General features: G+C 32.6%; 3 protein-coding genes across 11 annotated transcripts; 2 read left to right on the forward strand and 1 right to left on the reverse strand.

Annotated features, from left to right (window-relative positions):
* Positions 1–18,575: 18,575 nt before the first annotated feature.
* On the reverse strand, positions 18,576–23,600 carry LOC123890123 (stomatal closure-related actin-binding protein 2-like). 9 transcript variants are annotated; one of them, XM_045939671.1, is made up of 14 exons: positions 23,495–23,600; positions 23,210–23,275; positions 21,605–21,909; positions 21,384–21,512; positions 21,204–21,296; positions 20,974–21,114; positions 20,787–20,855; positions 20,517–20,600; positions 20,216–20,396; positions 19,880–19,993; positions 19,659–19,717; positions 19,434–19,568; positions 19,187–19,336; positions 18,576–18,824 (listed from the first exon to the last, which is right to left on the reverse strand). In XM_045939671.1, exons 1-14 carry the CDS (start codon positions 23,571–23,573, stop codon positions 18,792–18,794), a joined length of 1,638 nt encoding a protein of 545 aa, XP_045795627.1. In that variant the 5' UTR covers positions 23,574–23,600; the 3' UTR covers positions 18,576–18,791. The 9 variants fall into 9 exon arrangements, with proteins under 9 accessions (XP_045795627.1, XP_045795628.1, XP_045795629.1 ...); XM_045939672.1 differs by having other exon boundaries at positions 21,605–21,906; positions 23,495–23,529; XM_045939673.1 differs by lacking the exon at positions 23,210–23,275.
* An 18,083-nt stretch (positions 23,601–41,683) lies between these two features.
* Positions 41,684–42,426, forward strand: LOC123891790. Its single transcript, XM_045941679.1, has 2 exons — positions 41,684–41,714; positions 42,023–42,426. The coding sequence occupies exons 1-2, from the start codon at positions 41,684–41,686 to the stop codon at positions 42,424–42,426; spliced, it is 435 nt and encodes a 144-aa protein (XP_045797635.1).
* Positions 42,427–49,163: 6,737 nt separating this feature from the next.
* LOC123888763 (tubulin beta-3 chain) lies at positions 49,164–52,051 on the forward strand. The gene is made up of 4 exons (XM_045937923.1): positions 49,164–49,321; positions 49,424–49,833; positions 49,943–50,212; positions 51,064–52,051. The coding sequence occupies exons 2-4, from the start codon at positions 49,440–49,442 to the stop codon at positions 51,747–51,749; spliced, it is 1,350 nt and encodes a 449-aa protein (XP_045793879.1). The 5' UTR covers positions 49,164–49,321; positions 49,424–49,439; the 3' UTR covers positions 51,750–52,051.
* The last annotated feature ends 8,965 nt before the right edge of the window (positions 52,052–61,016 follow it).

Raw genomic sequence — 61,016 nt, forward strand, 5'->3', positions numbered from 1 at the left:
TCAACTCACTGAAACCATTCTACCAGCAAAATGGTTTCAGAAGCAAACACAATTAATAAATTACTCACTGAAACCATTCTACCAGTAAAATGGTTTCAGAATACAACTATGTGCAACCATTCTACAAGCTAAATGGTTTCAGAAGCAAATAACTAATAATCAACTTACTGAAACCATTCTACCAGCAAAATGGTTTCAGATTACAACTCTCTGAAACCATTGTACCAGATAAATGGTTTCAGAAGCAAACACAATTAATAAATTACTCATTGAAACCATTCTACCAGTAAAATGGTTTCAGAATATAACTATGTGCAACCATTCTACCAGTAAAATGGTTTCAGAAGCAAACATTAGTTTTTAATTACCGTTTTATCTCATTTAATTAACTAAAAATAGTTTCAGGTCTCCAAAAATTTCATAAAATATACCAAAAGTTCCAGAATATTATCTACTATTTTCCTGGTATAATGGTTTCAGTGAGTTGGTTGAGTGGTGCGTGTTAAATTACAACACACAAGTAACGTATTTAGTAGACAAAAAATGAGATTAAGGTAGTGAAAAATTGCGTTTTTTTTTCGGTGTCCAAATCAAACGAACCAAGTCTCTATTTGTAGACAAAAAAAAATTATGAATTTTGGTATAAAAATAAAAAAATAAAAAATTAATTTACAACGAAATAATTGAGTTCAAAGTATTAAATGAACAAAAATCACGCCCAGCCAACCATTGTGTGACACGTGTCCTACTTTTAAAAAGCAAATTTTTCTCTCTCCAGGTTGTAATCTAGTGTGGCGCAGGCGCTGGAATCTGATGGATCAGGATGATCTGGGCTGTCTGCTTGATCAGACAGTCTGGATGAGATCAGATCTTGGCTGTCTGATGGAAATCAACGGTCTGTAACCATGGTCCTTCGGTACGCGCGCGACACTGGATCTGCGTCTATTAATGGGTATTTTGGTTAATTAATTAAAAAGAATGGGTATTTTGGTCCAATTGAAAAGGTGCACCTTGCTAACTTAGACCTAACTAGGGTCTAAGTTAGAAAACCCCATATATATATATATATATATTCCTTACGGATTGTCTTGGTACAATTTTTTCCAAATATCAATTTTTTTCCAAATATATATCAATGTTTCCAAATATAACAAGTGTGCAATTTTTATTTTTTTTTGGATACCAACCTATTCACTAATATTTTGGTACTTTAAACCAACTTTTCTAAACTTAAGGTTCATCCAAACAAACTTTTTCGGATACACTTGCGGTTGCAAGATTTCAAAACTGTAACTGATTATAATTCTGCAATGTTTCAAATTACTACTCAACTAGAGTTGTGTGGAGAAAAGATAACAGATGCTGATATGTTAGAGAAAACTTTTTCTACTTTCCATGCCTCTAATGTGCTCCTGCAGCAGCAGTATAGAGAGAAAGGGTTTACCAAATATTCTCAATTGATTTCTTGCCTACTTTTGGCTGAACATAATAATCAACTCTTAATGAAAAACCATGAGGCCCGTCCCACCGGTGCCGCTCCATTCCCAGAAGTGAATGTAGCTCCACACCAATATGATAATGGTGATTTCATTGATGATCCAAATGGAAGAATTGATCACCTTATTGGTGATGGGAATATCAGGAAGTAGTTTTTTTTTATATAGTTGTGGCTACTTATTTTGGATTTTATATGTAATAATTAAGCTATTATGCTTAAACTTGCGGACCAGTTTTTTTTTTTCATATAACATTGTCATTGGTATTTCATTCTTATTAATATTGTTATTTCATTCTTATTAGGCAATTGATTTTTATCGTTATTTATTTTATACTTTTGTTATTTATTTTTTTAGAATGAGCTTTGACACTAGCATCAATAAGGATGATACATGTCTTGTGGATAGTGCAACTACCCACACAATTTTTAAAGATAAAAAATATTTCTCCTCTTTGGTGAAACGAGAAACTAATGTCAGTACAATATCTGGCACTTCAAAAATAATTGAAGGCTCCGGAAGAGCAGATATATTGTTATATGGTGGAACAAAGTTACATATTGAGAATGTATTATATTCCTCCAAATCTTATAGAAATTTATTAAGTTTCAAGGATATTCGTCTAAATGGATACCATATTGAAACAAGAAATGAAGGAGGTGTTGAATACCTTTGTATCACAAAGCGCAATTTGCATAAAACATGTGTATTGGAGAAACTACCCGCTTTCTCTTTGGGTTTGTACTACACTTATATTAGTACAATTGAAACACATGTTATTGTAAACCAGAAGTTTACAAATCATAATGTAAACCAGAAGTTTACAAATCATGATAAATTTGTTGTTTGGCATGACCGGCTAGGCCATCCCGGTTCTATAATGATGCGAAAAATAATTAAAAATTCATGTGGTCATCAATTGAAGGGCCAGGAGATTCTTCAATCTAATAAGCACTCATGTGCTTCTTGTTCACAAGGGAAGTTGATAATTCGGCCATCACCATTAAAAATTAATAGTGAACCTCTAAATTTTCTAGAACGTATACATGGTGATATCTGTGGACCAATACACCCACCATGTGGACAATTTAGATATTTTATGGTTTTAATTGACGCGTCAACTAGGTGGTCACATGTTTGTTTGTTGTCAACTCGCAACCAGGAATTTGCGAGACTGTTAGCTCAACTAATTCGAATAAGAGCTCACTTCCCTGATTATCCCGTCAAGAAAATACGTCTTGATAATGCTGCTGAGTTTTCATCTCAAGCATTTAATGAGTATTGTATATCCATTGGGATTGACATTGAACACCCTGTAGCACATGTTCATACACAAAATGGAATGGCGGAATCACTTATCAAACGTATACAATTAATTGCAAGACCACTCCTTATGAGATGCAAACTTCCAATTTCCGCTTGGGGACATGCAATTTTACATGCTGCATCGTTAATTCGCATCAGGCCAACAAGTTATAATAGCTCATCCCCTTTAAAATTGGTTTTTGGTCAAGAACCAAATATTTCCCATCTAAGAATTTTTGGATGTGCGGTTTATGTACCAATTTACCCTCCTCAACGCACTAAGATGGGTCCACATAGAAGGTTGGGAATATATGTTGGATATGAATCTCCATCTGTTATTAAGTACCTTGAGCCAACAACATGAGATTTATTTACAGCGAGATTTGCTGATTGTCATTTTGATGAATCAAATTTCCCAACATTAGGGGGAGAGAATAAAAAGCTAGAAAAAGAGATCAGTTGGAATGAATTATCATTATCTCATTTTGATCCTCGAACTAAACAATGTGAACTAGAAGTTCAAAAGATAATTCATCTACAAAGTTTAGCAAATCAATTACCAAATGCATTCACTGATCCAAAGGGTGTGACTAAGTCATATATACCAGCTGTTAATGCTCCGATAAAATTGGATGTCCCTGTCGGACAATGTATTGTTGCAAATGAGTCTCAACCGCGCCTGAAGCGTGGTAGGCCAGTCGGTTCCAAAGATAGAAATCCTCGAATGAGAAAAGGAGCTAAAAAGATAGATGGCACAAATGAAGATATAGAAGCTCTAAAAGAGCCTTCAGACATAACTGATATTTCAGTCCCCGAAGAAATTGATCAGGTACCTGAAATTCATGAAAATAATGAGATCTCAATGAATTATGTCACTAGTGGAATACAATGGAACCGAAATAATGTCAACGTTGATGATGTTTTTGCATATAATATAGCGCTAAATATGATAAATAATAATGAGGATCATGAACCAAAATCTATTAAAGATTGTCGACAAAGTGAGAATTGGCCAAAATGGAAAGATGCAATTGATGCAGAACTAAACTCACTTTACAAACGACAAGTTTTTGGACCTGTTGTCCGCACACCCGAAGGTGTAAAACCAGTTGGATATAAATGGGTGTTTGTGCGAAAACGAAATGAAAACGGTGAAATTGTGAGATATAAAGCGAGACTAGTTGCTCAAGGATTTTCGCAAAGACCCGGTATCGATTTTGACGAGACATATTCACCAGTAGTTGATGCAACTACTTTTAGGTACTTAATTAGCCTTATAGCACACAAAGGGCTAAATATGCACATGATGAATGTTGTTACAGCATATTTGTATGGCTCACTTGATAGTGACATTTATATGAAACTCCCTGAAGGATTTCATTTTCCTAATGCCAATAATTTAAAGTCTCGAGAAGAATACTCCATCAAATTGAATAAATCTCTTTATGGACTAAAACAGTCTGGACGCATGTGGTATAACCGTCTCAGTGAATATTTGCTAAGAGAGGGTTATAAAAATGACTCCATTTGCCCATGTATTTTTATAAAAGGATCAGAAAGTGAATTTGCTATAATTGCTGTTTACGTTGATGACATAAATATTATTGGAACTCCTGAAGAGCTTTCAAAAGCCATAACTTGCTTAAAGAAAGAGTTTAAGATGAAAGACTTGGGAAAGACAAAATTTTGTCTTGGATTACAAATTGAGCATATGAAAAATGGAATTTTTGTGCATCAAGAAGCTTATATAGTAAAAATGTTAAAACGCTTTTACATGGACAAATATCATCCGTTATCTACTCCAATGGTTGTTAGATCATTGGACGTGGAGAAAGATCCTTTCAGACCTAAAGAAGAGGATGAAGAACTAATTGGTCCTGAAGTACCATATCTGAGTGCGATAGGAGCACTAATGTATCTTGCTAATTATACACGTCCTGATATAGCATTTTCTGTCAATCTACTATCAAGGTATAGTTCTTCACCTACAAAAAGACATTGGAACGGAGTCAAACATATATTTCGTTATCTTAAAGGTACAATGGATATGGGATTATTTTATCCTAAAGTATCCAAACTAGAATTAATAGGTTATGCAGATGCAGGTTATTTGTCAGATCCTCATAAAGGAAGATCACAAACAGGTTACTTGTTCACAAGTGGAGATACAACCATCTCATGGAGATCTGTCAAACAGACCTTAACAGCAACATCATCAAATCATGCGGAACTTTTAGCACTACACGAGGAAAGTAGAGAATGTGTATGGTTGAGGTCCGTAATTCAACACATACAAAAGAATTGCGGTTTATCTTCCGAAAGAATGAATACAACAATCATTTTTGAAGACAACAATGCATGCATTGCTCAGTTAAAGGAAGGCTACATTAAAGGAGACAGAACAAAACATATCTCTCCAAAGTTCTTTTTCACTCATGATCTTCAAAAGAATGGTGAAGTAAGCATACAACAAATTCGTTCGTGTGATAATCTCGCAGACCTCTTTACAAAGTCACTCCCGAGCAGAATCTTCGAGAAACTAGTACAAAGGATTGGTCTTCGTCGTCTCAGAAATATTTGTCTAGTTGAGGGGGAGAAATAAATATATTGTAAAAGGATTGTACTCTTTTTCCTTCACTAGAATTTTTTCTCACTGGGTTTTTTTCTAGTAAGGTTTTAATGAGGCATATCCTCGATGGACATCCAAGGGGGAGTGTTATGAATATTTAGTGGATGTCCATATAGGTTCTGACCCATGTTATTGGCCCATTACATTTGCCTATAAATAGAACTTATGACTAATGTAAACTACTCACTTGGTCAATCAGACTAATTCTATTCTTTCTCTCTTCTCTTCTTCTCTCCTCTATACTTATATATTATTACTATTACTTATATTTCATAACAACTATTGTGTTTTTTGATATTTAATGAAATGTTATATTTAATGAAATGTTATATTTACTGTCAAAATATATGTTTTTTCATATAGAAGGTAGGATTAAACTTTACTCTTGGAAATGGTTCCGTGGTAAGAATCCTGGTCACACCTACTCTCTTTATGAGTGGGAAGTGGAACCTATTTTGTATTGGTGCTAATAGAGCGGAGTGGAGGGGTCAACCTTGAGTGACATCGTCACTGTTTAGCAAGTTCCCTGTTGTCGGTGATTGGATTTGGTTTTTCATGCCCTTTTTTTATTTGTCTCTTACCGTTGTTAGTTTTTTATTTTTTGGTGTATTTGCCATTAAAAAAAAAAAGTCATATAGAGGTGTAATTGAACCAATTTTATCAATTTTTGATGAATTCAATGTCGGAACTAATGAACCAAAACGCAGCAACATTAATGCCTTCCATAAATGTCCCATTCACAATTAACTCCCAATCATTGCCAAATCAAAACATCTTATAGGGTCCATCTTAACTACCCAGACAAGCAATTATTGCAAAATAATTCCATTATCTTTTCCAGCAAACCAAACCACTAAACGAACCGGACCCCATTCTACCCTTAACTCTACCCGACCCGGCCCATCTTATAGGGTCAAGATAACCCGAAACTAAGGACAAGGGAAAAACCCCAACCGTCCTGCACCTTAATCCTGCCCCCCCTTTTGCCCCGACCCGACACAGTAAACCACACTAAAGTAGAAAGACACGGGTAAGCAGTGGTGCGGATTTTGACCAAAATATTAGTGGTGCGGTGAAATGGAAAATACTATTTTTTGTGGGAGTTATTTTTGCCGCCCTACTGGTTACTTTTTTTTTACTAAAAATAAAGGATATTCATTCATTCAAACTGATAGAGTACATTGATGTAATACAAATTCAAATTTGCTAAAAACAAAAAGGATGAATCTGCAAACAAACTCACAGCATCCATGTTAATAGCATAAAACGACAAATTACATAAGCCTACATATATGACTATATTGAAGTGTCTGGAATGTCCATGCCCCCAGATCTGCAGCGTTGATGACACAAAAGTTGACATTGGATAGATTTGTACTTGATCGGATCTAATCCTTCAACCTGAAACAAATGACATTGGATATTTTTGCCGCCCTACTGGTTACTTAAACACCATTCGCGACTTAAATAGGGAATGCCTTTTTTTCCAAAAACCCCCTATTTTTATACATCTGAAGTCGAGGATGTGTAAAAATAGGGCACGAAAGTAACCAGTAGGGTGACAAAAGTAGCTCTATTTTTTTATCTACAATCAAATTATTTATTACTAACACATTTAATTATGAGTTTAATTGATATGCACCGACGGTGTAAAATAGTTTTGCACAATCGTCCAATAAACAACCATTATTTTGCCATGTCATATCAAGAAAGTGGGATGGAGTGGAGTGATGTGGCGGAAAACATGGTTGGTATTGGTTGACAGTGTAAAATTATTTTACACCGTCAGTGCATATCAATTAAATCCTTTAATTATATATATTTTTTTCAAATAATATATATCATTTTTTTTTGTGTGAAGGATTTGCTATTATTACGATTATATACACCTAAATGTAATAAAATAAATAATAATAATAATAATATCCACCCAAATCTTGTGTGTCAAAAAACAATATGCAGCCAAATTATAAAACGTGATTAATATAGGGGGCTGCTAACTTAGACCCAGTTGGGTCTAAGTTAGCAAGGTGCACCTTTTCAGTTGGACAAAAATACCCATTCTTTTTAATTAATTAACCAAATTACCATCAATAGTCGCGGATCCAGTGTCGCGCGCGTATCGCAGGACCATGGTTACAGGCCGTTGATTTCCATCAGACAGCCAAACACTGATCTCATCAAGACTGTCTGATCAATCAGACAGCCCAGATCATCCGAATCCATCAGATTCCAGCGCGTGCACCACACTGGATTACACCCTGGAGAGAGAAGAATCTACTTTTTAAAAGCAGGACACGTGTCGCTGTCTGATTGGCTGGGCGTGATTTTTTTCCATTTAATACTTTGAACTCAATTATTTCGTTGTAAATTAATTTTTTATTTTTTATTTTTATACCAAAATTCATAATTTTTTTTTCTCTACAAATAGAGACTTGGTTCGTTTGATTTGGACACAGAAAAAAAAAACCAAATTTTTCACTACCTTAATCTCATTTTTCACTACCTTACATCAACTCACTGAAACCATTCTACCAGGAAAATGGTTTCAGAGTACAAATCTCTGAAACCATTCTACCAGCTAAATGGTTTCAGAAGCAAATAACTAAGAATCAACTTACTGAAACCATTCTACCAGCAAAATGGTTTCGGAAGCAAACACAATTAATAAATTACTCACTGAAACCATTCTACCAGTAAAATAGTTTCAGAGTACAACTATGTGCAACCATTCTACAAGCTAAATGGTTTCAGAAGCAAATAACTAATAATCAACTTACTGAAACCATTCTACCAGCAAAATGGTTTCAGATTACAACTCTCTGAAACCATTGTACCAGATAAATGGTTTCAGAAGCAAACACAATTAATAAATTACTCATTGAAACCATTCTACCAGTAAAATGGTTTCAGAATACAACTATGTGCAACCATTCTACCAGTAAAATGGTTTCAGAAGCAAACATTAGTTTTTAATTACCGTTTTATCTCATTTAATTAACTAAAATTAGTTTCAAAGCTCCAAAAATTTCATAAAATATACCAAAAGTTCCAGAATATTATCTACTATTTTCCTGGTATAATGGTTTCAGTGAGTTGGTTGAGTGGTGCGTGTTAAATTACAACACACAAGTAACGTATTTAGTAGACAAAAAATGAGATTAAGGTAGTGAAAAATTGCATTTTTTTTTCGGTGTCCAAATCAAACGAACCAAGTCTCTATTTGTAGAAAAAAAAATTTATGAATTTTGGTATAAAAATAAAAAAATAAAAAAATAATTTACAACGAAATAATTGAGTTCAAAGTATTAAATGAACAAAAATCACGTCCAGCCAACCATTGTGTGACACGTGTCCTACTTTTAAAAAGCAAATTTTTCTCTCTCCAGGGTGTAATCCAGTGTGGCGCAGGCGCTGGAATCTGATGGATCAGGATGATCTGGGCTGTCTAATTGATTAGACAGTCTTGATGAGATCAGATCTTGGCTGTCCGATGACAATCAACGGTCTGTAACCATGGTCCTCCGGTACGCGCGCGACACTGGATCCGCGTCTATTAATGGGTATTTTGGTTAATTAATTAAAAAGAATGGGTATTTTGGTCCAATTGAAAAGGTGCACCTTGCTAACTTAGACCTAACTAGGGTCTAAGTTAGAAAACCCCATTAATATATATCATACAATGTTAAATTCATTAATTAAGTCATTTTACTCTTTGATTAAATTGATAAAATTGAAGCCACTTGGTCTAGTGGTGAAGGGTTTGGGTAGTATGTTATAGGCAAAATTACGCCAAAGGTCATTTATTATTATTTTTGTAACACTTTGGTCATTTATCTTTTTTTGTAACACTTTGATTCTTTTTTTCTTTTGTTTTTGTAACACTTTGGTCCTTTATCTTTTTTTATTTGTAACACTTTAGTCTTTTTTTTTTAACACTTTGTCCTTTATCTTATTTATTTATAAAAAATAAAGGACCAAAGTGGACAGTGGGATTGGTCCTTTGGACCGGATACCAAGTCTTCAAAAAAAAATAAAGGACCAAAATGTTACAAAAAAATAAAAAATAAAAGACCAAAGTGTTACAAAAAGAAGAGATAAAGAACCAAAATGTTAAAAAAAAAAAAGATAAATGATCAAAGTGTTATAAAAAAAATAAAAATACATGACCTACAATATAATTTTTCCTATGTTATAGGTTCTAAGTTCGATTCCAGCTCATTGTAACCCAATTGTTTTTTTATAAAATTGTGTATATATCATACAAAAATTTAACTCAAAAGCCTTAATTTTGTGGTAAAAATAAAATTAGATAGGTCTTGAATTTGAGAGGTTCAATCAATTTCTTTGAAGAAAGTTAAAGATAAAAATTTTATAAGTGTTCTTTCGAGAAATTTTTTCTCATACCGAGGCACCATATCCTTATTTTAAATTTTTTATCATAAAAAACGACCATGAATTTAATGGACATGCACCGACAATTAATGTAAAGTAGTTTTACACTGTGATCCAATAAAACACCATCAATATGCTATGTTATACAACTATTTTAAAAATATTTATGTGATATGCTAAAATAAAAAATATTCATTTTAAAAAAAAATAAACATTTACATTTTACATTGTCAACACATATTCTATTTAAAAATATACATGAATTTTAAAATTACATCGAAATTACAAAATATAAATTTCATAAAATATAATTATTAATTTAATTTTTTACAAAATATTATTTTAATTTAAAAAGGCCTCATCTAAAATTTACTTTAGGCCCCTGAACATATTGGGTCGGCCCTGCTAGAAACCCAGAAAGACACGAAGGACATGGAGGTTATGACTGAACGGAAAAGAAGAAGAGAGGAGGGAAAAAATGATGTGCAAAATAATGTTGAACTAACCCAACATTTTTTATCGGCAGGTCCTGGCAGCCAAGATGTGCAAAATGATGTGTAAAACCTGTACCATGTTACCAAATTTCCATAGAAAAATCAGCTTACAATTTGCATGGAGAATATCTCTTGGCTAGACACAATCCCACAATATATGAAAAATACTGTTTTTGTTTGCTTCTTTGTAGAAAACTTGAAACTTGAAAATGACAAAACTTTATTTGTGAGAAAGTAGAAAGAAAAAAAAGAAAGAAAGAAAAAAAAGCTAGAAAACAGGGGAAGGGAGGCGCAACACTGCTGCTGTTGTTGTTTATATTTTTTTTGTTTATTTTATTTTTACTCCGGGAAGGATCCCAAAGAATCGATTTCTCTTTACCCGGCGACGAAGTGGATGACCCCCCGTTCTTTCTTGTGGGTTTTATCCCGTCCCATTTGGGACCATTCACCCTTTGTATTTTAATTTTGTAATTTTTTTTGCAGTTAAAATGAGTAATTGAAACAAATGCATATTTTTGGGTTTCGCGAACAACTTAAAGATAGGGACAAATTTAATGAAATTATCGCTTACTTTTTAATTTGGTCGGACAAAATTGGGGTACTACAATTACGTACATATTAAGAAAAGTGACTATCAAGTCTAATATTTGTTGACCCCTTCCCCCCCTTAAAAAATGATGGTGATGAAGTACGGGGCTACAGGTGCTATGGATCCTCTGACTCCCAGTCGGGTTGCTTTCCTAGGTCTCGCCGGTCTTGCGTGTATGTCGTGATGTGCCTCAAGATGGTTGTCTCTTGTCTCCTGCCGGTGGGGGATCCTCTATCAGGTCGTCGCTTGTGTCTAATGGCATATCCTCTAGGCACCTTTTGAAAGCAGGGAGTGTGACAACATACACGCTTCCCTTTACTCCATAGGCCTTCTCATCAGTTACAGGGTTTGGTGCCCCAAAATTGACTTGGATTTGCCAAAATGCCTCATCTCTAGAAGCCCGGCTCGGGAGACATCCCTCTCGCGGTAGGGTTCCAAAGCTCGCCTTGTTCTTGTGACATGCTACGTTTCCCTTATTCATTCCCAAGTAAAGGGTGAGTCCCATGCGTCAGTTTGTGGATCGCGATCTCACGCACTAATCCCTACAGGTGTCTGTAGTAGGTCGGTCGCCCTAGCTAAACCAATCATCATATCGGTCCATAGACCCCATTGTTGTAAAGGCTTGACTTCAAAACTGTATGTGGAGCTTCCGCCTCATACGACTCCTTTAGGGATGAATGATTTTTTTAATATCTTAACGGCGCAATGAATATTCTCGTTGGGGATTCCGTCAACCAACTTATGGTCTTCAAAGCCTAGGATTGGCCTCTTTGTGGGTTTCAAATCTGACTCTGGTGTTTTTCTTTTGATGATACTAGATGTAGATGATTCCTCTCTTTGAAAGGTATCGCTGAAAATGGTAGATATGGTTTAGTTGTTTTCAGATCTTGCCATTGGAACGAATGGAATTTGGGTTTTGGAAAAATGGGTAAGAAAAATATGGTGAGTTCGAGATGATTTTTCTATGTAAACCAGCCGTGCTTTCAGAATAGAATGTTTCTCCGGCAAATTTGACGGTGTGTGATTGTTCTGATGATAGTGAATTGAGCTTCAAGTACCAAGAGGAAAGGTACCATGCAAAAATATTAGTCACTCATCTAAGTGATCTAACCTTGAATTCAATTATAAACAATCTACAACAATTATAAGGTAAGAAACAAAATCTATTTCCTTCCCTCAAGCTAGTCACTGCATTCCTTTAGCATGACCAGTTTTAGTAGTTCCACCACTTCGGTCTTGAGTACTTGAATTTGGATTTTTAGTGATCAAATTAAAGGGTTATGGCTATGTCTTTAGGAGCTGAAGCTTGAAGAAATTCCCAAGAACTTGAAGGATTTAATTGGACCGAAGCTTTGATCATCAATCTTGTCGTTGTCACCTCCAAATGAAAGGTGAGTTTCATATTGGTGTAAGTTTGATTTCAATGCATGATTCTCAAGATCTGATTTTGGTAGTAAAATTAGTAAATTTGAGTAAGTTAGTTTAGATGAAATTCATTGATCAAAATTTAAGAAAACTAAATTAATCAAGAGTTAGGACCAAATTAATGAATCCAAATCCTTCCCTAAGGTTAATTATACATTGTTTTGAGCTCTTGCATGTAAAATACATAGGGAGATTCCCACGGAGCTCTCTCGTGCATTCTAATAAAAATTACTTAGGTATCATTTAATTAGAGAGATTGCTTATATGACATTCAATTAAATCTTTTCTAACTCATTATTTATAAAAAAAAAAACAAAAAAACTTCTCAAAAAAGATTTAAAAAAAGAAAAAGAAAAAAAATATTCGTATCTCACTTATTTGTTGGATATATACAAATTAATCTATAACAAAAAAACAACTAAATTCATCGGATATATATAAGCTTAATTATACAAAGTTATGATCTATTATATATACAGAACGCATTCATTGTGCAACCTCAGTGCACACCATAATTGTTAAATTCATATCAGGGACAAAAAATAGAAGATTTTGAGAGGACAAAAACATCTCAGTTTTATTATGAGGAAATTAATTCAAAATTCACAATACTTTTAAGGACAACAAACTTATTTGATCTATCATAAAAACATATCAAACGATTTTTATAAAATTTAACATAGATGATCTATACGGTATAAACTTTCAATCCAACGGTGAATTTTGTAAAATTTGTATTCGTTAAAGCGTTATTTGTAACGACCCAATTTTCATTTATTTGTTTTTATGTGTTTAAATGTTTATTGACGTGGCGTTTTATTAAGTTAGTATCTTTAAGTTAATTATCGAATACTTTAGTTAACGTGCGGGGTATAAGAGTTAACGCGGGTTGGGCTAAGCTAATGGGCTTGAGGTCCAATGGGCCTTGAGGCACATGAGTAGGGCACTATTTTTGGCCCCTTAGAGAGAGAAAGTGTCACAATATATTGTGACTTTGAAGAGCAAGAAGAGAGAAGGAAGAGCAAGGAGCTAGGGCAAGAGGGAAAGCTTAAGATTCAAAGAGGAAGTTCGAGATTTCATCGGATCTAAGGTACGAGAGTTAGATTGCATATTCGTGAGTGGTTATAAAGAGGGGAGGATGTCGATTCCTCCATTCACAAACTCTTTCACTCATTTTCGTTTTGGGTTGTGGGATTTTTCTTAAGGAAAATGAAATCAATGGATCATAACATGCTAGATAAACTCTTAACCATTTGTATGAACGAATTTGGGGAGTTTTAAATGGGAATTTTTAGATCTTTTAACCATTTGTATGAATGAATTTGGAGAGTTTTAAATGAGAATTTGTAGATCTTTTGGTAAGAACTTGATAGTTTATGAGTTTAGATCTAAATATGTCAAAAACCATGAAATAAGTGATTATTGATGTTAATAAGTTGCTTTTAAGTGTTTTTAGCATGTATAATCATAATCTATGTTTGATATGTTTTCTGGAAGTAAAATAAGTGATTTTGGGTCGAAATAAGTGATTTTTCATGTAAAATCGCGTTTTGACAGCTTTTGGACTGATCCCCTGTGCCATGCGCAGCTTTCTGTCAGAAGACTGCGCCATGCGCAATTCTGAGTAAAATTTCTAGCTACTACGCCATGGCATAAGTCAACGGACTGTGTAGTCAACTGTTAACCTCAGGGTTGACTTTTTGACAGTTTTTGCACCCGAAACCTATTTTACCTAGTTTTTCGCGTAGATTTCGATTTCGGAGGTTGTTTTGTGAGATAATGCATGCTTAATACAATTGACTTATATTATTAGTATTGTGTTAAAATGTAAGTAAATGCATTGTATGTGTTGATGAATTGTTGATGGTATGTGTGGAATATAATTGTTGTTGATGATTGTTGATGATATTTGTTTAAATATCAAAGAAGAATATTAAGGTGTAAATCAACTTAATAAAGAAGAATATTAGGAATTGTATTGTAATCATAATAAAGAAGAATATTAAAATTATGTTATTCTAATAAAGAATGATATTAAGGTATAGTGTTATCTTAATAAAGAAGTAATGTTGGATAGTGTTCCACATTAGTAAAGGAAGAGCTTAATACTAATTAAAATGATTGTGTGAGAGTATTCATGAAAACATACATGCATTCATGAATTATATTAGGGATATTGGATATTCCAATAAAGAAGGAAATCATATTATTTTTATCCGATAAAGAAAGATATTAGAAGTGAGATACTCTAATTAAGAAGATGGTACCACATGCATTAGATATGTCTAGGATGACATAGCATGAGTTGTGGCATTAGATTGCATTAGGATTATGTGTACATTACATGATAATTGGTGTGTGACACATATCTGGAACTTGTGATGAATTGTCTATACTTGCTAAATGATGTGTTGATTACAATTATATTATAATCTATAATTGATTGAAGTGTTAGATGTTTTATTAACTCTAAATGATACTTTTATGTGTTGATGCCTAATAATCTTATAATTGAACTAAGATTGAGAATGTATGCTTGTAATGCTTTGTTGTTTATAAATGATGTTTTGATTACAATTATCTTGTAATATATTATTGAATGAAGATATTAATGTATATTTGTGAGTTAGAATATGCATGATAATAGTGTGAGTATATTTCTCACACTAGTATGTTGATGTTTATGTTTTATAACTCTCTGTTTTGTGTATTTGACTGGTTTGGGATCAGACCCATAGGTTATGTGTTTATCGTTGTTCAAGTGTTGGTGAAGCTCCGCTCTGATTGTGACACGGGAAAAAAGGGTCTTATATGTATATAGAGTCTCCTTATCTAGGTTATTTTGTATAGTTAATAAATACATTATTTTATTCAAGATTTGTATAAACAAGCATTTTTACTAATTAACTACGTTAGTATTTTTGTAAAGAGGAGTGTAATACCTTGAACCAATATTCTATAAATAACTTTCGATTTTTCCGTTGCGTATTTTGAAATAGTTTTTTTTTTAAGGTGAAGTTACTTAAATATTGGGTTTGGGTGTTACAATTGGTATCAGATCCTCATTGTCTTCGGACTGTGTGGGTTATGTGTCGATCAGAGCAGGTCTGTACAGTCAGACCTAGTGAGCGTTGTATGTCAGTCGTGTTTCTCTATGAGTTGTAACATTTTGAAAATTAATTGTTGTAGATACACTTGCACCTTAACCACTAATTAACTATTTTGCAATTGTTTGATAAGTTTCATGAATTTTGTGGACATGATCTACTTAGTTCTCGAGACTTGTGTTTTAACTGGTGTTGATTTATGAATTTATAGTTTCATAAATGTTTGTTGATGTTTGTTTATGTATTTGTTGAAGATCCGGCATGATATAAAACTGCATGTGACAATCTTGCATGATATAAAACTGCATGTAATAATGATTTAAGATAATGAAATGAAGAAGAATTTGTGAGAAATGTAAAATGATCAAAGTATGTTAATATTCATTTGAAAAACAGTATAAATTTACAACTATTTTTTATTGATAGAGTCCCTAGAGAGTCCTATGAAATATGTGGGGGGGGGGGGGGGGGGGGGGGGGGGGGGGGGTCTCTTAGTTTTGTTGAACGGGGAACAAGGGGAGTACTTCCCACCCCACTACATATATTTGTAACATCTTTAAACATATATCGTATTTTCATGCTCAAATAAATTAAATAAAACTAATCTCATAAACAATTGAAAGAAAAACATATACAACATTCAAAATAATATAAAATTAAATAGACAACCTTCAAAAGAAAAAAAAAAGAAAATAAATATTATTAAAAAAAATAAAGATGATCATGTGGGAGAGATATAGAAATATATATATATATATATATATATATATATATATATATATATATATATATATAGAGAGAGAGAGAGAGAGAGAGAGGGAGAGAGAGAGAGAGAGAGAGAGAGATATGGTCTCAAACTGATGTAAAATAAGAAATGCAGAGCACTTTCTATCCCATTATTATTATTAAAAATGAACATTGACTAATTAAATTTTCATTTGAGAATTGAGTTTATCATTATTTTATATTTATAGGGTCACTATATAGTCCTGGGGATGAAGATGAGAGAAATAATATATCCCCTAATAGTGTAAAACGAGAAGCGAAATTAAAGTTTTCAACTCGCTATATCCTGTAACATCGTCAAACCAATATCATGCAAAATCTATTTTAATTTTATCGTAGAATTTTAATCCAAATTACTCAAATAATATATCAAAATAAATACATAAATAATATTAAAAAATAAAATAATCTCATGCATGGCAGGGACTAAGATACTAGTTAGTATAGTATATGGTTGAACTCGTTTGGTGTATTTCTTTATGTATTACATTACATTGTCTTTATGCATTTTGATTATGTTCTTGTTGAACTTTAAGTTGCAAACGTGTTGTAATGAACAAACTCTGTTATTAATTTTATTTTATTTTAAGTAGGGTGTCCACTCCAACTCACACCCCCACCCAAGAAAATAATTGTTTTATAAGTAAAATGTTAGTTCAAATATATTTTTTAATAATTTTATGTCATTCTTTATAGGTATTATTATAAATATTAATGTAAATATTAGTTTCGAGTTTATTATTGATGATTAATTAGGAGTCACTTGGTACACATATCAGTTCAAATATTAGTGCAAGTATTACTAATCGTTAGTTGGTTTAACGGTGATTGACGCTGAACTTGGTAGGGAGGACCGTTGTTCGATCCCCGCAACTGCGATCTGAAGGGGACTTAAACCACTTGATGCCAGAACTATCCCCAAATCAGATTAAATTGGTGGTGAAAACAAAATATTATTTTAACATATGTAATTTAATTTTATAATAATCATTTTGAGGTTAATTTAATTTTATAATAATCAATTTGACTTTGTTTTTCAAAACCCCATTACCATTAATAACAAATGCAGAAGCAACAACCTTGTAACCGTCACTGGAATGATCATAGCCAAAGGAAAATCAATAACCGTCTAGACTCTCCTCCAAAGAGGGCAATTTGGTAAATTTCTTGATGGAAGGGTTCCACAAAATAACTGAAACGTGATCGATTTGAATGCAGAGAATGCCGTGACAAGAGCCAACTATGGGATCAAAACGGCGATATGGATTTGTTAGAGGGTAATCTAGCTGCATTGGAATTGCATCAGGGATTTCACCGGAAGTTATACAGGATTTCTACAATCAGCTCGAATGGAAGAGTGGGAAGTGGTAATGTCAGATGTATCTATCTTATATAAATATTGAGAATATATTAAAAGTGTAAAAGCTCGGATCAACAAAAGTTTCAATTAAATCTGTCCAAAAAAAAAGAAATCAATTAAAATTACATAGATTGACTTTTTTTATATTTTTTATCAATGAAATAAGTTTTATACAAAATTAATCACAATAATTTAATAAACGGTTTTACATTTGAAAATACAAATAGTAAACAAAATGATTTGTCAATTAAAAAAATATTTTACAATCAAATAATCTACAACAAAGGGACTCTAACAAAGATTTTTTGAATTTCACTTATCCAAATATACATTAAATAAATTGCCTAGCCTACCGTTCTTCTCAATATATTCATTTTCTTAAAATTTATTTTTACCATATACGAAGTAACTAATACCACTAAAACTCACACATTGTAAAGTCACGGGTTTGAATCCGGATGAAGTCGTTCATTCTAGCAATATTTGCATTGTCAACTGAGCTTTATTTTGTATTCGATCAATTCATTCACGCTAGATATAATAGGTTCAATAAAAGGTAAAAACTTAGGAAAGTTTAGTGCTTTCTTTGGAGTGGAATATCTTCCATACACATACACCAGATCTCATGAAGTGAAAGGATCCCAATAAAAGGTTCACTTCAGTTGCTCATACAGTCACACTTAATAAATACTTGCTTCCCATCTTAAGGCTGCCATGGTTTGCACTATGTTGTTTTCGAGATCAATTGCCAAGTACTTATCGATCACTTCAACAATCTGAGAGACATTTTGTACTTTGACACTGAAATCTAAATGTATCGAACTTCGTTCCCTTTTTCGCGTAAGTTTTGTTAAGAGATAAGTGAATAATGCAACGCAAAATTTAGCTAAGGCGACAATATTTGCAACCCGTCCCTAGAATTATTGGCTTAATAAAACGTTGTACTTTGCATTACAATGCAACTAGTAGATAAATATGCAAATCAGCAATGAACAAATGAACAAATAATCATAAAAACTTGAGTTTGTTACAACATGATTAGGCAAACAAAAAAAACATGCCTAAAAACAATGCAACCTAATTAGTGGAAACCCAATTACAAGTATTAAATCACACCTTAAACAAAACAATCACACATGTATAATCACACCAAGAATCTCATAAAACTCACTTTTGTTGGAAAACTCAATCAGTTAATTTTGCTACTACACTAGATCATCTGGTCCAGCAAGCACAACCTGTCAAAACCGATAAATATAAAAATTGTTACATTTAATTTATATGAAAACAAAAATGAAATAATAAGGCCTTGTTTGGATAAACAATTAAATTAATCACTTATAGAATAAGCACTTATTTATAAGCTATTTCTGTAGGAAAAGATAAAATAAAGTCAAACTATTGTAAATAAGCTATAAGCTGTTTTCCTAAGCTACCCTTGAGAGCTTATGAAAATAAGCTGAAAACAGATTATGGAGGTCTCTCAAACAGTTTTACAAGTGCTTATGCTAGTAAATAAGTTCAAAAAAACTAATCCAAACAGGCCTTAAGTATGAATATGATCAATCAGTAGATAATCATGTAAGAGAAAGATGCATACATTGCAATCGAGAGCGTGTTTCCTGGCGATCATAATGGCGACATTTCTATCTTTCTCTGATTCAAATGTTAACACAAATGAGAGCCCTTTTCTTGCTTGCCAAAATAGTGCCTTCGCTGCATTGCCGACGTCACTTCTGACTCCACATAGCTTAAGTTAAATAAAATGTTAGTCTAAGGGATATAGTAGTCAAATAGAGTACTCAAACCATAGGAGAGAAAAAATACGTCGACGAAATATATGTTACCTGCATTGTTGGTGAGTAAATCTCTCTAGCTTTTGTAATCCAACCCCTGCATAGTTTTATCCTCATTCTTCCCACATTAAATGAATGAGTCGAATGTGACGAGTGATCTTTTCCATTCATCTGAGAAATAACTACCTGTATAACACAAAATACAAACTTTGTAAGAATTATTTCGCCAAAAAATCTCCATTTCCCAAAGAAAATCTTCCACTTTAGATAACATACACTAAAATCAGTATTGGATTTTCGGAGAAGTGTCTCCATGTGACTTCCAAGTCCTGGAACTGTTAAACACGAGATAGGTAGCTGTTAGGTTTGTTTTCTACTTCTTGATGCAAAGATAAGTTCGAAAGTGTGTCGCGTAACCGCAACTATTCAAGCCAAAACCGAAAACAATTTGTTGGAAGAAGAGAAAAAAAAAAGGTAAGGCCAATAACAAAACTAACCAGTTTGAATCGGATTAGTTGTTAGTGTAAGTTTTTTTCCATCGGAGACAATGTCCACTTGTAACATTCTCCCAACATCAAGGGGATCGGGAGAATACATTGATTTGCTGGCACCTGATAAGTACAGGTAAATCAAGCAAAAGGCACGATGAGAACAATTCTACATCTAGAGTGTAAGCAAAAGATTATAGAATTTGTAAGCTGTAATCATATATATAATGAAGTCATTATCGAATTAACATAACCAATACAGGATATTACTAAAATGAACCGGTACAAATACTAAGACCTCTCAACTTTCATCATATGCAAGAAACTTCATTAAAAGAACGGTACCTGAAATAACTTCCCTCCAGCTGCCTTCAGATGATAAGCGATACCACTGAAACGAACATTTTGAAACCTGTGGTACTTCAATTGAGCAAGGCTTGACTTGCAGATATGAACCTAAAGCTTCAGAACCATCTAACTTATATGAATGAGATTTATTCTCCTTGTCCCATTTGCTCATTGTTAGCTGCCATGGAGAAAATGAAGTTATTGGAAGAAAATGAAGCACTAACACTAGCACAGACATGCCTTCGATCAGAAGTGTCGGTGTGTATTAACTGACAGTTACTAAACAAGTTCAACAAACCTGTTTCTGAAGCTGAATTGAAAATATCGATTTTTCTTGAATTTGATCCCTTAAAGCACGAAGTTCATGTTCCATAGCCATTACCTGAAATTGTTATGAAATTCTCATAAAAAGCCATTTTTCACTATTTAGAAGAATATTCAAATAGTTATATACTCTAGATTATGAGAAACTAGTTTTTTATCATGATGCATGGATATGAAAATTTTCATAGCAGAATACAGGTATAGCATAATAAAAGTATATTGAGGAAGCAAAAAAGCAATGTACCTTGCTTGGCTGATGCAGCAATCTGATTCTTCTACCCTCTTGAACCTCTTCTACTAGTCCATCCACATTCTGACAGTAAGAAACAATATGTAAGATATTATTTTAGTGCGCAGTTTAATTATGATATCGTTAATGCAAAACTACACATGTACAACCATAACTGTATAATGAAACATCATGTTAGAACCTGTGGTTGAGAAGCTAGTGTAGCTTTTTCTTGTTCCTCAAGTGCTTCCCCGATTCTCAGCACCACTGCTCTAGCACTCTCGATTTCGGCACAAGCAAAAGACTTCTCTTGATTAACCAGCTTTTTAGCATCTTCAGAAGCCTATAAGAACAAAGAGAGGATCAAATTTCCTTTCCACGAAAAGAAAAACATATTATTTAAATGGAAGATTTGGAAATTTCAAATAATACCTGTTTGAGAAAGTTCACAAGCTTTTTCACTTCAAACTTCTCTTGAATCAGTTCTCCTTCACTCTGAGTCAACTTAACAGCTAAAGCTTCCACCTGTGATTAATATATTGTTAAGTACGGAGTAGCATGGATTAAAGAAGGAATGTCCTCAAGAGCGGCAAATAGTATAGAATAACAAACCATAGAGATAGCTTTCTCCACATCCTCTTTATTTCTTCCCGTAAAACGGCCTTTCAAAGATTCTAACGCATCCCTTAGTTTCTTCAAAAGAACGTGTCCCTCCAACGATGGCACCTCTCTTAGCTTTGCCTGAATTCGACGAAGAAAAATAATATTTCATCAGAGAACTTGAGGGCGAAAAAGAATCAATAGTAGGCCACAGAAAATATAAAGGATGGAACCTCATTCGATAGCTTAGCAGCTGCAGACAAGTTCTTGTCAAATTTACTAGCAAGGTCGCGAACTGAGATACGCTTGTTCTGGTCTGATAAATTGGAAGCTTCTTGTTCAATAACATCTTTCAAAGAAGGACCGTTGTTATCCGCAGTAGGCTCTTGAAAAACTTGATGATCGGCTCCTAGTTTATACTTTGGAAAACTATTTGAAATAAAGCTCACATCGGCTGAAACAGGCGGAACTGCTTCCATTGGCATCTTGGTCTCAATTTCGGGACTAATCTTTGTCATGGTGAAAAAGGCCGCGTCTGCTAAAAGAAGAAATGAAACATTATATCAGATAGGATAATTAAAGCTCTAAATTTTCACCCTTTTGTGCTATGCACGCAAAATGTATATATATGCACTTTAAGATACATCAAACACATTTGATTCGACAACCAGGTGTACTAGAGAACATGAAAAGACATTCGAAATTCATTCAATGCAACTACGTGTGGTTAAACCATAAAAGGGCCTAAGTCACATAAGTTCACCAAATGTAGTCGATGATTTAGTAGTTAAATCGTCCATAAGATATCAGCTCAGTGGTAAGAACCTGACATCAGATGTAACTTCACGAGACAAAGTTCAAATCTTCTCAGAGACAGTTGTAAAATGGTCATCAGTTGTAAAAAAGATTAAGGAGTTAATCATGAAAACTTGCTTGATATAAGATGGATTTAGACTAAAACAGCATGTAACCTTTATTTAGTTTGATAAAAAAGCGATAGCGCACGTTAATTATTCAATCAAATCAAATACAATTAACATAAACACAAATTCACAAACTAATTAACCAGTTTGTAGTGGTTGATTTCAATCACAATCATTAAGTGTTTTTTTCCTACTTAAGATGGATCAAGCACAATCTCCATCTCAAAAAGCAATTACCAATCAAATCAATGTGAACAAAATCAGTGCATCTGTTTCCAACAAGTAAAAATAAGTAGATAAATACAAATACAAATCAGATAAAATTATTCCATGGCTTATCCAACTCAACAAACAAGTAAAATCATGAAACTATAGAGATCTACAAAACAAAAATCAAAATTTTCAGACAATGACACAAAAGCCTAATACACATAACAAAACAAAAATTAAAAAATAGAAAGATGATGTAAGAGAATTGACAATTTGAGATCAAGCAAGTGCATTATACTAGACGTGTACACCATTAATTAATTACCAATTTCTCAAATGCATTACTAAATATTTTCAATATCAAATCAACCTACATTCTCGATCCCCGCAACTGCGATCGGGAGGAGGCTGGAACCACTTGGTGTCAAAACTAACCCCGAACCAGATTAAACCGGTGGAGAAAATAAAATAAAAACCTACATTCCAATTTTTTTCTACATGTCACATACCAATTTTCAATTACTACTTAAAAATAAAAAATTAAATATAAATAAATAAATAAAATCTTACTTCTTAGCATCCATTGCACTTGAAACAAATGGTAGAAAAATAAAATTGAAAAATAAATAATAATATGAGAGCTTAAAGTAAAGTAAGTAAAAAAGCAGTTGCATGCAACAAAATTGGAAATGTAGAAGAACTTACATAGCAAAAAAGAGTTAGAACATAGAGCCAAACAGAGCTTATGCAATTCCAAGTAAGCAAGATGATCTATGTGAAAAATGATAAAGAAAAAAAGACAAGATTGAAGTTGAAGAACAAACAACAACAATACAAAGAAGAAAATGATGAATGTGATGAAGAAGAAGAATCTAAAGTGTTGCAAAGAGCATCACTTTATGAAAAGGTAAAAAAAAAAAAAAAAAAGAGAAAAAATTAAAATAATTAAAGAAAATTAGAAAATAAAAAAAGGAAGGAAAAGCTTGAAACCTGACTCATTTGTCTCCCCTCTTCCTAACGACTTGAAATCAATTTGTTTTTTTTCACAAACATTCATCATTGTTACCATTTTTTTGTGGTGGGGTTCATTTTTGGAACACACGCGCCTTGTTATTTCTAGGGGTCATGATTATAAACGGGTTTTGTACGCGCGTGGTGGTTAAGCGCGCTCATGCGGTTGGTTGAGTTGTTATGTTGTACCGAGGTTTATTTTTTTCTCGTTGTTCTTTTACAGCGGGGACTGGTTGTTTGGCGGGGTGTCGTTCTTTTGACTAGTGTTTTTCCGAAAATGACCTTGTGGTTTTGGTTTTATTTACGGTTTTATGCCACCACTGATTATGATGTTAATTTGTTGGAATACAAGAAAATAATATTGTTTTTCCGTATTAGTGTTCTGATTTTAAGAGAAATAGACTCCGATAATTTAAAGTTCGAATGCGAAATAGAAAAATTTTAACTAAAAAATGTTCATTTTTTTTTGTGTTTCATCATATGTATCTGGTCGATTAGATCGTCTTATCTGATTTAAAGGTCAGTTCTATTTTGACATAAGTGGTTTCAGTCCCCTCTCGATCACAATTGGAGGATTGAACTGTGATCCTTCATACTAAATTCAACGATAATTACCACTAAACCAATTAACAAAAATCAAATTCAATTTTTTTAAACGAGTTCATTAACCACTTGAATTCAATGCATTGTTTAAATATTTGATTGATACATATCCATCATCATAGCATGTGAATGAATAGATTACTACAAACAAACTATAGACAATGGACGTGGAATTTGTTGTTGGAAATTAAAATTATCAAATCAAGTAGGCATAAAGACAAATTGTTCGTTTGGTTTTTTTTTTTAGTTAGCCAACCGTAAAATTGTGACGGGTTAAGACTTTTTTTATAATGAAAGGTGACAGTTTAAGACTTCATTTGGATTTATCATGTAAATATAATTAAATTCTTAGAAACTACTTCTCCTCTATTTCTTTTTATATTGTTGCATTTTGACAACTAATATTGTAAGCCTATTATCTAACACATTATTTTTCCCTTGAAATATTTTGACAACTAATGGGTTATTGTGATATTATTAAAACTTTAGCGGTTTTCTCTTTACCTATTTTGCATCTCTATTGTTAATAAAATGGGAGAAAACTTCTCTTAGATGTGATTTTATTACATGGTTTGGTTGAATGAAAAGAAATGGGAAAGGGAAGATAAGATAATGTATACTAACAAGTTTAAACTAACATGCGAAGTGTGAATTTGAAGAAAATCAATATATAAATCTCACAATGTGAGGGGCTAGACTTTAGTAGTGTTTATAAGAACAAAGGTGGCTGCTTAGGGGTTTGCCCCAAGGGGCTAGTTTTGTAGATGATAGACAATGCATCACTCTTGACCATCATGCGTCATCATCTGACTGACTCGATTTAGATCGGGCCGAAGGGGTATCTATTTTTATAGATGAGAGACAATAATGCACCACTTTTGACCAAAGTCTCTCTTTCTGTTTCAATAGAGTTAGTCAGTCTGATCCAGTAAACTCTTTCTTTTATTTTTTGTACAAAGCAGTTGCGGGACTTCTCTAAAAATAGAGGAGCCCTCCTCCCATATTTTTTACTCCAGATTTCAACAATTTCAAAATCTCTCTCTTTTCTCTCTGCTCTACTTCATCTAAATTTCCTTTCTTTCGTTTTTATTTTTACAGTGGCTGCAGTGCCATATACAATTGGATATTGAGTCAAACTCGAGTGGTGTTTATGTCATATTAATTTTTGACCGATTCACTACATGGCCCATATGGATCATGTCGGTCGCGTTAATATGTAGCCAACTAACTAATGGGTCCGGCTAGATTCGTCCATTTAATTAGTCTAACCCAACAGGCTGCGCCGAGTCAGCTCATTTGACAACTCTAATCCTGAGGACGTCTTTAAAGTTGATTGTCTGTCTTGCACAATTTTTTATAGTGCTGCAAATATCTTAAAGATACCGATTTGATTCGCAACTTGGCCCGGTAATTTTATAGAATCCACACTAGTATGTTTTCATCCCAAGTCGAAAAAATTACATGAAAATAATACAAAAATGTTATTCGAACACACAAAAGAAAACATAAATTGGACCTCTTTTTAGCAAGGAAAAAACAAAAGAAATAAAAAATTATCTTTCATTCATTTCACTTTCTTTTATTCCAAACACTAAATTTTTTCTCATTTCCAATTTTCTTCTTTTCGTTCTACTTTAACTTTCTTTTGTATGCCAAACAAATCCTATTAAGATTTAACAGAATAGAACGATGGATGTAGAATCACGTGCAATATCTACAAGTCTTAGAATATAATTGGATATTTGCATAATAAAATGCATAATAAATGTTAAAGATGGATGAAGTGGGTAAGGTGCGATCACTATCGATTCACGGCTGGGCCTATATATAGCTGCAGTTGCTTGTTATGTCTACTTTTCAACGACTTGTTATAGCCTTTCAAATTATATATGTGATTAGTGGTCGAATTAATTATAATTGATTAGTATAAAAGGAAAATTTTCTTCTTTTTTATGCTTTGTTTTGATGGTGAAAGCACACCAACTATGTGTAAAGGCTGTTAGTTATAGGTGTGAATTAATGAAAGATGCAAAACCAATACCTAATCTGAAGTTAATTATGAGAAACATGGATCATATCAAGTACTTAAGCTACAAATAGTCAATTTAATTCATCTAATGTTAAACTTTTTTTGTTTAGATTTTAGTTAAGCAACAATTTATTGATAGATGTAGTAGTAGTAAACAATTCATACACCATCTTGTTAACTACACCATCCATTTTTTTAGTGTTATTTTAGAAGAGTGTTTGGTTGTGTCGTTTTTGTTCTGCCGAGAGAGGGAGTCTTACTAGATTTGATCGGCATGTTGGATATTGAAAAATTTTATAAGTGACTCTAACATCACATCTTCACCCCAAAACTTTAAGGCATTGCGTTTACGGGTCCTCTCACTTATAAAGTGTTCAACCTCAACTCTTTCATTTCAACCAATGTGAGACTTTTTCTCACATTTGATAGATCTCAACATAGTGAGTCTTTACGTGTCCACGATCCTTCGCCACTCACTTATTGTTCGGCCGAGAGCCTCACTGGAATGGATCGGCACATTGGGTATTGAGCAACAAATTTACAAGTGACTCTTTTTTATTTTTTTTGAATCGGCTAAATTTTATTAATGGACAAAATTCCTAAACAATAAGTATAAGGAATTGTCGAAACAAACAAAGAAACGACTCAAGGTGATGGAAACACCTTAGCCAAACAACAATAACATCAAACAACAATATCAATCCTCCCCATACAATAAAACCTAAAACAAAACAATAAAACCGAAGTGAGGCAGCATAGAAACATCTCCACCGAAAACACCATTGTCGAACTAATCTCTTCTAAACAAAAGAAAACGCCGACAACTAAACACACTCCATACAGATCTGAGCAAACTGCAACCCACCTACGCATCCAGCTCGGTGGAGGCCACTGGAAGCGTCTGGTATAAGCAAAAAGTCTACATTTGCGATCTGATTGCGTGATTGTCGGCGAAGACTCGGGAAAAAAGCAACGACAGAGTTTTGACGGATAGAAAAATATTCTTGAACCGCAACAAACCAGCCACACGCCATACCGAAGTAAAACACACCCACCCTTGCAAACACTACACAGCCGAAAAACCGCTGGCGCAAAATCCAAACAAAACCAGCAACCCATCGGCGGCACACCATCGCCAAAACCACCCAAGTCCAAAGCTACAAGTGCAGCACCAGAACATAGTCACAAAACCCATAAACTCATTCCATGCCTGAAACAAAGTCTGAACACTACAACACCAATACCCATAGACCAAGCCAAAACAGAGCCAACGGCGACGCCGCTGCCAATAATAGTAACACCCTCAACCTTGTAACTCGGCCAACATAACCACTGAGGACACGCAACCAAAACCCCAGCATCGAAACCAATACGAATTTAGAACATCTAACTCGAACCAAAACCAGCGGCGGTGACACCTACAAGACCACAACCCAAATCCGGCTAAAACCAAAACAGCGAGAATCGGCGGCGGCGCCAATACCTTCGCCACCTTCAAACATCATACACATGGGGAGGAACAACCCGAAGATCCGAAAACGAAAACAACAACAACACAAACAAAGGAAGCACCGCCGCTAAAAACCACTCCATGATGACAGTGAAACGACCAACAAAACCAGACCAAAACCCCAAGAAGCGGCGGCACCGCCATCACCCTCACCACCTCCAAAACATCCGGCTCAAAAGAGAAACAACACGGGGATCCAAAAACGAAAACAAAAAACAATCACAAACAAACTCAAATCCGCTGCAAACAAGCCACTCCATGAAGGCAGTGATGTCGGAGATCTGACGGAACGGTGGTGCGGAGGACCAAATGCCGCTCGTCGCACCACCACATATGGCTCTTACATCTTGAGAGATGGGTTTGGATGAAAGGAAAAGAGTGGCGGCAGAAAAGGGTAGAGAGAAGGCAGAGAAATGATTTTTAGAGAGAAAAAAATATATGGTTAACATCACATCTTTACTCAAATCTTTAAGGCATTGAGTTTATATGTTCTCTCACTTATAAAGTGTTCAACCTCAACTCTTTCAATCAATGTAAAACTTTTTCTCACATTTGATAGATCTCAAAAGTTTTGATAGTTTTTGCTTAAAAAAAAAATTTTTGATAGTTTAAAGAACAAGTTGTCGATTATACTCTTAATTTCTTAATAACTTCACTTCAAATTTTTTATAAAATTTAATAGAGAGTGAATAGTATATATGCTAAATTTATTTAAAAAGAAAAAATAAATGATAGGATTAAATGAGATATAATTGGAAAAAAAAATTACAACAATTTACTACTTTGATCGGAGAGTTTTATGATAAAACACATTTAAAAACTCATACATGATATATAAGAAAAAGAAAAATGGCTTATACTAATACATTTGGCATACCCCACATGGCATCAAAGTCACCTACAGCCTCGGAAGTGATGATGATTGATAAGGTCGTTGGTTCAATGAGGATCATACTGTACCTATGTGCACTTTCTAATTAACTATCCATATTAGTATACATCCTCCTTAATCATAATTTATAGCCGCGTCTAAAGGAAGGAATCATCGAAATGATGGCAGTGTTAGTTAAATAAACATCATACAACTTGTTTATGAATACAACAGTCATTTTAGGCATATGCCTATGTAAAATTCTACAATTTTCATACATGCTTTCTGGCTTTTCTGACCCACATGACCTCTTTCATTCGCTTTATTAATTAGTTGTGGTGGGGGAGTATTTGGTAGGCTGCAATCAACTTACTTATTATCCTTAAAAATCGGTAGGTTTTAAGTGTGAGGAGTTAAATCTTATATCGATTATGAACGGATAATGTTAGATATATGTATAAGAGAAGTGGCACATTAAATTTAGGCAAATTTTATGGTACATATCAACAATTTCAATGTACCGGTACATTAGATCATTAAATTACTAGTAAATGAATATTGTTTCGAAAGAAATCATTTTTCTATCATTTAAAATATTATAATAACTAAATACTATTTATCAAAATTGAGGAAAAATAATTTTTTTTTTTTTTGAATTTTTTATCACTCATAATAGTTATTATTGAATTTTTTAATGAAAAAATGTAAAAAAAGTTAGTATAATGCTTATAAAACATTGGACTTGTGTTTTTTCTTATGGAATTATCATCTCTAAAATATAATGATCGATAAATAGTTTTTTAATTTATAAAATAATCGTTAATTTATTAATTAATCGATAATGTACCGGTACATTGAATTTTTCATATGTACCGTAAAAGTTCCCTTAAATTTAATGTCTTAAGAATTTTGGTGGAGATGTGGTCTCTCTCTTGTGGTCTTGAAGCATCGGCCTTATTGTTTCTCCCCGAGTTTCTCCAGACTCTCCAACAAGTAGTATCAGAGTTGTGGTTCGACTTGGTGGGGGAGCGGGTTAATGCCTTAAGTCTTTTTGTGAAGATATAATTAGTGGCGGAGCTAGAAAATTTATAAAATATGAGCAAAATCTAAGTTTTAAACGAAAATCTCAGTTTTAATTTGACTGAAAAATCTCAGTTTTGCTAAAAACTAACCCCTAAAATTTTCAATTTTGCCAAAAATTAACCTCAAAAATACCTTTTTTTTACCAGAGTCTAGGCAAGTGCCCGGACTGGCCGCACTATAGATCCGCACATGAACATGATATCTACCTCTTTTACGGTCTTAAAACTAGCACTGATCCGCACATACATATATTTCAATTCTAATTGGTAGATTTTTTTAATCCCAACTAGTAGGTTTTTTACTCCATCCGACTAGTTCGGGATTCGAGTCCTGAGTAACTCATTTAATTATTACTTTAAATAAAATATAATAAATGAATCAAAATAATTCATATTTCTTTTTTGAAGCAAAATAATTCATAATTAAATTCATATATTTATGAATTATTTTGCTCTATTCATTATACTTTATATTATTATATTAATATTAACTAATAACACATTGATGCTAACTATTCATAGTTGATCTTAAATCGTTTTTAAGTTAAAGTAGATATTTTATGGATAAATCAAATTTAAGGGAAAATGTTGGATTTTAAACTTGATTTGGACTAATTAATAAAGTGTTAAGCCCGCCCACTAATTTGGTTTAAGTATGGTGTAGTAGACGGAGTCCAAATAAATTCTAGAGAGGGGGTAGAAGTAAATTGGTAGTATAGAGACAGTGTTAAGTATAGTTGAGAAAACTGTGTAGAATTCTCTGTATTGTATAGAATTATCTCGTGATGTATGTAGAACTCTTCATTTGAGCCTATAAAAGGGAAGCAAGTACAAGCAAGTCAAGCTGGTGAAAAGCATGTTAAATGTATTTAACAGTCTTTAAATTTAATATTTGTAACAAATTAGTCTTTTAAATTTGTAACGAATTACATTAATATTAATGTTACCATTTTAAAAGAGTAATAATGTAATTTAGTATAAATTTAAAGGACCAATATAATACTTAAAAATGTAATGAAGTAATATGTTTCAAACTTAAAGGATCGATTTAATACTTTAAAAACTTAAAATACGAATTTGTACATTAAACTTAAACCCTTTGGATCAAATCTAAATTAAGGGTTACAATTTGGTGTTAAATTATATTTTTGGTCCTTTAAATTTATTTATTTTTGGTAGAGGTCCTTTAAGTTTTAATTTATAATTTAAGGGATTAATATGTTAACATTCATAGCTTAATGAACTACAATAAATTTAAAAGACTAAATTATCTTATGTTTGTAATTTAAGAGACCAAAATATAACACAAAAAAATATTAAATAGATCAAAGTAAAATCTAAAATTATCTTATGTTTGTACTTTGTAATATAAGAGACGAAAATGAAACAACAGATATTAACGAGATCAAAATAAAATCTAAAATTAACGACTAAAAATATAATTTAGCTTAAACTTAAGCTGACACTTTAGTAATATAATTTAATCATATATCTATTTATATTTGCAAATATTTGATTCTTAATTTATCTACTTGCTCTGGCTTTTTCACCCTTTTTCGTTGTAGGTATCTTTATCTTTATAATTTTAATGCATAAGATTATGACATGAGGTCTTTTTATCTTGATTGAAAGCTATAGATATATGGAGCGATATATTCTTCGGTCGTTGTCTCATAGCAATGTTAATGTTAAAGACAAGCACATGGTAGGGTCCAAAATGTCCAATATTTATATGTGCCTTCCCCTTCCTTAGGTATATCAATTATATGCTATTCTGCTTCCACACAAAACTCAACCCAATGGTAGGGTAACTAACATGAACTATACCATGCTGAGATGAAACCATGCATTACGCATGCAAGTACAATTATAATACTTCCTTTCCCACACCAAGTTTTAACATTACTACCACCATCTATCTATTCATGTTCATTCTACTTGCAATTGCATGTTTATATAATTATGTTAGGATTGAGTGTGGGAGAATTTGCATTTTTAATAAATCACTGTACCGTTTGTCAAAATTAAATAAATTACTGTACTGATAATAAATTACATTTGTAATATAATGTAAAATTATATATTTATATATACGTAAGATAATTAATTTGAATAGAAGACAAATGACAATAAACCGCGCCGCTAATCCTTTTTAGATAACAAAATCAATCATCTTAAATACTACATCTAGAGACCTAGGAGTCACCACATTAATGCTATGTATTATTCTTTGAACTCTTTTCAAAATATTCACAACATCTGATGCTAGAAAATAAAATGTATCAAATGCAAATGGTATGAACGCATGTTGATTGTTAGAACACGCTCTCTCATGTTTGACCATTTTGCTTGAAGCAGCTTTAAGGGTTGTCTGTCCTATAGTAAAATCCCCAGTCATTAATCCTACAAGTGGGAAAACTCTAGTCAATCAAATTCACACATGCATGTTTCCTCCTACCAACCTGTACACCAGAGCATCGGCTGACCTCAATATAGATCTCCCCTCCAGTGGGTTAATCAAGAAGTTCACAAGCGTCTCTTTCTTCACATATACTCCTGCGTGCTTAGAAACATAAAAAATGACATCTTGAGGCATATTTGCAAGGACCAAAATCATATTTAAGCCTTTAAAAAAAATAGGACGACTCAGTTGGCAGAGGTAGTAGTCGAAGAAGGAGTTTTGTGAATAGAAAATTAAGTCGTGTGTGATTTATGCTATCAAGTTGATAACCCAGCTAAAAATAAGGATTAAAATAACAAAGGTTTAATAAGATAAGATTAGTAATAGGTTAATTTATCATTTCTTTTTGGTGCACCAAACAAGAGATTTAGGTTGAGTATGATAGTGTTATCGTATCATTCTGAATGATGAGATTTAAGATTTATGTGCTAAGTAGAGTACGCCAAATCATAAATCTTGGAAGTGGGATATGAAATCTTCATGCAGTAGAAAAAATTAAATTATTACCAAATGTTAGTTGGTTCAGTGGTGATTGACGCTGAACTTGATATCCCCCACAACTGCATTTGGGAGGAGACTGGAACCACTTGATGTCAGAACTCGCCCCGAACTCTGGACTACTAGGGGCCCCTTCCCCTAGGAACCAGAGGGTGAAAACCGGGAAAAAAAAATTAAATTATTTATTTGGTGTGCATGTCATAATTCAATTCTAACTCTCTCTATGCTTCATCGTAGAGGTCTCTCGATCTAATATTTGTCATACATGTTCAGCTAGTGAAGAAACTATTTTGCATTACATTTGTGTTGCACTGAAGTTGTTCAGGTATGAGAAACTCTTGGTCATCAGAATGTTGCTTTCTTTGGTGAGATGAGTTTTGAACTTCAAAATGACTAATCATGTGAAGGGGCCAAGTGCTTATATATGTAGGTGAAATTGGAGGGCAAGTACATTTGTTTGTGTGTGAGATTAAGGTGGGCTAAAAGCAAGAGCTAAGAAAAAAAAAATACAGTATTGGACTCCCCACATTTGTATGAGATCGAGGTGGGCTTAAAGAACAAGAGCTAAGCAAAATAAGACTTCTTCTTTTTTCGTTATTGGATATACTTGTTCGCTCTCGGAAATCTTAAAAATATCTTCTAATTACATAAGTAGCGAACTTAAGGGGGCAAAATTGGAAGAAAAAACAGTTTGCATCGCTAGAATGCGAACTATTTTTGTAACGATCACCCTTCCTTCGCCGCTATTTTATAAGGTTCGTATTCTAGGATGCAAACTAGTTTTTACTTCGCATCCTATATTGTGAGGGAGATAAAATTGAAAGGCCGGGGCACCTGAAAGACTCAGAGTGTACGAAAAGAATAAGTCACAAAATAATACACACTTAGGCCCGTTACTGATTTTATGTCCATTTTTACGAATTAAACAACTATTTATCTTTTGACAAAATAAATAAATCATTTGAACTGTAATTTCATCACCAAATGCATATTGTTATAGTCATTTATATAAAAGCAGTTAAAAAATGGAGTATGCGATAGTATAAATTCTTTAATTTATACAAAAATCAATACAAATTAAGGAAAACAAGTGACGAATTTGCAGACCAACCCACTAATTCTTGATCTTTAGATTGATACCAACCTTAGATAAAAATAAATAAATAAATTTTTTTTGCCAGCCAACCTATTTTCTCGCGCGTCCTACGAATTTACAAAAATATTCATGTCCGCTACTTAGGTAGCGGATACCCCCCCCCCCCCCCCCCAAATATCCTAACAATTTTGTTATTATAACGTCTTCTACTTAATTAGCGGACAACATTTAAAAAAATTCTCATTTTTATAACGTTTGCTACTTAAGTAGCGGAAGGATAAAAATGAAAACACATGGGACGTGCAATAAATAAATAGGATGGCAAAAAGAAATTCTTAAAATAGAAAGGACTGATACAAACCATGTCTAAATTGGCGCTTTAAAGGCCCATTTGTAATGTTGACATACATGATCCAGTTTTTTATTATGAGAATTTCTTTTCCCACCTCTTAAACTTCTCATGAACCTCCTGAATTTTCAAAAATACTTTGCTCGAGTTTTAGAACTTAAGTATTTTACACGTTCAAGTTTTAGAACTCGAATACCCCTAATATAGTATTTGAAAATTTTAGTATTTTACATGTTGAACTTGAACGTGTAAAATCTTAAAATTTCAAATACGTAAATGAGGCATTTGAGTTTTAAAACTGGAATGTCTAAATTTCATGCTAGAGTTCTAGAGCTTGAACTTTTAAAATCCTGGAATCTCATATATATATATATATATATTGGGAGTGCTAAATTTCTAAAGAGCGTGCAACAGACTTAGAGGACTGATAAAATAAAGTTTAGTTTATTTGCATACATCCAGATCGATCAAGACAAAGTTTAAAGCAGGTGTTTCTTCAATAAGTTTTTAAAAAAGAATTGCAAGATTTTAATAAATTTTATTCAAATGCTATCAAATTTTTCATATTAGTAAAAAAAAAAATTTGTTTCATATAATAGTAAATACTAATTTATCAAGGAATAGTAAATACTTATTTATATTGAATTTTTTTTATATTGGAAAATGATTAACACTCAAACCTCCAAAAATTCTAACATATCAAATGAACTGATATATTTTACAAACAAAATCAATTGTGGTCAGAGTAAAGCCAGTATTATTTTGATAAATTGTTGTAATTAGGGTTTATGTGATCTTCTAGTGACACATTCTATGATACTTGTTGACATTTTCAGTAAACTATGAAACTAATATATAAATATATAATATATCACAAGCTTCTTAGAATAACATACTTATTGTGTTTTTAGTGATACAGTGATAAAAATTGATTTTAGTAAAACAAGTTTAATCTAAAATAGTGTATATATGTTTGAATACCGTTAGCCACTAACTTCTTGTGTTTCTCATCTCAAAGGAGGATGACTCGCGGACATATGTTATTGGAGGTTTGTATAACATTAGCTCTAATTAATTGTGGCTTCTAAGGTGAGGGAGCTATTAAGTCCCTCACCGGTGAACTATTTAATTGTTACCGTTAGATCTGATCAATGACTTAGATCTATTAAAATTAGAAAGGGAACATGTACACTTATCCACATGCAATCCTGTCAAACCACAACTTCATCTACCAACATTTCAATTCGACGGAAATTCCATCAAAACTCCATCCATCACCCACACAAACTCCGGCGAACAACCACACCTCCGGTGCCAACTGTCCCCATCACCGACGCAGACCACCACCGCCGTTGAATCTTTCTTTCGCTTGCCAAGCATCTGAAACAATATTAGTTTTGAAATTCTATTTGAGATTTTAATTTGTTCATCTTGAAATATTACAACCGGTGGTGTCACCAAAGCAAGACGAAGAAGAAGACAAAATTGTTTGGAGAAAAAGAGAAACACAATCAAAGTTTGGGTTTTTTCAATGGTTTTGCATGATGGGTTGGTTTCAAAATTTGATTTTGGAGGTTTTGCTTCAGATTCTAAAGCTTCAGTTGAGTATGGTCATGGAAGAAAAAGAGAAACACAATCAAAGTTTTTTTTGTTACTTGCTTATTAAAAAAAAAGTTTTTTTGTTACTTAAGAAAGATTGTATGTGGACAGCTTTACATGTGTCTCTTTTTATTTTTAGTATATCTAAGCCATTAATCATATCTGATGGTAAAATTTTAGTGGTCCACCGGTGAGGGACTTAATAGCTCCCTCACCTTAGATGTCCTAATTAATAATTGTTTTCGTTTGATAAATTTTCTCCCTTATCTTCCATGTTGTTGCCTTTTGTGAGGTCTATGGCCAATATTTGGAGAAATTGGACTCCTTTCAAGGTTATTGTAAATTTTTTTGTAAGCGCTACTTGGTCGGTTATCAATAAAAGCAAATTTATTAATAAGAGGTGTTCACGGAATGAAATAATTTTTTAGGCAAAGGTTAGAGAGCTAGGAGAGATTTTTGAAAAGATACAAATTGTTTCATGGAAATATCTTTTGTAAAAAATAAATAAAAAATTAATTCAACATATTTATTTTATAAATGATGTCTTCGCCGTTTGATTGTATATATAGTTCGGTAGTTTCATTAAGATGGATACAATGATCATTATATCAAAGATATTTCTTTGTATTGATTGGGTGTAGTACTATTTGTACTTATCTTCTAGATTGATCTTGGTGTAATTTAAGAGTTGATGTAGGTTAAGTAATATTTTTTTTTACTAAAGATGGGCTAAGTAACTCTTATATTGTTACCTTATACCAACTACTATTATATTATCATCTTTGTTGTTATAAAATAAATAAAATAAAATAAAAAATAAAATAAAATAAAATTTCAAACTAACATTCTACATACACTTATGGATTGAGATGCTTAGTAGCACTGGTTGGTCTTCAATTTTCTTTGGCACTACATTTTTAAATAATTCAGAGTTATTCAATTTGGCATAATCACTTTTTCTTTTGAACGAGAATTGGCATATTAAGCCATTAGGTTTGGTCTAGTGGTGTGGATTAATTTGGTAGTACGTTATAAATTTTGGGTTCGATCCACAGCTCATTGTAAATATTAAAAAAAAAAAAAAAGAATTGGCATATTCACGGTTATAATTTTTTATTTTTTTTTTGGTTTATAACTTAAGTAATGTAAATGCAACATGTAACACATAACGAAGAAAAAATAAATAAATAAATAAATAGGAAACACATGTCCTAGTATGAATAATAGGCTTTGGCTAACATGGAAGACTTCAACAAGTCTTTCATGGTGCACAAGTTGAGAAAATTATTATAACGAATACGAATTTTACAAAATCGATCGTTGGATTGAATGTTTATATTATATAGATCATCCATAAATTTTTTTAAAAAAATTAAAAATCGTTTGATATGTTATTGAGACACATCAAGATTAACGGTATTCAATTAAAACTCATAACCCGTTAATTTTGATTGGTTTCGATAACATATCAAATGATTTTCGATTTCTTTAGAAAAAAATATGGATGATCTATATGATATAAACTTTCAATCAAACGGTCGATTTTGTAAAATTCGTATTCTTTATAATAATATTTGTAAGTGGTGCATGGTCCAAGACTTAATGCATTTGTGCATGTTAGACATGGCCTGAATAATAAGAGCTTTGGATCCAGGAGCAAGTTGAGAAAATCTTCACAATTGGTTCTCAATTTTAAAATCCAGACCCACCTATATCATGAAATGGGATGCTTCATTAGTATCCACCCATCGCCAAAAATACACGTCAATGAAGGAAGATTCGGCGACAAAAACACCATGGCATGTTATCTCATTCAATTCAATATCAAAAGTGGTTGAGAAGAAATTGACACTCCAGCTTAACTTCCCAACATTTTATTTTTGAGATATCGTCTAAGTTTTTTTCTTTATCTTTATTTATTGACACAATAGATTCAGAAGTGTAAATGTTGTATATAAATTATTTTTTTAATTTTCAAAAATACAAAATAAAATTAGTGTATCATAACATAACATATATGAAATATATTTAGATAATCTTTAGAAACAAAAAAACATTTGTCCAAATTGTAGTGATACCGCAATTTCATAAAATTTCTAAAGCGTAATTTATATCAAAATACGGGTACATTATATAATTATGTTAAATTCGTTAATATTGTGTTCTTCCCCAAGATCAACTATTCTTTACTCATATTCAGTATAAGGATAGATTAATTTGAGTAACATAATGTCTAATTGAAATTAGAGTTTTGTTTTGTATAGACTAATCCAATGAAAAATGTGATATCGGGAGAAATCTAACTTTTTTTTACACAGGAAATCTAACTTTAAACCTTGAGAATAATACACTCTATAGTTTCACTAGAACATATAAACTCAATGTCTTAATGTTTTGGGTTAAGATGTAGTGTCAGAGTCAATTGTTAAGTTACTTAGTGTCCAATATATCAATCTAATCTAATGAAACTCCCCGTTGAGACACATACCTTTTGATAGATTGATATTTAAAGAGTAAATAACCAAATTAGTCTATAATTTTATAGGACACATTTAAATAATATTCAATTTTATAAATATTTTAAAATCATTTCTAACTCTATTACATAAACCTCAATTGAAGCAAGCATCACAAGGCAGTAACCATGGTTTCTATTTTTGGGGTAATGTTTTAGATATTGGCTGGCAGTGTGGCTAGGTCAGTGAGGTCACATGTAAATGCACATTACTCATGTGGGTTGCTCCATATTCTCACACCATTTTTGTCTCTTTGTTGCCTTCAAAAACACTAATCTCACGCGCCTTATCACTTCACTAGTTGCTTTCTCACCAATTTCATGTAGGTCGTGTATCTCACGCGATACTAATCGAATGGTTTGCTTGAGCTTCCCTTTATATTTTTCTTGAGCTTCCCTTTATAAACACGGTATTAAAAATTCACAGTAGTAGTACTAAATAATTGAATTTCAATTAGTGTGCCATTATCTTATTCGCTGCTGAATTTACAAGACTATCCTCTTGCATTTCCGTCACAAAATGTTTGTTTTATAAAGAAATTACTTTATAACCCTTCGTCAATTTTTGTCAAGTTGTATTTGTCAAATTAATTCATGGTTTGCCAAATGGTAGACATTTGAGGGGTTGCCTCTTTTGTAATTATCTTTTTTAATTGTTGTTAAAGATTAATTGTTCATTTTTTAATTATTCATCATGACTTTATTGTTATTTTTCTGACGGCAGTTTAAATAGAAAATAAGTGGTCTCAATTTATTTGTGTAATAAACTGTCTTCTTCTTTCCTTTAACCGAATTGAATTTTATTGGTGTTTTACGATATTCTCGAACCAGATTAAATTTAAAAAAATGAAATTGATTTTCACTTTGGCTGAAATATATTCTTTTCTTACAACTCAATTTTTTCGATAAACAAAAGTCAATGATTTGACCATCAATAACAACTAAAAGAATGTTGGTGTGTCGGATACAAAAATTTCTAAAGTTAAATTGATAGGTGCATCTCGACTCAATTATACTTGACGGGTGGAAAATAAAAGTGCGGATTGACCGACAAATTTTAGTTTATCTCTAAATTTTGTTAATATCCATGTTATGGAGACTTCTAGTCATGTTTTCAGTCTGCCGAAATTTCTGAGATTCTGTATGCCTAAAAATATCCATGTGACTCAATAGTTTTTGTTTTTGACGGTAGCACTCTTTCTCTAAAAAAAAATAAAATAAAAGACTCTAACTTTTTTATCATTTAAATTAATTCATTGCTAGTTCCCTCGATAAAATATTAAACCGTAACGTTTATACTGGTAAAGAAAGAAGAATACTCACATGTATATTATGATACGGTTATGATACATGTTACTTTTGTTAGTTAGTTTTCTAACGCCAAGCCAGCTGGTTAGATCGATATTCCTTATTACCTTCCGATTTGATTTTTCCATAAAGTATTGGCAATGATGTCAATGAAGACAACATTTTAACTAACTATATCACATGATTCACGTTTTTATTGTCAAATCTGCATCTAGTAGCAGTAGCTAGTAATCATTTTGGTTTTCGAGTGAACAACAATACTTACGATATGAGCATGCATGTTCATGTAAAAATAGGAGATTGGGGTCTTGTTAGCGGTGTACTACTATCTATGAACAAGGTTTAGAGTGTTTGTGTTTCTTAGTAAAAAAAAAAGACATGTCTTTCCAATGTCCTGGATCTCTATTTAAAGAGGTTACAACATGTCTTTCCAAAAGATATAGTGGAGAGTTAATTAAGATGTCATCATGGGATCAATGAGGTAATGCCTTGGATGAGAGGTGATATGCTTGAGTCATATAGATTGTCTTACTCGATTATTGAGTTTTTAAGGGTCCGTTTGATCTGCAAAATGTAAGGACTGAACAAAACGGTACAACACAATGGAAGATAGAACAACACATGACAAACATTTAAGGTATTGAACAAATTTTGTGTTATACGATATTTGGTGGACAAAATGAGGGTCAAGGGACAAGACAAAAACTAAAATTCTCGTTTCTTACTAAACCACAGGATAATTTTTTGTCCTCAAATGATAGGATGAGATAAAAATCTAAAAATCACAGCAATCAATAAGATATTGCCAAGTCTAGGAAGTGGACTCACTCCCTCCCCCATCCACTTTGGTTTCAACCGTTGAGAATTTTCAACTACAATTAATCCACATCATTTTCAACATCTTATTCATTAAACCATTGCACTTGTTCAATAGTTGAAAAAAAAAATTCAACACCTCCATTGCACATGGTCTAATAGTATAACAGTGCATCGAGATAAAGAGGAAAATGTTAACAAGTGTTTTTTGACATTCTTTAAGGATTTTAAACAGTAATTTTTTATGAAAATATATGGAGTCAATATATTTAAAATTGAAATGTTTAACTTTTAGAATAAATAATTTATTTAAATGAAATTCTTAAAGAGTGTTCGGAGATACTTGTTAGCTAGCAAGACCGAAAAAAATATTTATAACATCTGGAACATTGATTTTCGGCTCAGATCAATTAACTCAAGCAATGACTTTAAGCCTTAAAATTTGGGTTAAAATAAGATCCCAAAAAAGTCAATTTAATTATAAGTATATAATATAGTAATTTCATTATAAAATATAGTAATTTCATTATAAAGTTTGTTTAACTTGAATGAAAGCCTCGTATCTTAAAATATAGAGGAGTGTTATATGTACAACTAATATGTGATAACTTTGGGACACCTTTTTTGTTTCTTCTTCTTTTATGTGACAAAAACCATAAAGAGAGAGATGAAGAGAAATAGTAAAAATAAAATGTGAGTATAAGAGAGAGAATTGTCTAAAAAATTGCTCCAAAATGTACAAGTATCATTTCTCTAAAAAGTTGTTATTATAAAAAAATAAAAAAATAAAAACATTTTGGCTTTGGCGAATTTGTAGCAACATTGCTGAAACCTTGCTCAAGTAAAACCAACATTAGTTGGATTTGCAAGCTTTGTTAGGTACCACACCATTGTTAAGGAAATGAGAGGGCTACATCAAACTCAAATTGTGTAAGAGAACATACTGCATATGATTGATATGTGTATGAATTAAATAAAGAAACGATGATATTATGACGATGAATGAAGGTACTGTATTAATGGATAGTAATGGAATAGTGATTACAATAGAAAACTGAATAGAAGAAGATAACAAACTAACAGCAAAAGTGCTGCTAGCCCACAAAGCACAGCGTGCTCCCCAAATCACCAAAGGTGACCCTACCAAGCAAATAACAAAATTCTTAGCTAATCCCTCTCACTCCCCCTTTCCCACTATATAGTAACTAACTCAAGCATATCCCTTCTTTTTGCCAGCTCATCCTCCCTTATTTCTTTCTCACGCTTACTTTGGGCTTAGGATCATAATCAAGGCCCAATTCATAATTCAAGTCTCTATCAGCATATATCTATTGTTGTTGCTGATAGTGATGGTTTTTGATTCTATCCATCGTATATGTAAGTATATCATTCATTTGATTTTTAAAATGTTAGTATTTGACATTCTAAGATATGGTAGAGGGCTATACGATAAATTTTGAAGGTATTGAATAATTTTTTGATTTGTATGATGTTTGGTATTTTAGAAGACAAAAAATCATTTTTATATTTTAGACAAGTTGTACCGAGAACAAAAAGTTGTCTTGTAATTTAGTTAAAAGTTTTAGTTTTTGTCCGGTCTCTTCATCTTTGCCTTCAAATTTATCCACTTTCAAGAACAAAATAAAAACTCAAACGCAGTACAATTACACAATCTCTTATTATATAGCAAATCAAAGACACTAGCTGGGTAGCAGCTGGTCTTAGCCACATTTTAATGCATAGACCTGCCTAATTTTAATAATGTAGCAGAGTTATTGTTTGACATATGCAGCAAGGAAGATCGCGATATAGCTGGACGCGCTGCAGCACTCATATGGTACATATGGCAGAACCGGAATGCAAAAGTTTGGAGCAACACGCAATCCTCACCAGAACAGGTCGGGAACCACGCTTTCCAACTGTGGAAGAACTGGTTCGACTCTCTGCAAATTCGCAAACAGACAAACCAGACGCGCGATGGATGGATCAAAATCAATGTGGATGCAGGATTCTTTGAACACCAAGGTATTACCACTACAACCTGTTGTGTTAGGAAGAGTAATGGAGAGTTTCATGCTGCACAAACAGGAAAATATAACTCTAGCGTGTCAATACTTGAAGGTGAAGGAATGGCTATGTTAGATGTTGTGGAACTAGCTATTCTCAAACTTTAGTTAATGCAATCAATTCAGATAATCGTGGAGTCTCATAATTTGGTTCCATTGTTGATAGTATTAACAATAGCTTATTTTCGTTTTGCAACTTTGAGGTTAAGTTTGTAAGGCGACAAACGAATATGGCAGCTCATTTCCTTGCAAGGGCAGTCATTTATTTGACTAGTCACCATTATGTTGATGTTATCCCTCTTTGTATTGAACTTTTGTTGATGAATAATATGAATTAAATTTGTTTGCTTAAAAAAAAAAAAACAAATCAATGAATTAAATTTGTTATTTGAACAACAATTTTGGAACGACTTTTGGGACAACTTTCTTTTCCCTTATTCTTATTGGACAATAACAATAGGGAGAGAGAAAATTGAAGAGAACGAATAAGAATGTAATGTGAGTATGAGAGAGAAAGTTATCAAAAATTGTTCAAAAATTGTTGTACAAATATAATTTCTCATATCAATATAATTGACTAAGCCCAAACCACTTTCATTGGCTTCTTCAAGATAATTTTTTTTTTAAAATCAAGTTCGATGATTCACTACAAGAAAAACATAATTTGTTGGTGGCCAAAAATCTCTATAAGTGTCCAAAACTGTCAATAAAACTATATTTAATATATATTTATTAGCGGCTAACATATGGTTTTAATATGCCAACAAACAACTTGTTGGTAAATTTGTTGACGGCCTAAGCCTCTACAAAATAGGTCACACCAACTTATTGGCTTACCATAAAATCATAAAGCTTTTGCTTCTCTCTATCCCCATCGGGATCAACTGTGTGTGCATGTTGTTTTGCGGTTGTGACTCCTCGAATATAATTGGTGGTTTTGAGAGCATCATCCGCGATCATCCGTATTCAAAAGGGTGTGAATGAATTTCAAAAATATGGAAAATTTGATTTGGAATATCAAGCAATTTCTGTTTAGTAGTGGTTAATTTACAACATACTATGTGTAAGGGTAATATTGTTGTAGCTGATTTTCTGAATAAGAAGGGTGCTATGAGTGGCAGTGATCTCGTTGATGTCCTTTTAGTGGATGTCGTGAGTGTTGAATTTGTCAGGCCATAGTTAGTCTTTTCTTTGTTTTTGTTTCGTTTTTTTATCTTTACCTTTTTATATAAAAAAAAATGGCATTTCATTCTCTCTCCTAAGCTTGCCTTAATCTCAAATCTTAGCTGATCTCTCAGTAAACAAATTAAAAATAATCAAGAGAGATTAAATAAGAGATATAAAGTTAATAGTGAGACGTAGAGAAAAATAAAAGAGATGATTCAATTTTATCTTGTTCATCTGCGAAAGATTTATTTTCTTCGTATAATATTGTTCTCAAGGTCCCAAATTCAATTCATTTCAGTGTCACTTTTTGTATTAGGTCACTTCATACAAAATAATACTCGGCTTTAAAATGGTCTTACCTAATAATGAACGGAAAAATTGATAAATCTCAAATTAATCAATTCTTGAATAATATATACTCAACTTTAAAAATAAAATATTGTTTTTTTCATATAAATTCCAACCTTATTTTTTATTTTGATGAAGATAATTTAGCCAATTATAATATTACACTAATAGATTCATCACATAAATTTAATTTTGCAAACAAAGGAAAGTAAGTAAGATTTAAGGCATGTTTGTTTAAGTATTTTATAAAATTGATTTTTTTTTTTTTATAAATTAAGAGCATTTAGATATCAAGGTAGTGATAAACATCCGAATAAAATTGATTTCTATAGTGTGTTGTATTTTTGTTAAAAAAAATTAACAATTTTTTTAAAAAATAGTTTCAAATGAAAAATTGGTTTAAACAGTTTCTTTTAAAATGTCATTTTAAGTATTTTATTATTTTGTTACAAATTCTTTTGGTTCATAAAATTTTAAAAAAATCTCTAAAAAAGAGCTAGGTTATGATAAGGGTGTCCATAAATCTAATTCTCAATGAAGTTTTTCTATTGGAATATTAGAGGTCTTGGCAATGTTGATACAAGACTTTACCTTAAAAAGTTGTGTGTTTCACATAAACCAGATTTTGTGTTCATTGCTGAGCCTAAGATTCAGTTTGAGAAGATTCATCCTTCTTTTTGGAATAACTTAAATTTAAAATCTATCGGTTTTAATGTCAGTAATAAGCCTTCCCTATGGTGCCTTTGTTCCAACAATTGCTCTCCGACTTTGGTTGCTTCAACATCTCAATTCTGTGCTTTTCAAGTTCACATTGGTTCCAACGTTGTCTACATTGCAGTGGTCTATGCCTCCACCTCCTATATTATTAGGAGGAATATGTGGAAGGATCTTAATAATTTGTTGCTTTCTAATCCTGGTGCTTGGGTTATCTTAGGTGATTTTAATGCTATTTTAGGATCCCATGAAAAAAGAGGTGGGAGCGCTCCTTGTCGCATCTCTTGTGAAGATTTCTCTGCTTGGACTGACTCTAGTTCTTTATCTCACATCCCCACCAGGGGTGTTGCCTACACTTAGTCCAATGGCAGACTTGGCTCGGCTCATACCGAGGAAAGGCTTGATAGAGCCTTAGCTAATGCTGACACTTTTCTTAATTGGAGCTCAATTGCATGTTGCACTCTCCCTAGAGATCAATCAGATCACTACCCTCTATTATTGGTCTTACAAAACCGAAACAGAAATTTTCCGTCCTCTTTTAAATATTTCACAATGTGGGCTGATCATCCTGACTGCTCAAGACTAATTAATGAAGTTTGGTCTAATCCGGTCAATGGTTGTCCTATGTATATTCTTGCCCAAAAGCTTAAATCTCTTAAAGCTGCTTTCAAGTATTGGAATATTCACACTTTTGGTAATGTCAAAGCTAGAGTGGATTCTTGTATGAAGGAAGTTGAGGCTATCCAACAACAAATCTCCTTGGAAGGCTACTCTGATGATTTGCATAATATCGAAATTGGGGCTCAATCTAATTTGCAACAGGCCTTACAATTTGAGGAATCTTTTTGGAAGCAAAAGTCCTCTATTAATTGGTTTACTTATGGTGATAGAAACACTGCTTTTTTCCATAGGATGGCTAAGATTAAGTATGCTTCGAAGCAAATGTCTATTCTGAGATCAGGTGATATGGTGATCGATGATCCGTTGGAAATTGAAAATCATGTTATTAATTATTATACTAACTTATATGCTGTTTCTAACAACTGTGTGGATAATGGTTTGATTGGTAAAGTTATTCCCAAAATTGTCACTGATGAGGATAATATGATGCTTACTAAAATTCCCATTATGGAGGAGGTCAAAACAGCTGTGTTTTCGATGAATGGTTCTGGAGCTCCAGGTCCTGATGGATTTGGTGGATCTTTTTATCAATCATTTTGGAACATTATTGCTACAGATGTATATAATTCAGTTGTACAATTCTTTCATTCCAATTGGATTATGCCTGGGCTTAACTCCAATTTAGTTTGTCTTGTTCCAAAGTTTAAAGAGGCAGACAGGATCGAAGACTACAGGCCTATAGCTCTTGCCAATTTTCAATTTAAAATTATCACCAAGGTGTTATCTGATAGATTATCAAGAATTGCTCCTAAAATAATTTCTCCACAACAAAGAGGCTTTATTCAAGGCAGGCACATTACTGATTGCATCTTTTCTGCTTCAGAAGCAATTAATTTGTTGGGGAAGAAAACTTATGGTGGTAATATGGCTCTTAAATTTGATATAAAAAAGGCATTTGATACCTTAGATTGGAATTTCTTGACTAATTGTTTATCTGCATTTGGTTTTAGTTCAACTTTCGGTGCTTGGGTGAACACTATTCTTAAATCTGCTAATCTTTCCTTTTTGGTTAATGGCAAATCAGTTGGTTATTTCAAATGCAAGAGAGGGGTTCGTCAAGGAGACCCTCTCTCCCCTATTCTTTTTTGCTTAGCTGAAGATGTGCTGAGCAGGTCCATCTCTTCTTTAGTCGACGCTGGTAGAATTACTCCTATGGCAGGTCCTAGAGGTTGCATTCCTCCTACTCATACCTTGTATGCAGATGATATAATGGTGTTTTGTAAAGGCAACAAGAGCTCCCTTCAAACTCTTATGTTGTTGTTCCACTGTTATGGTGAGGCTTCGGGTCAACAATTGAGTATATCCAAATGCAAATTTTTCGCAGGATCAATTCATAGTAGCAGAGTCGCCGCCATCTCTAATATCCTCGGTTTTAGTCCGGGCCAAATTCCTTTCACTTATTTGGGTGTTCCTTTATTTCAAGGTAAGCCTAAGGTGCATCATTTACAACCCATTGCTGACAGAATTAAGTCTAAGCTCTCTAGTTGGAAAGGTTCTCTTTTATCCATCATGGGGAGAGTGCAACTTGTGAAATCTATTATAAATAGCATGCTCCTTTATAGCTTTCAAGTTTATCCTTGGCCAATTTCCTTATTAAAGCAGCTTGATATTTGGATAAAGAATTTTGTGTGGTCTGGTGATATTAACAATAGAAAAATGGTTACTGTTGCTTGGAAAACTATATGTACTCCTTTTGATGAAGGAGGATTAGGTCTGAGACCTTTGAAGCTTATTAACAAAGCTGCAATGTTAAGATTATGCTGGAATTGTGTTTCTTCTGATGCTGATTGGGCTCAACTTGTGAGAGCTAGATGTATTCGTAATGGTCATCCTATTCGTTATCATATATCTTCCTCTATTTGGAGTGGTGTGAAGAATCACATTACATCTGTTAGGGAGCATAGCTTCTGGCTTCTTGGAGATGGCTCTCGGATAAACTTTTGGACTGACAAATGGCTTCAAGACTCGTCCATAGCCGATATTATTCAGATTCCTCCCAATGTCAGCCATTTACTTTCATCTAAAGTAAGTGAATACTTGCATGAGCTTAACTGGTCTATTCCACAATTCATTTCTCTTATTCATCCTAATCTGATTGAGGATATCAAAAAGTTGGTGTTACCTATTATTCCCTTCCCTGACAAACTCATTTGGTCTGGAACAAATGATGGTGAACTAACCTTCAAAGATGCTTTTGCCTATTTCACTGATACCACTCATTCAGTTTCTTGGGGAAAACTAATTTGGAAATCTTTCATTCCTCCTTCCAAGTCTTTCTTGTTTTGGAGACTGCTCCATAATAAGCTTCCAACAGATGAAAACTTACAAAAGAGAGGTTGCTTTATGGTTTCTAAATGTAGTTTATGTGGTCTGGCAGTCGAAACTTCGCCTCATTTGTTTCTTCATTGTTCTTTTGCTGCTAGACTTTGGTCCTGGCTGTCCTCTAAGCTTCATAGACATATCAATCTGACCTCTTTTATTGGCCTACTTCAAATTGTTCATTCTTCTTCCAGTACTCAAATTAGAGACATTGCTTTAGCCTCCATTATTTTCTCTCTAAATGCTATATGGTTTGCTCGCAATCAGGTCCGTTTTCATAACGTAATTGTTCCCTTCCATCAATCTTGCTCTTCTATTTCTGCTTCAGTTCAAATGGCCGGAAACATGTCTAAGGGTATTATGTCCAACTGTATTACTGACTTTCAAGCTTTAAAAGAGTTTAATATTGTGAGTCATGCTGGTCCCGCTCCGAAGATACAAGAGGTTATTTGGTCTTTTCCTCCGAATGGTTGGATAAAGGCAAACACTGATGGTGCAGCGAGAGGTTCTCCGGGGTATGGCTCAGCTGGTGGTATTTTTCGTGACTCAAGTGGAGGAATCAAAGGTTGCTTTAGCTTGTATCTGGGTATTCAATCTTCTCTCTTTGCTGAAGCAATTGCAGCTATGCATGCTATTGAAATTGCTCATCAAAATCATTGGCATAATTTTTGGCTGGAATGCGACTCTAAACTAGTAGTGGATGCCTTCAATAATCATCATATAATTCCTTGGAAGCTTAGAAATCGTTGGTATAATTGTATCTATTTCTGCTCCCTTATGAACTTTAGAATTTCTCATATTTTTAGGGAAGGAAATTGTTGTGCTGATAAGCTTGCAAATTTTAGTTTAACGTCTCAGGAAGATCACTGGTGGGATAATGTTCCTAGTTTTATTGGTGATGACTTTTTTCGCAATAGGACAGCTTTGCCTTCTTATAGATTCAATTGATTGTTTTTCTTGGGTTTTGGCCTAGTCCCCCCAATGTTCAATTGCTTTGTTTCAATAAATTTTTTTGTGTGGTGCTGCAAATGATTGGTGGTGCTTGGGGTGCCAACATAGTTGGGATGTCAAGTTTCTACAACTGATGCCTTTGCACTACACTAGCCTTTATCTAAAATAAAAAAAATAAAAAAAACTTTTCATAAATAAATTATAATTTTTATTAAATTAAAATCTCTAATATGAAAATTTAAATTAATTTAAAATAATTTTTATTACTTTAACTAAATTATCATAAAAATTATTTTTAAAAATACAAAAAAAAAAAACTCATTTGTTTTAAAGCTCAAACAAACACACACTTAACTGTATAAATTTCAGATAATATTTATGGCTTCTTCATAGTCAACAAAAAATTAGAAAAAAAAACTCTTGACTAACCGATTTTGTTGACGCTGACATAGAATTTACCAGAACCCATGCAGTTTCCATTTACAAGTACCACGTCCAAAATATTCTTCTCATTCCAAAAAACAAGTTACCGAAGAAGGACCATTTCGTCATTCAACAAAAGGGTATATATGTCCAAACACAATTACATTGCTGCAATAACAAACAAAAACCCAAATCAAAATTTAAATAATCAACCATCTCAATCTCCACCGTCGACAGGTTTCCATCCAGCGGCCCACATCCTTTCTCAACACAAAGCGAGGGAACAAACTTGAACCATATCTCTCTCTCACTCTCTCTCGCTATAAAAATCCCGCTCAATCAATCTTCCCCTTCCAAACACTCTTTCTCACTCTCTCACTCTTCTTCATCACCGTCACAGGTTTATCTCTCTTTCTCTCTCTACAATTTAGATCTAGTTTCAAAGTTTCATCAATTTCGATTCAAATTTTCTGAAATTAACCGTTTCGTTTTCAAATTACAGGAAAAAATCAAGCGAAATGAGAGAAATCCTTCACGTTCAAGGAGGACAATGCGGTAACCAAATCGGTTCAAAGTTCTGGGAGGTTGTTTGCGACGAGCACGGCATAGATCCAACCGGAAGATACGTCGGAAACTCAGATCTACAACTTGAGCGCGTCAATGTTTACTATAACGAAGCATCATGTGGAAGGTTTGTTCCACGCGCCGTCCTCATGGATTTAGAGCCTGGTACTATGGACAGTGTCCGTACTGGTCCTTACGGTCAGATCTTCCGTCCTGATAACTTCGTGTTCGGTCAGTCCGGCGCCGGTAACAATTGGGCGAAAGGACATTATACTGAAGGCGCGGAACTTATTGACTCCGTTCTCGATGTTGTTAGAAAAGAGGCTGAGAATTGTGATTGTCTTCAAGGTATAATAGTAACTGAATAGTGTAACCGTGTTGATCTGAATCGGTTGAACCGGATCGGTGATTTCTGTACGGCGTTTACTAATTTTTGATTTGTTTTGGATTTTTTTAGGGTTTCAGGTGTGTCATTCGTTGGGAGGAGGAACTGGATCTGGAATGGGAACGCTGTTGATATCGAAGATAAGAGAGGAGTATCCTGATAGGATGATGCTTACATTCTCTGTGTTTCCATCACCGAAGGTTTCTGATACTGTTGTTGAACCTTATAATGCTACTCTCTCTGTTCATCAGTTGGTTGAGAATGCTGATGAGTGTATGGTTCTTGATAATGAGGCTTTGTATGATATCTGCTTCAGGACTCTTAAATTGACTACTCCTAGCTGTGAGTATTCTTTCTCTTTCAACTCGATCTCGATCTGTTTTTCGTTGTTTAGTAGTACTAGACTAATCAGTAACATGTTAATTATTCATTGATTTGTTTAATTTGAAGAGTAATGATTAGATCAGTGTTGAGCGTCGGTTTGGGTTATTGTTGACTAGTGAAAATGGATTTCTTATTATGCATTTTGTTTAGTCAAATTAGTCAAATGATTTTCTTAATTTGGATTTCTTTAGTCAAATTAGTGTTCTATAATTGGATTTCAATGACTGAATTGACTGTGAGATAGTACTTGTTGAGGAATTGATTTCATGGATCCTTTGTTGTTGACGGAATTTTAAGGCAATTATCATTATTTCCATTTATAAATTATAAATGTGACTGATTTTATGTTTTTGAAGATTAATCTGGTAATTTAGTTGTATTCAGTTGACTGATTTGGTTGTTGTGGCTTTCATAATGGCACTTGCACTTTGGGATCTAAATGCATGTTGCAATTGTTTATTACTTATATGAATATGAATATGATTGCGTCATATGACTGAGTTGGTTTGGTGTTAATGATTCATTTGTCCATTAGTGAGTAAATATCTTTATCATTTTCTGGTTCAGTTATAGTGGTGATTCTTGAATAATCATCGAAATTGTTTTCTCATTGTGCACTTTCCAATCCAATTTCTTTAGTAATTTTCATTTCATAGATTTGAAAGATTGATTTGACTGAAAAATTTGTTGGGGAATTAATTTGACTGTTTTATGTTTAAGTGAGTTGGATATTTTGATGCAATTGAATGTTCAATAGTTCCTGTTGTTGATGTTTGTAATCTCTGAAATTGTTTGATTGTTTGTTGCAGTTGGTGACTTGAACCACTTGATCTCCGCAACTATGAGTGGAGTGACTTGCTGCCTTCGTTTCCCTGGTCAACTCAACTCTGATCTCAGGAAACTGGCTGTGAATCTTATCCCATTCCCTCGTCTTCACTTCTTTATGGTTGGTTTTGCGCCTCTTACCTCTCGTGGCTCTCAGCAGTACCGTGCATTGACTGTTCCAGAACTCACCCAGCAAATGTGGGATTCCAAAAACATGATGTGTGCTGCTGATCCCAGGCATGGCCGCTACCTCACTGCATCTGCCATGTTCAGGGGTAAGATGAGCACCAAAGAGGTGGATGAGCAAATGATTAATGTCCAGAACAAGAACTCTTCCTACTTTGTTGAGTGGATCCCCAACAATGTTAAGTCAAGTGTCTGTGACATTGCTCCTAGAGGTCTCTCCATGGCTTCCACATTCATTGGTAACTCAACCTCCATTCAAGAAATGTTCAGGAGGGTTAGCGAGCAATTCACTGCTATGTTTAGGAGGAAGGCTTTCTTGCATTGGTACACTGGCGAAGGCATGGATGAAATGGAATTCACAGAAGCAGAGAGCAACATGAATGACCTTGTATCTGAATACCAGCAGTACCAGGATGCCACTGCTGATGAAGAAGGAGAATATGAGGACGAGGAAGAGGAGCAAGAGCATGACGCATATGAATAAAAGAAATTACTAAGTATGATGCGTAAGTGTGATCAGTAGCGCTCTTCTATCTTTAGTGACGATTGTAATTAATATGTTCTGAGGAATTCTTGTTATGAGCCTGATGTGGAGAGAATGGAAATCCCAATTTGGGCAACGGAGGTGAAGGGTAGTGGGAATTTAAGTAGTACATGGTTTAAAGTAGTTCTGCACCCATCTATTTGTTTCTGTATGATGTTGGCTTGCATTGTTGTTTCTTCTATCTGGTACTGATCATGTTTCCTTAATATTTTGTCATTCTTATGCATGACTTTTTTCTTCTATATTGGATGCTTGAAATGTCTATGTCTGTTGTGCTTCAGAGTAAAGACTTGCATGATATTTATGTCTGCACAACGTTAAACGTTTAACATATTAATTGATGATGATGTTTTAGAACCAGTTTCAATTAATATATCTAGAAATCCTATAAAAAAGAAATGCGGAAATTCAACTTTGCTTACGAATGATTGATTGGAATGATTCAATTGACATAATGTGAGAAAAATCACCCAATGCAGGAGGAGTTTAATTATTTACTTGTAGCTTGTAAGGGGCCTGTAGATGTACCTGTTACATAAAAATTGTTAACATTTTTTTACTTTGCAAGTTACTTCATTTGCTTATATGTGAGAATGAGAATGGCTTCAAAAGAGGCACAATGTGCTTGCTCTGTGAAGTCGCTTGGTTTGTATTCACAGCCTTGAGCACCAGAGGGTGAAGAATGAGAAAATGAACAATGAGATGAAGAGAGTAAATGATTGTCAATGTGAGATGGGTATGTTCCTATTTTCATTGTTTAGATTATTATAAAGAGATTAATGAGAATAGAGAACCTTAAGTAGAAAAGCCTAAATAACAAACAGGCACAATGCTGAAGGAACTAGGTTTTTTTTTTATATTGTTTTTATTTAAATGTTTCACAAGTCAAGCTGAACCAATTATTGGTTTGGTCGATTGACGAATGTTCCAGTGTATGAATGGGTAGGAGGAAAATATGCTTCTATGAACTTGACATGAGTTTCTCCAATTATGGGTTACGTTAGAGGTTACTTTGGGTTAATTATCTTCATCCTGATCTTAATCGTGGCAAGATGACACCACAAGAAGAAAGATTTGTTATGGAGTTTCATTTTAAATGGGGAAATAGGTTTGAGACTCAACAATGATTTTGCAGATCCTAACTCATAATTTTCATTTTCTTTTCTAGCTCAAATCTATATTCATCCTATGTCTTTTTATTCATTTTTTATGTATGTCCTTTTAACCCTTTTAAGTTATGTATTTCTCTTTTCTTTTTCACCACCAATATCTAGTTCATTAGACCACCTAATCTGGTTTGGGATCAGTTCTGGTATCAAGTGGTTTCAGTCCCCTCCCTAATTGCAGTTGCGAGGGATCGAACGACGGTGCTTCCTATAAAATCCAATGTCGATCATCACTGGACCAACTAACAATTGGTCCTATAGAGTTATCTTAAAAATTGTGGTCGATGGACCAACTAGCGATTGGTCCTAGAGTTATGTTAAAAATTGCGGTCGTAATGCAATCATAAAATATTAGTGACCCGCGGTAAAAGAATTTGGATTGCGGCAGTAAAAAGAGCAATTTTATGTCTCAAAATAGCATTTTGGCCCCGTATATCATCACAATTTGCCACTTAATAATTAAGAGAATAAATAATAAATTGTTATGAAATATAAGTAATAGTAATAATATATAAGTATAGAGGAGAGAAGAAGAGAAAAGAGAAAGAATAGAGATTGTATTATTCTCATCAAGGTGTGTGTTTACATGACAATACAAGTCCTATTTATAGGACAATATAATGGGCCAGTGGAATGGGTCAATGCTTAATGGACATCCACCAAATTATTCATAACACTCCCCCTTGGATGTCCATCGAGGATATGCCTCGTTAAAACCTTACTAGAGAAAACCCATTGGGAAAAAATCCTAGTGAAGGAAAAAGAGTACATCATCCTTTGTGTGTGAACTGCCTCATTAAAAACCTTACCAGGAAAACCCAGTGGGACAAAACCATGGTTAAGGGAAAAAGAGTGCAGAACATATTTATATCTCCCCCTCATAAAGATAATTATATATGAGACGAAGAAAATCAAATAATCTTATGTAGTTGTAGTAATTGCTCAAAAGTTTTGCTTGAAGCTGACTTTGTAGAAAGACATGTCTTATCTTTTTTATCATATAATCTTCTCCAAATATGTAGTTTGTGCGACATTATCTTCATGTTGAATCGTTGCAAGAACCCTTTAGAAGAAAACTCACAAATTCTTGTATCTGATGAATCACACACTTTGACCAAATCACATTCTTGATTTATCTTCTATAGTGCTCAACTTTTCTCGTCATTTTGTTTCATGATATTGATATTGTTGTTTGTTTCATAGATCTCCATGAGTAATTGTACTTCTTCATGTGAACATATAGTTTGTTTGTGATCTATACCTTTACGAGGATTAAACAAATTACCTGCATATCTAAAATAACAAAATATATACTTGATGATATATTGACAACAAATAATAGGTCCATAATGTTTTGACCAAAATTTGAACTAAAATGTGGTACTTCAGGACCAATTAGTTCTTCATCATTTACTCGAACTCTAAAATATTCTTCAAATACTTATTTTGTAAGAAATGACAATATTTCAAGCTCTTAAGGAGTCTCTTGATGATATTTTTATCATCAACATAGATAGATAGAAAAATTCATTGCCAAATATTTTCTTAAAATGAACAAATTGTCATTTTCATATTTCTCACTTGGAAATATTCAACAAGAGTATTATACAACATGCATATATATTGCTCGAGTATTTAAGGAGACTTATTCATGTTTATTAAGTCACCTTTCCAATAGTTTGATATATGTGTCTCACGAAAATTAAATCCTTTTGGGATTTTCATATAATTATCAAGTGAGATAATTTTCATGTAATCATCATTATTAAGTGAGTCATTCAAATACATATACTAAACTTAATCAATTATAAAGAAGTTCTGAATTCACTTCAGGTGAATATGCCTCTTGAAAATTAATGATAGACGTTTATCATTATTCTTTAATAATGAGTCAAACTTTAAATATTTGTATATTTTCTTTTCTCAAATAGTTTGAAATGTATGTCTCGTGGAAATTAAATCCTTCAAGGAGTTTTATATAATTCACACTAACAAGTGAGCCATACAAATATATCGTGACACATTTTTCAAATAAATTGAATTTTCCATGTGTTAATAAACTTAATCAAGTAAGACTTAATCAAGTAAGAGAAGGATTTTGATTTCACTTCAGGTGAATATTTCTCTTCACATTCAATGGCAAACTTTTACCAATATGCTTGAATAAAAAAATCAAGCTTTTAATGTTTGTATGTCAACATTTTCTATTCACACGAAAATTAATTCGTATCTATCATGTTTTACATCTTCAGGTGTATGGACTGCTGGTCCAAAAATCTTCACTTTGCAAAGTGACTTTAATTACGTAGCAATTGCGTTTTCATTTAGACAATCATTGTCTATAATTTTCAATAGAATTTAGTTCATGATCCTCATTAACTCTTTTCACAAATAGCGCTATATTATATATAAAAATATCATCAACGTTGACTTCTTTTCGGTTCCATCATATTCCATTCATGACATAATTTTCATTCATGACATAATTCGTCAAGATTTCTTTATTATCATAAATTTCAGGTACCTGAGAAGTTCTTCTGGAACTTAAAACTCAATTATGTCAAATACTCTTTTGAAGTTTTCATATCCTCACTTGGGTCATCTTTCTTTTTAGCTCCTTTTCTTATTTGAGAATTTCTATCGTTGGAACCGACTGATCTACCACACTTCAGGGTGGTTAATACTGATTTGCAAAATAAAATTGTCCAACAGGGACATCCGTTTTGTTTGGAGCATTAGCAGCTAATAGTTGATTTCATAAATTTTGCAAATGATTTATATTTTGAACATTTGATTCAAACTATGAGGATCAATGTGAGATAATAACATTAATTTATTTCAAGTGATTCATTTGAACTTCTGGTTCATATTTTTCAGCTGCTTATTCTCCCCCCTAATATTGGGAAAATTAATTCATCACTTGAAAATCAGCCTACAGGGCTGTAAATAATTCTCCAATTTTTGGCTCAAGATGATTTATAATAGATGGAGATTCATATCAAATACATTTTCCCAATATTCTTTAAGAACCGTTTAAATGCATTCTATTGGAGCAATTGCACATACACGACACATCCAAAAATGCTTATATGGGAATCATGTTTATAAACAAAGTTCAAATTGTAAATTAGGGGAGAACTTATAATAACTAGTTGGCTTGATGCGAATTAGTATCTCAATATACATGTTTGAATGTTCCCAAAATATAAATTAGAAGTTATGATCTCATAAGTATCAGTCATGTAATTACTTTAGACGTCTAAAGAATGGATCTTCTAGTCCATTTTTTGTATGATCATATTCTATTTGATATCGATTTCAATTGACATACGATACTTATCAAATATTTTCTAAGAATTTAGAAAATGAGATCTTAGCAAAACTATTTGAGAAAACAAACTCACAAACTTCTGGTTGTGAGTAAACATGCATGTGACCAATTTAGTTGATGCATCAATTCAAGTCACAAAATATCTAAATGGTCAAAAATCTCAAATTATCAATTTCTTTTGGGAATTAGTAACCGATAAAAATTATTAGAATGAAGGAACTTCAGGCCCTTCACTATATATTTATAGTTTTTTTTTTTCGCATCATAATAAATCCGGGATGACCCAACCGGTATTGCCAACAATAAATTTAATATGATTTGTAAACTTCTGGTTTACAATAATTTGTGCTTCAATTGCATTATTATATATAAAAGTGTAGTATAAACTTCTGGTTTATAACTTTTTCATTACACTTAGTTTATCCAAAATATGTGTAGTAAATTAGTAATATATAGAGATATTCAACATCTCTTCATTTCTTGTTTCCATATTGATATTCATATATGAATGAAAGAAGATTATACTTATGCAATCAATTGGGACTATTGTCATTTATGTACGTTTAAAAACGTTTCAACATATTAGCGAGTGAGTGCCTTTACCAATCATTGGTACATTTATATAAATGAGCTCCAAGCAAACTTCAGGTTGCCACTCGAATTTTTCCTTACAAATGGAGCCAATAAATTTTGATGACTTTACAAGTCATCTCAAATAGCTAGCCACAAATCAACGGCAAATCAATGTATAATAATAAAAAAAACTCTTATAATAAATCAATGTAAGGATAATTTAATACTCAATTGTCTTAATAGTTCCTCAAAATAATAATTTCAATAACAATTTGCAAGTGAATATTCAAATAACAAGACAATATAAAATTTACAAAATATTTACAAATATTCATATAAATAACATTTGGTGTAATAATTATCGTAAAAAAAAAATTTGGTGTAATAATTAACAAAATTGAGCCTAAAATAAATTTCCAAATAGAACACTTTAACAAAATAATTAACATTAGTGTGACAACTTTTAAAATAAAAAAAAGAGTTTCTCATATAATATTTTAGGATCAAATCGTGAGATTAATATAGTTTAAAATTATATATGATTCTCAGTTCTCACATTCAATCAACACCAAATATTTAAAAATTTCACAAAATAAATTCAAATTCCATAAATCAAGGATATGATATTAATATCAAACAAATATTCTTGAATTCTTGAATTGAATATATATAAAAAATATTTTGGGTATAAATTATAATTAAATTTATTTCCAAAAGAAAAAAGATATGATTAAGGTATGAATTATAATTTTATTTTCAAAAGAAAAAAATATCAATTAAATTGATTTATTATGGAAGAAAAATATTTTCTTAATAAGACACAATTCATACCTTAAGCATTGTAGTAGCTGAATTAATTCATAATAACACATAGTACAAAGTTATCGTATAAAATAAAATGAATAAAGTATTAAGTCATGCACACCTTTTATTTTAGTAGCATTCAAACTTAGTATATGAAAGTAACAGGAAACATCACAATTGTCAAAAATAATGTAAATAAATAATCCCTTAATTCATGATTTAAAAGGTCAAGTTGATTTCATCTTGCAAAAATTCCAAAAGTAATAGGTAGTATCACAATTACAAAAATTTGGCTAATAGAAATCACAAAAGAAATTAAACAATGTGATATTTCAATTGATATTTGAAAATTTGTCAAATCAACTAATTTTATTTTCAAAACAAATCATTTAATTTCAAATGAATCAATCATAATACTTCCTTAACCGATAATGTAATAAATTGAAAACAATAAAAGAAAGAAATAAAAGGCATTCAATTGTTTTCAATGAGATTGATTGACCAAATTAACATATGAATGACATATGAAAAATCAATATGAAGATTTGTCTTAATTTAGAATTTAAAAATAAAAGGCATTCAATGTTATATTTGGAAATAGTATTAAATATGAAAATTTGTCTTAATTTAGAATTTTTAACGGAAAAATCAATAAGGCCATTGACCTTTGTTTTTAAGGTTATATTACTGCAGGCCGTAAAAACGGTGCGATTCATGCTACATGCTTTCTGTGAAATTCACTTATCAATTGAATTTTACAATTTTATCCATTGAGTTCTTCAAGAACTATATAATAAATCACTATCAATTTACAATCCTTCAAGGATGTAGGAATATTGAATTCATCTAGAATTCATTGAAGAGAAAAAGAAGTTGTTTTATTAGTTCTTCAGGAACTAATATAACACATAAAAGTATTTTGATGTGCAATCCATTAGGGATGCATGGTGATAAATGGTGATATTTCGTAAGTTCTTCAGGAACAAAATTAATTTTTTTAAGTTCTTCCGGAACTAAGATTATGAATTCTTCGGGAATTCATGTATTAAATGTCTAAGTTCTTCAGGAACTAAAAATAGGTTCTTTAGGAACCAAGATTATGAATTCTTCGGGAATTCATGTATTAACTTTCTAGGTTCTTCAGGAACCAAGATTATGAGTTCTTAAATATGTTTATGTTCTTTTGGATGATCGAAGTGTCGATGTTTCACCATACAGATGTCGGTCACGAAGCATAATGATGCTTCACCAGACTGTTGTCGGTCACGAAACTCAAACAATATCAAACATCCAAGATACATATTATAAATAAATAAATAAATAATTGATCAACATTTTATGTAATATTAATGATCAAAGTGTTATGCTTCACCATACAAATGTCGGATATCACGAAGCGTAAACAACATTGAATCAATTAAATACATAAAGAAATGATGCTTATTTATTTATTTAATTTTAATTATTATTATTTGATCTTTATAAGTATACAAGGTTCAAACGATTCATAATCATATAATAATCAAAAATAAAAACTACTTGTGATTTCATAAAAATAGAATAAGAATTGCGTACCTCAGTTGATAATTAAGCTCGTGCTGATAACGTGTTATGAAATATAAGTAATAGTAATAATATATAAGTATAGAGGAGAGAAGAAGAGAAAAGAGAAAGAATAGAGATTGTATTATTCTCATCAAGGTGTGTGTTTACATGACAATACAAGTCCTATTTATAGGACAATATAATGGGCCAGTGGAATGGGTCAATGCTTAATGGACATCCACCAAATTATTCATAACATAAATAAAAATTTAGTTAGTTTTTGGAGACAATCCTTTTATTACTTTTATTATTGACTAGTTTTAGAAACTATTCATTTTTTTTCTTAAACGAGGTATCCTCTTGAGCATTGTGGAACCCAAGTGGGTAGCAAGCTCTCCCTAAGAATGTTAATGTTGTTGCATCCTTATTAAGTTAGGGATAGTGATCAGGATTTTATGGGGTGTATTGGATTGAGATTTTATGAGACAATTTTGCAACAAATTTTTTTTATGGGATTCAATGTTTTGTGATTGGAACTTTATTTGATGTTTCATTAATTTTTCCGGGGTTCAATGTTTTGTTCCAGGATTGGAATTTTATTTGATGTTTCATTAATTTTTCTGGGGTTCAATGTTTTGTTTCAGGATTAGAACTTTATTTGATGTTTCATTAATTATTTGTTCCAAGATCGGAACTTTATTTGATGTTTCATTAATTTTTCTGGGGTTCAATGTTTTGTTCCAAGATTGGATCTTTAGTTTTATGTTTTAAGGGTTTTGTCCCAAATCCAACAAAAAAAAAAAATGTTTAAGATCTTATAACTTATGTTACCTAAAAATAGATATTTATCATAGTTTTTAACAATATTTTTTTTACTATAAAATGTAGTCTATATTTGTATCCATCGTATTTCCCGTGCGATCGCAAGAGTAAGATTTTCTAAAATTTTTCTTTTAGTCCCCATAGTTTTTCAAAATTTTGCTTTTAGTTCCGAAAGATTTTTTTCGCAATTTTTAATTCGTGAAGTATTTCTTGTCATGATTTTTGGTCACTACTTTTCATTCAACTCGTGCATATCATTCACAATTTTAAATTATTTTCTTCGGTCATGTTTAATACATTATATAAATCTCTCTTGCAAAAGTTTAATTTTTTTTTAATAAGAGGTGAATTAAATATGAATTTTTTAGTTTTTTGCACATAATAATTCTTAGATAATTCATTTTATGTTAAAAAATTCTAAATTTTTATCGGAGATATTCTTATAATATTATAAACATGAATACAAAAAATCATTCAAAAATGTGAAAGTAAACAAGAGTTTGATTAAAAGTAAAGACCAAAAGTTGTGATAGAAAATTTTTCAAAGACCAAAAAACACGATACTTTTTTCATAATGTCCCCCTACTCTTCAAAAAATACCAAAATGTGCCTCTCCCATGAAAAAACACCAAAATATCTCTATGGGTCCCACCATCGGCATCTACACATGTGGTGGTATGGCTCCCAAACCAAAGTTGCCATTGAGTGGGCAATGACGCCCATGGCAAGGCAGCGATCCTTTTTTTTTTTTTTTTTTTTTCTTTAATTGAAATTGGCAGCAGCTTTAAACTGTTGCCTTAAAAAATGTTATCTTTGCTATGTATTACAATTTTTTTTTTCGTTTTTAATTACAATGACCATTGATTATGCTTTAAAATTAGGACTTCTTAAATTCAAAGCGATCCAAATTAAAGCCACAAATCGATCCGAATTAAAACCGCAAATCGATGAAAACTCAATCGTTAA

Source organism: Trifolium pratense, linkage group LG6 (genome assembly GCF_020283565.1).
Source record: "Trifolium pratense cultivar HEN17-A07 linkage group LG6, ARS_RC_1.1, whole genome shotgun sequence".
Classification (NCBI taxonomy): domain Eukaryota; kingdom Viridiplantae; phylum Streptophyta; class Magnoliopsida; order Fabales; family Fabaceae; genus Trifolium; species Trifolium pratense.

Excerpts from the sequence above, each read along its gene's own strand:
- LOC123890123 (XM_045939671.1), bottom strand. The coding sequence starts at position 23,573 with ATGGTAACAATGATGAATGTTTGTGAAAAAAAACAAATTGATTTCAAG. Across the intron at positions 19,994-20,215 it reads CTGGAGGGAAGTTATTTCAG|GTGCCAGCAAATCAATGTAT; the intron begins GTACCGTTCTTT and ends TGTACTTATCAG. Across the intron at positions 19,569-19,658 it reads AATCCAATACTGATTTTAGT|GTAGTTATTTCTCAGATGAA; the intron begins GTATGTTATCTA and ends TGTGTTATACAG.
- LOC123891790 (XM_045941679.1), top strand. The coding sequence starts at position 41,684 with ATGGTAGAGGGCTATACGATAAATTTTGAAG. Across the intron at positions 41,715-42,022 it reads CTATACGATAAATTTTGAAG|AGTTATTGTTTGACATATGC; the intron begins GTATTGAATAAT and ends ATAATGTAGCAG.
- LOC123888763 (XM_045937923.1), top strand. The coding sequence starts at position 49,440 with ATGAGAGAAATCCTTCACGTTCAAGGAGGACAATGCGGTAACCAAATC. Across the intron at positions 49,834-49,942 it reads GAATTGTGATTGTCTTCAAG|GGTTTCAGGTGTGTCATTCG; the intron begins GTATAATAGTAA and ends GGATTTTTTTAG. Across the intron at positions 50,213-51,063 it reads TAAATTGACTACTCCTAGCT|TTGGTGACTTGAACCACTTG; the intron begins GTGAGTATTCTT and ends TGTTTGTTGCAG.